Source organism: Aplidium turbinatum, chromosome 3 (genome assembly GCF_918807975.1).
Source record: "Aplidium turbinatum chromosome 3, kaAplTurb1.1, whole genome shotgun sequence".
NCBI classification, from domain to species: domain Eukaryota; kingdom Metazoa; phylum Chordata; class Ascidiacea; order Aplousobranchia; family Polyclinidae; genus Aplidium; species Aplidium turbinatum.
Genome location: NC_137474.1, coordinates 5,442,208 through 5,514,296, shown reverse-complemented (window position 1 = coordinate 5,514,296; position 72,089 = coordinate 5,442,208). Strand labels below are relative to the sequence as shown.

Below are 72,089 nucleotides of genomic sequence, written 5' to 3'. Positions count from 1 at the left end.
GCCACCGGCATCAAGTCATTCTTCTCAACAAAAGTATGACAGCAGCTATTCAGGTATAATCATCTTGAAACGAAAGTAGCTTTTATTTTTGGTGAATAAAGGAATTCTGGTGAATGAAAATTTCTACCAAGCCGCCACTTGTACAATTCACATCATTGGGACTGGGTGTGTTATATATGTTAATTCAGGGTTTCGTACAGTAATGTCTGAACTGGACGATTAGCTTTGATTTTGCTATAACAGTGTATTGAGTTTCTGGGCAGCCGATTGTAGCATCGAATAGACAGCGATAGACACGTGTTTCGCCCATGAGGCTGGGCTCATCAGTATCCCACCGTAGAGTGTTAAACTGTTTTATTTGCATCAACAGCGCACGGGTACAAATAATTGACACGGCGAGAGAGCACAAACAAACATAGCCAGGTCGAAGACTTTCAGAAACCGGCCTGCCACACCCCGCGGCGGCGGGGAGCGGCGTGATTTAGGGGTGACGATGCACCCGGAGGGGTAAGTCCACCAGCTTAGGTCACGGGGGCCAGGCTGGGGAGTCGAGGTACCTGTGGAAGGAGAGTGTGGATCGAAAACGTTACATGACCCGTCCGCAAATTTAGAATTGGCGGAGCGGGCCAGGGAGACAGGTTCTTTCTGCATTGCCCAGAAAGATGGCCTGCGACGGGCCGGGCGACCCGTCGCGTGTGGACGCTGGAACCGGCAGTAATTGACCGCCCGGCGGCGCCCACGTCTCCCTCACGCGACCTCGGCGCAGGTACTTGACTCTTATACCCGGTCTGCCAGTAGGCAGAGCGGATAAAATTGGGGTCTACCACGAGGAAGAGAGTCAACTATTTAAGAATAATTTGGCTCTCGTGGCAAACAAAATTCAAATAAAAATGTGGAGCAGAGGCTCGATTAATCAATAGAATCAAAAAATGTAGGTCGGAATGTAATACATACTCACTGGAGAAGAGTAAGCTTTGATTCGGCGAGCACGGATGTGCACTGGCCAGACGTTGACGCAGGTTCGCCCAGCTGGGTCGGGGAGGCTAGCGATCGAAACCAGAGGCACTGATAGGCTACATTACCAGGAAAAAGTAGAAAATTGGGGTGGAAATTTTGAGGCTGCATCGAGTTGATCAGGGGATCGTGTTGATCAATGCGTTGAAAGCAGAGCGAGGTTAATCCGTCGGGCAAGAACAGCGTTACAAGGCGAAGGCAGCGTAATCGACCGCCGCTTTATCAGTCAGTTTAACTCTTATCCTTGTGGAAAGAAAAGAGCCAACAAAACCAGCAGGTGCCAGGGGTAGGACATGTGAAGAAGGGGTGTTCTTCCCGGCCATCAGCACAAGGCTGATCACTCGCTAGCACAGCGAGCAGCAGTAACGCTTCGCTAACCAAAACGGTGTAGCTTCGGCTGCCCAGAAACTTATCGTTTATTGGAGGTCTTTATGGCTAGCGTGGAAGCTACACTGTTCTGGTTAGCGAAGCGTTACTGCTGCTCGCTGTGCTAGCGAGTGATCAGCCTTGTGCTGATGGCCGGGAAGAACACCCCTTCTTCACAAGTGTATTGAGTTTTCTTTCTTGTTACCAATTTCTTATGCTTACATTGTTCCCGCACAAGTAAAATCTTTTGTTTAAAATTTTTCCAACCAGGTTTACAAAAAGCTTACCACTCCAGTCGTGGCTCTACCCCCGACAGATCGACCATTGTCCCGGCCCATTCATACCCTAACTCTGCTGGTACGTACTTTTTAAAGTGGTGAACTATTTTATTTCGCTTCTTTGTTTCTTTTCAAGGTAGACCGTAAGAGCTCAAAATAGTTGCAATCAAAGCTTTTGAGATTTGAAATGCTTACATCATATCTCACCAAATTGCAACCTGGTTGCCTAGTTAAAAAAATAGCTTATTTTTGCATTTTTGAACATTTGCAGAGGTTGTATCATTCTAAAGAAGACATTTACTCCTGACTGTAAGGTTTAAGCATGCAGTAAGATGACTTTACCAAAAACATAACTTTTTTATTGTTGTTGCAGGAAAGCCTCCGGAGCAATCCTCCTATAACATGGACAATAGATCCCGATCCCGTATCACAATGATCCCTCCCAGTGTGAGATGGCGTTAATTACATTTGTGGTTACATGCGATTTATGTAGACATTGAGTATTAAATATTTTGGTTTCAAGCGAAGATTAATTTGTTTGTGCTATGAGGTATCGTCCCGGACAGCAAAATCTGTTATTTTTACATTGATTCAACGTCTACAGACGTAAAAATAGCGGATTTTGTTGTCAGGTGTTTTGTCTGGTCGTGGCTATGAATTTTATAGCAATAAAATACTTCTGGCGACCCATAGATGCATTGCAGTACTCTGACTTGGCCGAGGGAAACACTCAGATGTCTGCCTTCTGGTAAATAATCTTAATATATTTTTAGCAATCCTCTTCTCCTTTTCCTGCTAATCTCCAAATGCGTTCAAACTCTCCTGGAAGATTCAACGTCAAAGCGGAAAGAGACCACGTGAGTGTACACTGACTTGTTTTAGCATTTTCTTCAACAATATCGTTCTGATAAAATTTGGGGATATGTTCTACGATGGTTTCTATATAATAGAAGCTTATGCATAAAAACATAAAAACAACACGAGTATTGAGTAATGTAGATCACTTTGCAGGCACGATACAAAGCAGAAAACTCGCAAATGATTTAAGTCGAATTCTTGTGAAAGCAATGCTGTCAGCTGTAATGTCGCATGAGTATGAGCGCTGCTGCTAACAAGACACTTTACAACTTTAGATGAAAGTTTAGTAACCTATTTAAAATCAAGCCATGTCTCACTTTATTGTTTCTCATAGGCCTCGTACTCGCCAAATAGTGGCAATCCTCCTCTGCACCACAAGTACCAGTCGTCGCAAAGTGGTGGAAAAATATTCACGAAATACTAACTCTGGAATGTCGTTGCTGAAATATCGAATATATGTAGCTGGAGATAGGGCTAATGGCCTTTTAGATTGTTCCATGTATTCCACTTGACAAGTTTTCGGTGTGGTGTGTAACTGTGTATGCTATGAACTGTGCAATGCGGATGGTGTTTGATAAACGGTTTTCATGTGAGCGAAAAATGGTATCATCAAACGACCATATTTAAACTGTTTACATGTAGCCTGTGATTGAGTAATGACCTTGAAGGACAAGTCTATATTCAGTTATAAATTATTATCATCCAAATTTAGTTTAATTCTCACTACAGTGCTTTAACAATCGATTCTTTCAGCTTCGGTCACCGAGCCTGCGTCTGTGGTTCAAAACCTTTGCAATTGCTGTAGTGTTTGGGATGAGTTTTTTTGTCCGTTAATAAGTATTTTAAAGCTTTGGTAGAGAGTTTTCTTTGTTGAACCATAGACAAGCAAAACAAAGTAACCTTAGCCGGTTTAACATGTTGAATTACACAGAGATATAACATAATTCAAAAAAATCAACTCAAACTTTTTCGACACGTAGGTTTGTGCTTTTAAGTCCGTAGTGTCGTTACAGTTAGAGACTTAGAGTGCGTAGTCAGATTTATCTTAAAATTTTCAGTTTATGTATATTGCAGATTTAAGTAATTTCTGATGAGGACACATGTACGTGTCGAAAACGTTTGGGTTGACTTTTTTTAATTATTGTATATCTTTGTCTCTGTGTAATATTAAACCCGCTAAGGTTACTTTGCTTTGTTTGTCTATGGTTCAATAAATATTTTTTCGGTCAATTTTATAAAAAACTGCGAATCACATTTTTCTCATCTTTGTATAGTGCTTCCTGCTTAGGCCACCAATAAATTGTTCATCATAGAGTAAGCTAGCCGAGGCTACTGTTGCCCTTATTTTCGTTCTGATCTTTTTTCATTTCTGCATTAACAAAGCGTAATACTTTATTAAAATGTTCGCTCAGATAACGTTTGCTTTGATTTGAGTATGTGCGAAATGTTGCAGGTAGAGGCTAATTCTCTGCTAATAAGTTACGAGGGGAAATTTGACTTCAGGATCAGTGACAGTTTAAAGAAGTTTTGCTAAGCCTTGTTATGTCGGCTGTAGTCTACAGCCGAATAGTCGGAGTCCTGCTACGACGCTCGATAAAGTGCAGATTCGAGACTGCTCAAGAGCATGCGGCTGTGTCTTTAGCAGGACACTTAAAGGCATATCTGAAATTGGACACGAATATTGGGCTCCTTGCCTTCTCATCCACTTAAATTAAATCTTCAATCACTGGGCGTAGGTTAGCCTACGTCTGAATACCATAAAATGTTAAGTTTACTGGTGAAATAAATGTAATCAATATTTGAGAGGCACATTATGTAAGCATAGGCAGTAGCTTTGGCAGGGGGATACTTTGGGATCCGACCCGGAATGATTTTAGCGACTCGAAACCTTTTTAAGCGGCCCTGGAACTTGAAGAAGCCATTGCGTATTTATGAGATGTATGGCGACTGGCGATCCATAGGCCTACCTAATTCTAGGGGACGTTCAAATATTACGTAACGCCTTCGAGGGGAAGGGGGGGTTTATGCGAAGCGTTACGTTAGCGTCACATCGGGGGGGAGGGGGTTCAAGTAAAACGTTACGTAACGCTTTCGAGTACGGAATGGTAGTTTTTTTGTGCTGACTTTGTAGTGAAAAAGCGTTACATGGAGGAGGGGGAGATTGAAAAAAGCGTTAGGCCTACATGGGGGAGGGGGGGGTCAAAAATTCGGAAAAAAAGCGTTACGTAATATTTGAACGTTCCCCTAAGGCGCAAAAGTGTTTCGGACCGAATAATAAACAACTAATAGCCTACAAAGCAGATTTCTTTTATGTTGTCAGCTTTTTTTTGTTCAGTTATTTTTTTCAAAAAAAAAAATCAGTGTAGCCTAAAATAATTGTCGTTTGAAGTTGTATAATTTATGATGTAATATTGTCCGACTGGACATCGATGACTGCTTGTAGGCTACATCATCAAGTAGGACCTGCGCCGCTCTCAGAGTATAACCCAAGACGTGCCATTTTGAGGTGGATGGACGACGAGATCGCAATAATAATCATGCTTTTATTTGCGCAAAGTTAAAAAAAAGCAGGGGTGGCATGCAAAAGTTTTTCATGGGCTTAATAATGACAAAGGCGCGCAACTAACTTATAGTTTTCCTGCTGTAAACCTCTTCGGTGTTTTTCAAAGTTGTTTTTGATGTGAAATTTCATCAAAATCGGTTCCAATTAAACCAATCAAGCGCTTCTACTAATTAAAAAAATTTAAGTAGGCTACCGTATCTTCTCTTATTGTTCCGTTATTCTGTAATGTTTAAATTCAATTTTGTTATAAGCCTAGACCTACAATATTATATGAACACTTTCTGATAACTAAAAATTATGACTCGAGTAACAATTGTGAGGAAATAGTTTAATGGAGTCAGATAGTCAAATTAGTTAGAATATCCAACATGCAGACTAATTTTCATTAGACAGCTAATTAGCATCAATAAAACCATCTTTACACATAAAATAATTATTAACCACAATTTTAGAAAATGACGTAGCCTACGGTACGGTAATGCGAGTGTTGTACGCGTCATTGAAATAAATTGACGGCGTCAGCGCGAATTGCCTAAAAACTTTACGGCGTAAAGTAGCCTACTGCGTAAGCTCTTAAAGAAATTGACGGCGTCAGCGCTAATTTCTAGCGCTATTTTTTGCCAGCGTCTCATAAAACGGAAATATTTCAACCAAGTTTAGGCTAACAATAGCTCAAAATAAAGAGCAGATATTATGTTTTGAGACTGTATTGTAATTAGCTGCTTAGCCTATTAGTTATTTCCTTACAGAAAAAGCAAGCATTTCAAAACGTTTGTCTGACAATTTGCTGCGTTTGGGACGCATAGCCTAGGCCAGGGGTCCGCAAATACTTTTTGGTGCGACCCAAAAAGCAATCCTTCGAAGTCTTCGCGACCCAAACGTTTCGGAAACATATAATTTTGCGCAAAACACTTTGCAAATTAATATCAATTCCAATACGGTCGTCCCCACTTATTAAGGCCACATCGGGACCGGACGATTTTGGCTGCGGGAGACAATTTTCTACCACTCCTATACCTTCAGTAATTCCGGAATGGACCAAATTGGGCTTAATAAGCGGGTGGACCTATTAACCGTGGGCTTCGTCGTCGTGCAAGCCTCTGGGGCCGAGGGGCTACTCTATCCTTTTACCAGCCCAGACTCAAGATGTTCCCGGACTACACTACTGGAAGGCTATTAGAGAGCAGCCAGCAGGGCCTCCGAGAGAAATCAGCACTGGTCGGGAAAAAATACGAAAAATGGGCCCTATAACATTTTTTAGCAAATATAGGCCTACAACTAATTTGTATCTTGCGTTGCAAGTTCGTGTTAAGCTGAAATTAGCCTACTTTCCTCAGCATGAAAAGAACTTCGTTCAATGTAAAAATCATCAATAATCACTGGATTACACTTGCAGCAAAAATGCCATTGAGGCAAACTATTTTGTCTAGAAAGCTTTGTAAACACACAATAGGCCGACAGGCAACGCAAATAGTTCAACCAAGCATTTAATTCACGAGTGTCCAAACTTTTTCCCCCGCGAGCCAGATTTGATAATAAGTGTTCGCGGGCCAACAGCCACAATAATGTTTCTGAAAACTGCAAGTTGAATTTATATGATTTTGTGTGTCTGCAGGCCAAAAATAACACATTGTACAACAACAGACGCGGGCCATACAAAAACATCTCGTTGGCCAGAGTTGGCCTGCGGGCCGGACTTTGGACATGCCTGATTTAATTCAGCCCTTTCTGGACTTTTTGCAATGCAAACTTACGGATCACAGCATCAAATGATTAAATTTTGCGACGTCTGAATTGATGCACAGCATGTATAGTTAGGCTTTTCAATCGGTTTTGAGTCATAAGACTTAGGCCTACTGGAGCGCAAACAATTCTTTACAAATTTCAGTAATGCTAAAATGCTAAAACCACGTTCTCAATGCGCAACCGTTGGAGGTAGCTACCGGAACACAAAAAAAATCATAACAAAACTATTTGGAAAAACCTTTCGAAATATGGGGTGGTTCGTTCTGGTTTGCAGCTGAAGTTTGCTGTGTGGCTTTCTGTCAAAAGTACCACCTCATCCAAAATGTCTTGAAAAATGTCATTGTTGTGTAGCCTACAAATGGTTAAAATTTGTCCCACATGCCCGCAACTGCACAACAGACATACGATGAAATTTTCATGGAACTTCAAACCATGGACTTCTAAATATTAGCATCTGGACTGGAAACGCAGTGACCAACAAAAGGCCAAACAGTTGGTACAACAGTTGGCTGTTGGCCCACTGTTGGCCAACTGTTGTACCAACTGTTTGGCCTTTTGTTGGTCACTGCGTTTCCAGTCCAGATGCTACTATTTAGAAGTCCATGTTCAAACTCATCGACGATATGTTTGAGTTTGTTGATACATTTGTCAATTCCAACAACTATCGAATCCCCTTTGCGATGTACGGTAGGTAGAATACATCTCCTTCGAATGATTCAGCTAGTTAAGTGGAGTAATAACTAATAAAAGCGTTCTGTCCTCAGGAAAAGAAAATCATTTTCTTTTAAATTTATAATTGCCACTGCAACTTTAGCTTGCGAGTAGTAGCCTAGCCTACTCTTCTCAACTTTCTCTTACTTAGATTACATCTTCCTTTAATTTCATTAAATTCATCAGTGAATCTTGTTTAAGACCGGAATCCACATAATGCAAAGCAGTCACAAATTTAAAACTGCTAGTTGTAGGCTACTTTAGCATTGACTCAGCTTCCGATCAAGCTCTTGCTGGATCCAACTTGATGCATTTAAGAAACGTCTTTAGAGCTCCAATTGCAAAAGGGTATTGTAAAGCATTGGGTTTGACTGCACCACGCCTTGATTACCCTCTCGAAGTCAATTTTCTTTGCAAGATGATAGGACAGCTTTCTTTAGATTTTTCAGAATTTTTCCTCTGACTGGGCTATAACTTTAAAGATGCCACTAGCTTAAAGATAATTAATCAATTACTCCAAAAATGATAAGACATTTGAACAACTCTGTCTGTAGGCAACATTATGAATTCCAACTAGATTTAAGCAACAACATCCATAAACAAAAAACTCATTACCTTCCAAAATCACATCATGAGAAGCATGACCACCAAAAGGCTACTTGACTACACGAAAACAGAAGATCTTTTAACTATGACAAAATTACATCCAATTGCAGCAATAATAAAATCAAAAGTTTTAAAACTGTTCGGCCACACTAAAAGATCACTATTCGGAATCAGCAAAGTTTGCACAAAAGGAAAAGTAGAAGAAAAAAGAAAACGTGGCAGACAACTAAAACGATGGCAAGACAACATCCAATCATGGACCGGACTCAACTTGGCGACACTGGGCGAGCTGGCTCAAAATCGCCACTCTTGGAAGCAAATAACTCATGTTGATGCACAATCTGCTGCAGGCGGAGATTATGACTGATGATGATTCATAAACAAAAAATATACAGGACTTACTTTCTTTAATCGTGCTTGGACTGATACCTTTAACTTTCCCAGATAACTTATGTTGAATACAACATCCTATGCCTGGCCAACGCAGATTTTGAAGTTAAGGTTCAGTTGTCAAGCAAAAATAGTCCCCGCTTAGCTAAAACAGCACCAGTTTTCAAGTTGAAACTATCAATACAATCGAAACCGTTCAGTGATACAGAAATCATTTCAGCTTCAGATTTTACGTCTTGAAGCTGTTCAACATCGCCTACCTTAACACGAAAATGATTTGTTCTTGATGAGAAGCATCGAGAGTGACATTTACAATGATTGAGAAATACTTGGAACTACGCACTTCATTTAAGAATTTGTTGATTATTTAGTTGGTACATCTTTACTTTAGTACTAAAAATGGGCCCCCCTCAAAAGTGAAAAAAACAAAAAACTACTTGTTTTTCCTTTACAATGTTTTGCTAGGGGGGAAACTGGCCCGACTTCCCCCCCCTCTCGGAGCCACTGGCAGCCAGTATTTAGTTTCATCATCCATGACACGCAGACCTTCCACTCCGTTAGGTGGCTTGAAGATGGTACAGTTATTGATGATGTGGTCTGCAGTCTGTTCCTCGGCATCACATTCACAGGAGGAGGAAGAGGCCAATTCCCCAATGGCGCATGGTTGACCGGAAAAGCCCGACGCCCGTACGAAGACGGTTGAGGCGCACCTATGCTTGTCTTTGTAGTGTCAGGCCGATAAGGCATGTGTCGGCGTTGGGGATGAACGAATGAAGTCCGGTGGTACTTGACTTCCTTTCAGAATTCCATTTATAGTCCGCCCAAGTAGCCGCAGAGATGAAGTTCATCTGCTGCGTTGATCAGAAGTTGAGCGGCTGGCACGAATGGTTGTCTTGACTTCAGTCGACTAGGGTGCTGGTTTGGGGAAGCAGAGATCTTGTGGTGGAGAAGATGGTTAGGCTTTAGTGCCCGTCGGCTAAGAAACAGAGTGGCTTCTTCGTGACGAAGCTCAGAAAGTTGGATGCCAGCGAGAATGGCAAAATTATCCAATGGTGTGGGACGCATGCATCCGGTAACTGTGCGCAGGGCGCTGTTTATGGCAGTGCCGATGTTATGGCAGTGTGCACTGCAGCACCAAACAGGTGTACAGTACTCTGCTGAAGAGTAGACAAGGGCTAAGGCTGCTATACGCAAAGTGTCAGCCCTTGCCCCCCAGCTGTGGCCTGCCAGGCGCTTGAGTAGTGCAGCGTGGGATGTCATTTTCTTGCGCAGTGACACCAAATGGTGGCGGTATGTGTACGATTTGTCTAGTGTCACCCCAAGATATTCTGGTTCGGGGCAGAAGGTCAGAGGTTTTCCATTGTTCTGAACATGTAGCTCACGATCAACTTCCGGACTGTAGGCTATAGGTGGAAAGCTGCCGCCAAAGTTTTGTTTTCGCTAAGTTTCAGTCGCCAGTTCTGGAGATAGCCTAAGCTGAGAGAGTTTTCATGCCCTGGCTCAAGCTGTCTTCCAGGCTATATATATAACCGTGGGCTTAACTACTGGACTACAATCGAAAGTATAAATTTTCTTGTAGCCTACCAAATTGTACGAAACTCAGCACATCAAAGACTATATGATTGTATTTATTTTTGCCATACAAGTTATATTTATGGTAATTTTAAACCGGTTTGCGACCCACTGTGAATGGTCTCGCGACCCAAATTTGGGTCGCGACCCACTATTTGCGGACCCCTGGCCTAGGTTATTGTCCTTTCCAATTGAAAAAATGCGTTCCACAGCAGCGCTGGTTGGTATTGGTGTGTTGTATTTCAAAAATAAATTGAAAACGTTTACTCGGAAAGGTATCACTGTTCCTAACGTGCTGTGATAGTTTAGCATGTATAAATTTTTTAACCAGGTTCACTGCACCAACATCGCTCTAGTCAGAGGCATAAAGCTCTTGAAATAAAGTATCTTTAACGTTCCGCGAAGCCGATCATGGATTTTTCGCTTTCTGTCTCTGATCTCACGTTCTCAATACATGGGTGATCACTAGGGCCCGCAAAAGTCAATAAAGTCAAAAATTTTTAAGGACCTCGTCTATCCACGAATCCAAGAATAAAGTTATTTTTTAGCACCTAGGGGACTGTTTCTAAGAAGTTAAATAAAGTCAAAATTGACAATAAAGTCAAAATTTTCAATAAAGTCAAAATTTGTCAAATTATGGCTTTTGACAAACTTTTTGTGTTTCTTGAAAGTAATTTTTGTCAAAATCCTCGTGGAAGCATTGTAAATCAGGAACTGCGACACAATTAAACCATATTAACCCATAAAAGCAGGAAATATGTCACAATGCTGACGGATCAGCAGTACCTTTTATCGCAAATTGCCCATTGTTTATTCATTGTTACGTATTTAAATATTTTTTATAAAAAGCTCCATCTTCACAAACGTAGTCTTTTCGGAAATCAACAGTTTGGATTTTAGGAATAGCCAAGCTAAATCGTCTTCAGCAAAAGTTAGACAGATTTGAGGAGATTTTCCTATTGCCGAAAAAACACGACGCATTTTTTATAATCCATAAAAACCTTGATTTTTCGACAAAATATTACGTTTGGGTCTGAAATCGACAAACTATTATGTTTGGATAACTAATATCAATTCAAGGAAGAAATGTGACCTTTACAAATAAGCAATTTCGTTAGGTCAAAATAAAGTCAAAATTTGATTAAAATAAAGTCAAAAAATTTTTTTTTAGGTCAAAATAAAAATGGCCCTAGACTGATCACCATTTGGCGAACTTCTTCCGCGTGTATTCCAGGGAGCCATTCCAACCAACGCAAAAGCCGGTAATTCGGATGAGTCGCGCTGGCCAGAATACATTGTGAAACCATAGGTGAAACTCTAATTGTGAAACGAGATTTTTCATTTTTTTTTCCATGAAAATAAAAAATGACGCATAGCGCTTGACGCTTAAAATCGGCAAAATAGTTGACGGCGCTATCACTTCCGTCAACTGAAAAACAAATTGACGGCGCTAGCCTCAGCGTCAACAAAAAGTTGACGCCGTCAAATGACGCCGTCAAACTGACGGCGTCAACGTACAACACTGGGTAATGGGTGAAAATGGTTTACTTGTCAGGAAAGTAAACGTGTTTGGCATGATACTGGATTGCTGCTATTTAAATACCACCACAGACATATATCATAGGTTGTATTTTTCTTTAGTTTAAGCTAAATTCTAAAAGTGACACATTTTTTTTTATTTGCGTGGCCATAATAAATAATTAATTGGCGTTAAATATGGTCGTGGTCGTGTGAGCCTCTAGTTCCGAGGGTCTATCCTTTTACCACCCCAGATTCACGATGTTCCCGGAAGGCTACTAAAAAGCAGCCAGTCTTTGGTTTCATCATCCATGACATGCAGACCTTCCACTCCGTTAGGCGGCTTGAAGATGGTAGCCTACAGTAATTGATGATGTGGTCTGCGGTCTGTTCCTCGGCACCACATTCACAGGAGGAGGAAGGAGGCCATTGCCCATTGGTGCATGGTTGAGCGGAAAAGCCCGACGCCTGTACGGAGAAGGTTGAGGCGCACCCATGCCTGTTAAATATGGTAATTGGTAAAGAACGCCAACCTATGTGACCGCTCTTACAATTTCTTTTCATAAAAGATTGATTGATTGAATCTTTATCCTCGGACTGGGAAAAGCTTCTTGCAGAGCTTAATCCTGGCAGTTTCGCATACTTGTAGAGGCTTCGGATCACTGACGCAGGCCCGGTCGCGAAATTTTTTTCCCACGAGATTTCTGTCTCATTGACTTTAGTCACTCTAAAAGTAAGATTTTCCGAAAGTGTTTTGAGAGATTGGTTGATTCAGATTGCGAAATAAATATTTGCTAATGAAATTCTGCAATGATAATAAAATATAAGCTTTCCCTAACCCTAACCCTACTTTTTTTGAAAAGCTCTTGTGCACCGCAAAAATTAATGTAAAGAAAAAAAAAGTTTGACTTCGACGGGCGTCGAACCCTCGTTCTCACGATCACTAGGCAGGGTATGAAGCCACTGATCCAACGGTGCCAACGAGAAAATGTTGCATTCACACGGTTTTAATACAAACTTTTACCAAAATATGTAAATGAGACAGAAATCTCGGCCTTTTCTTCGCGGCCCGGTCACCGAGATTGACAGAGTGAAGTTTCCGATTGTTGAAGTCTTGTTGCCAGGGAACTATTCCATTCATTAGATGCCGCTGAATGGAGAGCAGTCCTTAACGTGCGTTGCTCAAGCGCACACCCCGAGAGTCGAACCAGCGCCGCTTGATCTTGAAGTTTCTTCGTTCCAGAAGTGACGCGCTAACCAATGGGGTTGTGCGATCCACTCGGTGGCGCTACAACTGGGTCCTAGCAACACGCTCGCAGTGATTGCTTCAAGCTTTAGCACGCTTTGCGTACAGCTGATATGGGTGGGATAGGAGTGCAGTGTAGGGTTGCCAGATTGGGCGCTTTTACGCCCTATTGGGCTACTTTTGATTTCTCCAGGTGCCAAAAATTCGCGTTGGGCGCGCTTTTTTGGCTGGCGCCCAATTGGGCTACTTTTTTTAAAAATATATTATAACTTTTTATGTAAAAATTGTGTCATGTTTGAGATTTTTACCTAATTTGTAGTTATTTCATTGAGGAGCAGCGTTTTTGGAGGCCAATTTTCAAAAATATGCATGTTTAGGCTTTAATATCTGGCAATCCTGGCAACTTAAGTGATCCAAGTTTTCATGAAAATGCAGTGGACATCAGTTCAGTAACTTCAGTTTGTTTTTATTTCTGACCATTACAACGAAAAACAATATAATTATGTCAAACTCAGCAGGGGTCTAGAAAAAGGTAGAAGTGACAAAACATGGACGCTATAACGTGCATGATGCCGAAGCAATGGACTGGTCTGAATCCTGGCAACTACAGTTTAATGTTGACAAGTGCTCCACTCTGCACTTTGGTCATGGCAACTTAGAGCATCAGTATGTTCTAGGTGACATGCCAATTGCCCCTAAAAAGAGTGAAAAAGACTTGGGCATTATGATAACGACTGATCTTAAAACATCCACCCATGTCTCGTATGCAGTTAAAAAGGCGGAGATGGTCCTGGGTGTTTTAAAACGAACACTGGTCAGCAGGGACAAGTATGTCTTTTTAAGATTATATAAACAGTTGATCAGGCCCCACTTGGAATTTGCAGTGGCGGCTTAGAATCCCCATTCTGTTCGGGACATTGATTTGCTAGAGAGGGTGCAACAACGAGCAACAAAATGCATTCATGGACTGAAAAACCTAACCTATGAACAAAGGCTGTTTGAACTAGACCTTCTCTCGTTGGAAAAACGGAGATTAATTTTTGATTTGATAGAAGTTTTTAAATTAGTACACAATGTTTCGGTATCACCATGTTCCAAATATTTCCTTTTTAACTCTAATTCAACCAGAGGCCATAATTTTAAATTGCATAAACAGTTTGCTCAACTGAACTGCCGTAAATTTTCCTTTGCTAATAGAGTAGTCGATACTTGGAATAATTTACCATATGCTGTAGTCAATAGTATGTCTATTGCGACATTTAAGCGACGTGTCGAAAACTATTTATGATTGTGTTTTATCTTTTTTGTTCCTTGTGATTTTTGTTTTCTCTTCAAAATTTTCTTATTTTTATTTATTTATGTTTTCTTATCAATTGTTATCTGCGAGTATGTTAATGTTTTTCTCTGTAGTACCATGTGTACTGGACCAGAATACATTATTATTATTATTATTATTATAAATTAGTTATGGCATATGGTCGCAACACCTTAATAAAGTTTTTACAAATGTAGAAAGATGAGAAAAAATGGCTAGTGAATTTTTTTTAAACAATTTAGGCAGTGGCTATTTGACCGGCGCCGGTCTTTGAATCTGAAACACTATTTGACCGTCATTACGTCATTGTCCAGTCACTTTTTTTCTTTTTCTCTTTCAAAGCAAAAGATGAAAAGCGCGCATATAAGTTCTGAATCCAACCATTTTATTCAACTCGTTATGTGGCGCGTGTGGTACGTCGCCGCTTCCTATTCTAGAGGGACTGAGTTCGATACTACCCAGAAGCGTTCTTTTTTTTTAACTAAATTTTGACCCAAAGTGCATTTTGTTGAGAGCAAAAATGTATTGTTTCGTTCGGCAAACACGGTCACATCAATCAATCATTTTATTTTTCGTCATTAACGCGTCCGGGACGAAAAAGATACTAACTACAAAAATCGAAACATATAGACCTCCCAGCACGTTAATGAACGGGAAGACGTGGCAAAACCTTGAAAAGTTTAAAACGTGCCTGAATTGAAAAATTATGTAGGCTATATACCGTATCAGTAGTTAGCACGGCCACAATCGGAAAATTACCCAGAGAAATTCTCAAATTCCAGCAAATTAAAAAAACTCTAACTTTATTACTCACATTTGAAAAGACATAAAAAATAATTAAAAATTGACTAAAAAATGCACTTCGTGTCAAAATTTAGTTAAAAAAAAATAAATAAAAAAAAAGAACGCTTCCGGGTAGTATCGAACTCAGTCCCTCTAGAGTCGGAGGCGGCGACGTATTGCATGCGCCACGTTACGAGTTGAGTGAGATGGTTGGATTTAGAACTTATATGCGCTTCTCGTCTTTTGCTTTGAAAGAGAAAAAGAAAAAAGTGACTGTATAGTGACGTCATGACCGGTCAAATAGTGTTTCAGATTCGAAGACCGGCGCCGGTCAAATAGCCACTGCCAACAATTTATATGAGTAAAAAAACAGACAGAAGAGATAGTTTCTACGTTGATCGACCTTGGAAGGTTATTAAAAGTGTTGGTGGTCTTGAGGGGAACACTCTTGATGCGTTAGCTCATCACGTAAAGCAATTAAACCATTTTTTGTGTTACTTGGTGTGGTACCAGTACTTGTTTGTAGTTACGGTAATTTAACAAACTGTTGAGTGAATGCATGGTTGCCAATCTGTCTGAAAGATGTGAAAAACTGGAAAAACACTTATAATTTGGGACTGATGATCAAGCGCTCCGGAAGAAATTTGTATACTATAATTGCCCATCTCTTTGCTTTGGGCTCCAATTTGGGCTCCATTTTAGAACTCCCAAAAAAATTGGGCTACTTTTGGGCTACTTTTTGCATAAGGTTGGGCTCTTTTTTATATTAACCTCTGGCAACCCTAGTGCAGTGTTCTGTTGATGTGAGGGTAAGAAGGTGCATATTACAAAGCTTGATACATTTTAGACTTGATTTAACGTTGCTGTGGCTATAAAAGCAAATAAGTAAACAGGCTTTTCGAACACATTGCATGACAAGGTATCGATTTGTGGTGACAGGCAGAGAGGGAGACAGAGCAGTTTTTGTAGCTATAATCATGGTTATATCAAACAAAATTGATAAGATTTACGTCCTTCTTGGTGAGATGTTTAGGGGGTAAATACACTAATTTGGGCTGATCTAGGGGTATATAAGTATCTTCTAAACTAGAGTCATTCTGACAAAACCAGTGTCATATTCGTAATCCGCAACCTTGAAAATCCCAGAAAACACTCTTAGATGTCTTGCCAAAAATTTTTTTTCTCATTTTGTTGACCAGTGTTATCGTTGGATTTTCAAAAAATTGCCGAATAGGGAACTAACTGATAAAGACTGTAGCCAAATAGGAAACTAGCCCAATCGGACTAGCCGAAACGGGCCATTCCGGCAAATGCCATAGGCATTTTGGTTACAAGTTATGTTTGTGTAGATGTGATCTAGTAGGCTTGGATTAGATTCTCCACAAAATCTAGTTGCACTTGTTATCAATGACTGGCAGCCTGCAGCTTCAAGGGCTTCTTTATAATTTAATACTGCAGGAGACTTTGCAGCCTTTAACAAGTCAATATTTATATCTCCACAAATTATGTATTTACATCGAGAGTTTTCTAATTTATTTAAGGCAGTGGCTATTTGACCGGCTCCGGTCTTTGAATCTGAAACACTATTTGACCGGTCAAGACGTCACTACATAAGCACTTTTTTCTTTTTCTCTTTCAAAGCAAAAGACGATAAGAGCGCCTTAAGTTTTAAATTCAACAGGTTTTCTTCAACTGAATCCGTGGCGCATACGTAACGTCTCGGGCTGCCATTCTAGAGGAAATGAGTTTGGTTCTATCCGGAAGCGTTCTTTTTTTTTTTTTAACTAAATTTTTGAGAGTGGAAAGTTGTCTTGAAGAGTTGGTTGAGATGATGATTTGAAACTTGACTGATGTGCGACAATGAGACTGGATTTAATTTTTAACTTCGGACTTCAGCGAAACGTAATCTTACAGCCTATTAGAAGGTGTGATTTTTTCAGAGAATTTGTGCTAAGAAATGAAAGGAATTTGTTAAAAATAAAGACTAGAAAAAACTTTTTTAATTCGTTTTGAAACTTTTTTATTCACTTGTTGATTCATTTATATCAGTTTGTACCCTTTTGTAGTTAAAAAAAAAAAAGAACGCTTCCGGATAGTATCGAACTCATTCCCTCTAAAATGGCAGCCCGAGACGTTACGTATGCGCCACGGACTCAGTTGAAGAAAACGTGTTGAATTTAAAACTTAACGTGCTTATCGTCTTTTGCTTTGAAAGAAAAAAGTGCTTATGTAGTGACGTCATGACCGGTCAAATAGTGTTTCAGATTCAAAGACCGGAGCCGGTCAAATAGCCACTGCCTTTATTTAAAGAATCAATTATTTTGTCTTTGAATGCAGAAAAAGCGTAACTAGGATGACGATATATGACTCCTACAATAATACTTGGTGAGTTTTTTTGCACAATTTCAACCCAAAGATTTTCACAATTGGGTATATCAATCGAAAGGTCTTTTCGCTCATTTAAATGGCTCATTAAAATGCAAATGGCTTGCAGTTGACAGGGTTTTGGGGCTGGCTTGTCAGGGAAGCTGTACGAATGTTTTTGGTTAATAGCCTAGCTGATAAGCTCAGCTCCCAGGCTATAGGCCTAGCGTAACCACCGCATTAGTTACTATAACAGTTAGCCCAGTGAGTTCAGGCTATAAGTTTTACTCTTGCGTGTGTAGTTCATATAGCCACTGACATTAAAATTGCATTATTGCTTACAAAAAGTGTTCAAAAGTCCGATACTGGATCCAGGAACATTCTTTTTGTCTTAGTTTGTATTATGTCTTAGAACTTAGATGCATTGCTGATAAGAGAATATGATCTGGTTAGCCTAGTCAATTAGTGCACAATTGTACTCATTGTTGGTTGGGTAAAACCTCTGGGAGGTTTTTCCCAGTTTCTCCCGGGTAAAACTGGGGGAAACTGGGGAAACCCTCACAACTTCTAAATGTGTTGTTTGTGGTGTTTCTTATGCAATATAATGACTAGCCAGCTGTTTATCTGTTATCTCATGACATTTTCCATGTGAATTGCATCAATACTTAGATAAAATAGATAAAGCTCCGGATCATCACAGAGTGATATTTCAGGTTTTTCTTTTGACACTCTCTCAATGCGTACTGACTCACTGTCTGCTGCCTGCTGGCAGTACCAAGCTACCAATAGTAATTTCTTATTGAATTCAGATGGTCTACCTCCAGCTCAAACACCACCCCAGTCAGTGTTTTGACTAATTGCTTCAGTTTAAATTACAGCTTGCAAACAAACTGATATCTTCCAGCACTTGTAGGAAAGCAGTAGATGTCGCCCACATAGCCTTCCCAGTTCGAGTCCCTCAGTGGTACCGGTAAGCACTTTCCTAAAAGGCTTCCTCCCACAGAAAAAAAAGACAAGCCTCAAAAACGATGTCTAGTTGTGCTACTCTCATGGAAGGAGAAAAGCGGGAAAAAAAATGATTCAGTAGTGTTAATAAGCTTCAAACTAAAAAGATTCAGAAGCGAGCATTGAAACTTCCACTTGTTGACCAACATGATCACGATGGAACAGCAGAACAACTCCAATTAAGTTCAGAGTTTGATGGTTTTAGTAGTGCTGATGACTATTTTTGTGCCAATACTGATCAGCAACAAGAGCAGGAGAAGAAAAATGTGCAACGTTCCACTCATACCAAGCGTAAAACGGTTTTTATTGAGAAATCAGTAATAGCCGCTAAAAAGCTGGTACCAATTAGAGCAGCTGGTTCGTTGCTTATCTGTGCTGCTGATACTTTGGGCTCACCGTCAGCAATGACAAGTCATTCAACATGGTATTGCAATGCCATTGCATATTATAGAAAGAAGATCACTGATGATGGTTTGTTGAAATTAAGGAATGCTGTTTTCCATTAGCTTTGTTTCGATGGAAAAAAGCTATTCAATCGGGAAAGACTGGCTGTTATTTCCAATTTTATATATGGTTGCTTTTTCATTGCCCTCAAAACGATTAGAGAAAAGGTAAGTGCTAGCGGGAAGGCATGTTTTACAGCTATAAAAAGCTTGTTGCAGACGATGACATGCAAAATATCTTGTGTGTAATTTCTGACAGTAATGCAGTTAACACAGGCTCAAAAAAAGGAATAGTGACAAAAATCGTGAACTATTGCAATCCTGAAATAGGGCCATGATGTAATATTGCTTGAATGTTTATATCATTGCATTGAGCTGCTGTTAGGAGATGTCATAACAGCTATTGATGGCTATACAAAATCACCGGATCTTTTACGTGATGGAGCTGTGTTTAGTTTCATTAGCCAACTAACAGAAAATCACTTAATGGTTGATAAACTACAAAATTACAGAGATACTTTAATTAAGCCTTCAGAGAAAAGCAAAAAAATTGTTATCCAAACTTTGGGAAAGATAGCAACATCAACTCCAGGAAACAAATCCATAAGAGCTGACCAAGCTTCACTCTTAGTCCTAAGTTGTGCAACATGCCAGGACATTTCTGGTGAGTTGAAACAATATTATACTTGTTCGTTGCACAGGAGGCATTCCATCATGCTCGCTGGTTGACCAAGGCCAATGGCTATCTTCGTATTCTACTTTTTAAGCCATTGCATGCTCCAATGTTTATTTCATTTTTTTGCACCCCAGTGCTGTAAACGGACCAGCCATCACACTTTTCAATAGAGATTTGATGGCAGCGTCTGATCATGCTATTCAGTATGCAATGCCAAATTTTATTAGGCATGGAAGCTTGTGGGCTTCCCCAAAAAATGTCAACCTGGCATCTTATTGATGAACCACCAATTTTGCCAGAAAACGTCAGCGAGATTGCAAGAAAGCCAATAGAGGCCAAAAAAACTGGGTCAATGCTTGCGCTATCAACTAAAAAGATACTCATTTCATTTTATGATGTCAACAGTCAGTGTTCTCCATGTCTTTCATTGGGCACACCGGATGCATGGAGGTCGTTCAAAAACAATCAGATGAACAATGAAAGAGTCATTGGACTGCTAAAACGATGTGTCATCGAAGAACGAGTCAAGGATAGCACACTTAGCACAGATGCCAATGATGATGATAAATTAGAAAAGACTGACAATGATATTCGCCAATATGTGATTGCAATGATGCAATAAGAATGCATGTTTAGTTATGGTTTAGCATGTTACAAGTTTAATATGAAAATTTAGTACGTTATTGTGAATGTTTTACATTAACTTTGGTTAGTCTTTTGTGTTTTCTTATCGTGTATTTTCTAAGTTGCCTGTGGAGTGTATTGAAATTCTTTGTATTGCTTTCTAAGTAGTGAATTTCATTACCAAATTTTGTTTCAAAAAAATATCAAAATCTACTTTTTTTTTCTTTTTATTTTAAGACTTTAAAAACTATGTAATCTTGTTTAGCATGAAAAATCATGCAGAATTAATCAAAAGATGATGGTTTTGTTGCATTCTAACCAGAAGTTATGACAATTCAAACATTTGACTTTTATGTCTAACAAGGGGGTATTTCTCAATATTTCAAGGGGGGTGTGGGACCTCAAAAATTGGAGTTGGTCAAAAATTTCGAAAGGATACTTCGTTTGACCAAAAATCTCATCTCATACCGGTAATCACTATTACAAAAAACTTTTTCGAAATGGAACACCCTAGTGCACCTCAACCGTCTTCGTACAGGCGTCGGGCTTTTCCGCTCAACCATGCACCAATGGGGAATGGCCTCTTCCTCCTGTGAATGTGGTGCCGAGGAACAGACCGCAGACCACATTATCAATGACTGTTCCATCTTCAAGTCACCTAACGGAGTGGAAGGTCTGCGTGTCATGGATGATGAAACCAAAGGCTGGCTGCTCTCTAGTAGCCTTCCAGTGTAGTCCGGGAACATCGTAAATCTGGGGTGGTAAAAGGATAGACCCTCGGGCCTCGGCCCCAGAGGCTCACACGACGATGACGACGGCAAAGTAATGCAGGCTTGATTTTTCCTTCTCTTATACTTTTTTTCCTGCATTGCAGAGCCACATTTATGTTGTTAATATGCAGAAATAAAATATGGAACTTTTTGATTGCAATATGACTCAATTCAAACCTCCTCAAATTAGGCTATTTTCAATGCATTTTTTTAAACTATTTCACGGTTTTCAGATCTATACTTGTGGTAGGCTATAGTACATTTTAAAGTGTATATATGACTTATATAACTATGAGTCAACATCGAGGAATTGTTGTAAAGCTTGAAGATATTGTTAATTTTGAAACAAATGAAAGGGCAATCTTTGCTGATGACAAATTACCCAAATATGATGAAAGATTTTCTAAAAAGTTTGTTGTACAATGTCACAAGAAAACTGTTTCTGGTTCTAAAACATGTAAATGTGATGTCTGTTGCAAATGGTCAAAACATGGACATCTGGAAGATCATGAAAGAATACATTCAGAAACAAAGCCATACAATTGTACCATATGTGGCAAATGTTTTATACAAAGTTCTAATTTGACAAAGCACAAAAGAATTCATTCTGGTGAAAAGCCATACAAATGTACGATATGTGACAAATGTTTTGCACAAAGTTCTAATTTGACAAAGCACAAAAGAATTCATTCTGGTGAAAAGCCATACAGATGTGAAATTTGCAACAAATGCTTTTCACAAACTTCCAATTTGAAGGATCATAAAAAAATTCATTTTGGTGAAAAACCATATAAATGTGAAATTTGCAACAAATGCTTTTCACGAACTTCCATTTTGAAGAATCATCAAAAAATTCATTCTGGTGAAAAGCCATACAAATGTATGATATGTGACAAATGTTTTGCACAAAGTTCTGGTTTGGCAAAGCATAGAAGAATTCATTCTAGTGAAAAACCATACAAATGTGAAATTTGCAACAAATGCTTTTCACAAACTTCCATTTTGAAAAATCATCAAAAAATTCATTCTGGTGAAAAACCATACAAATGTGAAACTTGCAAAAAAAGTTTTACACGAACTTCCATTTTGAGAAATCATCAAAAAATTCATTCTGGTGAAAAGCCATACAAATGTGATATTTGCAACAAATGCTTTTCACGAACTTCCACTTTAAAGATTCATGAAAGACTTCATTCTGGTGAAAAGCCATATATATGTGAAGTTTGCAACAAATGCTTTGCACACACTTCCAGTTTGAAAGTGCATCAAAGAATTCATTCTTGTGAAAAATCATACCAATGTGATGTTTGCAACAGATGGTTTGCACATAGTGGTAATTTAACGAGTCATAAAAGAACTCATTCTGGTGAAAAGCCATATAAATGTGATGTTTGTAACAAATGCTTTGCACGAACTTCCAGTTTGAAATTACATAAAAGACTTCATTCTGGTGAAAAGCCATACAAATGTGAAATTTGTAACAAATGCTTTGCACAAACTTCCAGTTTGAAAATACATAAAAGGTTTCATTCTGGTGAAAAGCTATACCAATGTGATGTTTGCAACAAATGCTTTGCACAGAGCAGTAATTTGAAGAAGCATGAAACAATCCATTAGTATTATAATTTGGTAAATTATGTTTGACATGTTATTGCTTTAAGTTGCATTGTAATTTACGTTGTTGCTGATTGCTTTGTTACGTTGCCTTAAGTTCCTTTGTCGTTTTTACTGGTGTTTATTTTTAGTCTCAATTCAGTTTGCAGTTTATGTCGTCAGAACAACCTAGTTGCATTTTAGCGTAATAAACTTCTTAATAGAGGAATTGTAGATGATTTCACTACAATGTTCTTACGTGCTGTTGTGTACAGAATTCCTGTGATGTTCTGTATGAAATATTTGATAACTAGGTTACACAACGAAATGCCATTATAAGAAAGTTGATAGTTTTTATAGAATTATGTGTGTGATGCAAAACCTTGTTCATCTAAATCCTTCATTTAAAAGTTTACGAAAGTGTGAATTGTTGCTAAAATGCCATGTAAGTGATCATAGGCGCCGACTTTTCAAAAAACCTTGGGGGGCGAGAAAGGTGATGACGCCATAACCATAACGCTATTTTACTCAATTAAAATAGTCTTTGATTAAGCTTAGTGTCTTGCTTATATTGACACCTAGGTAGCAAACCGAATTTATTAGAACCGCTGCTTGAAACGATTAGTTTTACCCATGCAGTACGCCTAGTAAACATTTTGATATTATTAGCTGATAATTCAAGCCGACTAATTTCCTTTTTGTGCGAGTGAATACTGAATAACAACGATCAAGACAGTGAAGTTATCGAAATGAAACGCAAAAAATCATGATTTCAAGCAGAGTGGAAACTCGCTATCAGTTTCATTAACCTCGTTTTGCTAATTGCTTACTTTCAAAGCGTTAACAACGGCGAAGTGTTTTCTCTGCTGTTTTTTATCGAAAGTCTTTATAGTCTTTTATCGAATACCGTATATACTCGAGTATAGGTCGAGATGTTCGCAATTGGTTTTCACTTCAAAAAGACTGGTTCAACTTATACACGGGACAAGCTGTTGTCTCCAGCTCGGCAGTTTTCAAAATGAACGCATTTTACTGCGTCAAAATCATTGCCGACGTAGATTACGGAGTGCGAAATGGCGTCGGCAGAAGTAAAAAGTTTGAATATGTTTAATTTGCAAAGATTCAAACTTAATGATTTCTTGTCAATTCTAAGCTTTATGCACTTGTTGAGCATGCAAAGCTCACGAAACAAAACAGCAAAAAGAGATTTTTTTAAGAGATCAATTTTTTATTTTTGCGTGTAGAATATAATCGTTCTTATTACGTAACATTTCATGATCGTTGAAGTCGATGTCAAACCTTAGCGGCCGCATAAAACAATGATGTCAGGTTGGCTAGGTCATGGGCGCCGATCGCTCTCTAAAGTTGGTGGGGACATTTACTAGAAAAGGTAGGAAGGGGCAACGAGCTAGAAAGATCGGGGGTGTTCTAACAAACAATCGGGATTGTTCTAACAAACAAATAATAGCCTAGGCCTACAGTAGGTAGGCTACAAGTCAAACGCGATGTATATATATTTTAATTGTCAATGTCAGCATTGGACAGAAGACGTCCAAACACTCGGCAAAAAGTCTGCGGCGAATTAAAAACGAAGTCCTTGGAGAGGTCATGGAGGTTGATCGAATTCCAAACTTTGGTGTGCAATGGCAGATCATTCCATGATTTAGTCGTTTCTGTGTCATGGTAGATTGTAACCAAGTTTTGACATGTCGCAAAATGGAAAATGACCGTTCAGCTGAACACGAGCTGGCTGGTGATATGCAGTGGCGTAGCTAGGGGGGCGGGGGGCGGACCGCCCCGGGCGGCACGTCTGGGGGGCGGCACTTTCAGACAGGACGTTTTGTTTTTTTTTGTTGATAATGCAAAAGTACACGGAAAATAAAAGCAAACAGAATGGCAACGTTCAAAACAGTGGCGTAGCCAAGGGGGTTACAACCCCCCCTTTGGCACACATGTGACGTCACGATATTGAGAATGATGCTTTCAGTCTCTATGTCTCTAAAACAAAGTTTGCCTAATTTTAAACGAAACTCCATTAAAAGAGCGAGTTTTGCCAATACCAAACATTCAAATATCTCAGCCAGGAATTAGCAACAAGAAAACATAGAGACTTAGCTTTATTAAGTTACCGAAAAATTCCCAAGAAAACATGATCTTATCCTTTTACTATGCCACCGGACAGCACCATTTTACAAGAATATTTATGCTCACATTTTTGTTGAAAATGCACCAAATCCAAAGTAATTTTTCAAAATTTTCTGGGGGAGGCCCCCCAGACCCCCCGCCGCTGGGTGTCGTCTTTCCGGTCCTTAAAACCCCCCCTTTTAAAATTACTGGCTACGCTACTGATTCATAACATACAATAATTCCACTTTAAGTCAATTAAAAAAAATTTCATTTTCACATGCTTTTTCTTGAAGGGGCGTCAAAATCTGAATCCGCCCCGGGCGGCACATTCCCTAGCTACGCCACTGGTGATATGAGATAGCATCTTCTTGAATATCATTCGAAAATCTTCCAACGACTTTCCGTTGTCCTGCTTTCGAAAGAAGCATAGGCTAGTTCTTGTGCAAGAGACTCTGTGTCAGAGAACTCAGGATAATCGTCTACCACATGTAATTGTAGCTTTCCACTAAAGAGTGATTCTTCCAGAATTTTGTAGTGCTCAAGATCGGTCGACTTGATATAGTCAGTAAGATTTCGCTGCGCCCTGTCAATGACTGCAAAAGATTCTGACCGATATTTCGTCTCTGGTGTTTGAAGTTGAGGAGGGAAACGATTATGCGGGGAAAGTTTCCCTGCATAATAAAACATTTCTACTACGGTCGGGGTTTCCTCGCATAAAACAAAAATGCTGTCCACTCCTTTCAATACATTTTAAAATTGTGACATTTGGTTAATATTTTCCCTTTTAAGTTATAAAAAATAATGTAAAAAGATGGTGGGGACATGTAAAAAGATGGTGGGGACATGTCCCCGCTGTCCTATAAGGATCGGCGCCCATGGGCTAGGTGATAATAGCGGTATGAGACGTCGTTAATGCAGGCAATATCTGCGGCCAAGACGATTAAACACCTTTTCTTTTATTAGTTTTCGATTTAATTCTCACGCATTGCAAACAAAACAATGCGTTCTGTTGAATCATAATGGATCTCACAGCGAGGAGACCTCGTTGAAAATAGCGCGTCTAATTTAGCTGGTTTACTTAATATTGCAGTGAATAGTTACGTGACTATTCCAGCAGCGTAAGTTACTCTACCATCTACTTTGAAATGTCCATACCGTATGATTTCCAAGCTGTATTCACGTAATTGTTCGTTGTCGTAGTTTCAACTCGATAAAGTTTGCTAAAATCGATTTCATGTTTGAAGTCACAAAAAATCTAACGGGATGTTTGGATAACTCGTCAAATGAGAATAAACATTCAACCTCGCATTCGCTTTTTCATTTCCAAGCGTTTTGACTTTGAAGTTGGTCTGCACGCGCGAGAAGATAAGCAGTGCGTGCCTGCGCATCTCAGTACTGTAGTAACTCACGTTCTAGAGAAAGCCATGCGATCAGCTGCTGTTTTTCGCTTTAGGCATTCTTTAAGTCCGTTTAAATGATCTAAATCTCTAGCGAAGTATTTTATCTTTGAAACACCATTTGTAATAGCAATTTTTGTTGCCCCTCAACCACAATTTTATGGGGAGCGCCGGCCCCCCCGGATGTCGGCGCGTATGTAAGAGATGTGCACTGTGCAGCACATGTTTTTGCCAATTCACAAATTATATACTTGTTGCATTTGCAATGAATATTAATGCTGCTAGAGAATAAAGTGCAAGTAAATGTGTAAAACCAATGCTATTGATATCGGTTTAGTTTCCATCAAAAGCTGTACAAGTGTACAGTACAAGTTTAATTTTGGTAAAGTGTTCTTGAAAAATGCTTAAAAGATTGTTGTTGATGAGTTGATGCATGAATTTGGCAAGTTCCAGTTTGTAGATATCTTGTCGTTTTAAGAATTGTAATGACTTGTATAGATTATGGAGATGGCAATTAATTTACATGAGAACGAATGGCCCTACAACATTCACTCTTGTGTATAATGTGAGGAGGATTGCTTCTTTTACTTAGTCTACATATTACTTTTGCATAAAAAAAGCATCAGGTGCGAACGGACCCAGACCTAGAGTAAAGTACTATTTCTCCTCCTGACATTGAGAATGCAGTTTAATGTCATACCCAGGACATTGACTATACAAGCAAACAGGACAATACAAAACAAAATTTTTTATGTTGTTAATATGCATAAATAAAATATGGGACTTTTTGATAGCTATATGACTTAATTCTAACCTCCACAAATTAGGCTATTTTCAATGCATTTTTTTAACTATTTCACTGTTTTCAGATTTATACTTGTGGTATAGTACTTTTTAAGGTATAACCTTTTAAAAACTATGAGTCAACATCGAGGAATTGTTGTAAAGCTTGAAGATATTGTTGATTTTGAAACAAATGAAAGAACAATTCTTGCTGATGAAAGATTTTCTAGAAAGTCTGTTGTACAACGTCACAAGAAAATTCTTTCTGGTTCCCAAACATGTAAATGTGATGTCTGTTGCAAATGGTTCTCAAAACATGGACATCTGAAAAATCATGAAAGAATGCATTCAGAAACAAAGCCATACAAATGTACCATATGTGGCAAATGTTTTATACAAAGTTCTAATTTGACAAAGCACAAAAGAATTCATTCTGGTGAAAAGCCATACAAATGTGAAATTTGCAACAAATGCTTTTCACAAACTTCCCATTTGAACTATCATAAAAAAATTCATTCTGGTGAAAAACCATATAAATGTGATGTTTGCAACAAATGCTTTTCACGAACTTTCATTTTGAAGAATCATCAAAAAATTCATTCTGGTGAAAAGCCATACAAATGTACCACATGTGACAAATGTTTTGCACAAAGTTCTAATTTGACAAAGCATAAAAGAATTCATTCTGGTAAAAAGCCATACAAATGTGAAGTTTGCAACAAATGCTTTGTACACACTTCCAGTTTGAAAGTGCATCAAAGAATTCATTCTTGTGAAAAATCATACCAATGTGATGTTTGCAACAAATGGTTTGCACAGAGTAGTAGTTTAACGAATCATAAAAGAACTCATTCTGGTAAAAAGCCACACAAGTGTGATGTTTGTAACAAATGCTTTGCACGAACTTACAGTTTGAAAATACATAAAAGACTTCATTCTGGTGAAAAGCCATACAAATGTGAAATTTGTAACAAATGCTTTGCACAACAGAATGGTGTGTTGCAACATAAAAGACTTCATTCTGGTGAAAAGCCATACAAATGTGAAATTTGTAACAAATGCTTTGCACAACAGAATGGTTTGTTGCAACATAAAAGACTTCATTCTGGTGAAAAGCTATACCAATGTGATGTTTGCAACAAATGCTTTGCACAGAGCAGTAGTTTGAAGAAGCATGAAACAATTCATTAGTGATTTGGTAAATCTTATTCTTACGTGCTGTTTACTATTCCTGTGATGTTGTGTATGAAATATTTGATAAAGGTTACATAACGAAATGTCATTATAAGAAAGTTGATAATTTTTATAGAATTATGTGTGTGATGCAAAACCTTGTTCATCCAAATCCTTCATTTAAAAGTTTACGAAAGTGTGAATTGTTGCTAAAATGCCATGTGTAGCGCCAGAGAGCTCTGTCTCTAACGTCACGTTCCACGTCATTAGAATTGTTTCAGAAAGTTCTGGCCTTTGAGCACATACCGCGAACTGCTTTGCACGTCTCGGGAATTCAATTCAGTAATCAACCTTTTGTAAGGCGCTATGCCGAATTCCAACCATGGTTCATCGTTATGTAGATTTGCAGTCGTGTTGCGTTGTATGATCATACGCAAAACTCGTTATTCCAACTAGAACCTTTTCTTAAAGAAGCTTAAATCATGACTTCAAATAAGTATGCCAGATGTGAAATATCAATGTATCAGTTTTATTGTCGCTACTGCTTCTACTTCTGCTACCGCTAGTATAACGTTTGAATCAGTTTAGTATTATGTTCAGAGTCGGTATGCTATGATTTTGGTGCAGCAGTTATGATTTCTGACTCAAGACTGTTAATAATGTAGAGGCGACAATACTTTATATCCAGTTTTTGGTGGTGGAACGTTAACCATTCGGGTGTTTGCTTTTCTTACTTGTTGTGTTACTGGATCGAAGATTAGTCTAAGATTAATCATAAACAAATATGAGCAAGCACTATTAAAGTCATAAACAAATATACTTGTGAGCAAGCACTATTCGGTTGAATTTGAGTCAGTGGACAGTTTGTTTGTTTGTTTGTTTGTCATATTTTTACCCTGCATTGCGGGAAAGCGGACTTGAGCGCTATGCATCGGTGTACGCCTTCCGACGTACACCTGACCCACGCTGCAGCCGACTGCAATGTCTGTTTCCGGTTGTCTACTCTACTTATGACTTAAATTTGGTACTACCCATTACTCGAAATCGATCACTGGGTAGAGGCAATTATCGTAAAGTTTCTTGCCCAGAGAAACAACAGCAAGTGCGGGTGGCTGGAGTCGAACACGCAGGCTCTCGACTGCGAGCCCAACGCGCTAACCACTCGGCCACTCGGCCACAGCTGGCCACAGTATAGCAGCAAAGTCGACCTCGTGTCCGATCATTCCTTGTCGACTTCGCCAGGAATGTCGCCATCCCAATGATGGCTACGTATGAGCGTGTATGCTGAAAAGCAGCGTCCGCTACATATTTCTGGTGACCCCGACGTGATGTGCTAACTGTGAATTATAACGACGTGATTTGACTAACTGTGAACTGATTATTGGTTGCACTGGATTACTCTGGATTACATCACGGATTACAACAGTCTAGTGCAGTCGTGGGAGACTTTTTATGGGAATCTTTTTTTATCAAGCTGATACTTTGCTTAGACCTTCCCCATACTATGCAGATAGCTCAGAAAAAAATCCCCATCAATCGGATGATGGGAAACCACCTTTTAGGCCCTTTTTCCAAATGACGTCACAATCCTTTTGGGTCCAACATATGAAAATTTCAAAGTTTTTCAAAATAGGACATAGTATACATCATTTTTTAGCTTTTTTCAAGGGGAACAACTTTTTCTATAAACCAGAACCCTGAAAATGTACAGAAAAAGAGTTATTACCGATTAAGCAAAAGGATAAATCTATGAATTTCAGGCAAATTTGAAATTATTCGTCACTGTTGGACTTATTCATCTATATTCTTTAACAAGAATTAAACAAAGTAAGCAAAACATAAATTGAAGCTATCATCATCATCAAAAACGTCAAAGATGTTGCTTTCCTCCTCGTCTTGTCCCGTTTCATCTTCATTGTTCGAGCATTCCTCTTCTTCGGTACCGTACCAACATCGACGTTCTGCAGAAGTGAAAAAAAGTCTTCATTCTTAAGTTTTTCGTCTAGTCAATTCAATTTATTTTTCTTTGTCGGAAAACAATAGCTGGGGTATGTCGTTCATACTAATTACATGTATTACTTAGATACGAAAAAGATGTGAAACTATCTTTGTATTTCACAGTGTAGATTCAAACGATCTGTTATAGATATCTTTGTATTTCAAGCATTTCGTCGGCAGCAGTGGCCGAGTGGTTAGCGCGATTGGGCTCGCAGTCGAGAGCCTGCATGTTCGACTCCAGCCACCCCCACTTGCTGTTGTTTCTCTGGGCAAGAAACTTTACGATAATTGCCTTTACCCAGTGATCGATTTCGAGTAATGGGTAGTACCTAATTTAAGTCATAAGTAGAGTAGACAACTGGAAACAGACATTGCCGTCGGCTGCAGCGTGGGTCAGGTGTACGTCGGAAAGCGTACACCGATGCATAGCGCTCAAGTCCGCTTTCCCGCAATGCAGGATAAATATATGAAAAACAAACAAGCACGAAGCATACTTACTATACTATTACATTCAATACTATGACTCCAGATATTGCGGATAGTTGCAGAATTCTCCTTTCACCCATGGTTTTACGATCAATTCCTAACCTAGCAGCACACAGTAAAGAGGATAGCAAAAAGCTTCACCGGAATTTGGACAGATCTTCGTTCCTGTTGGTAATGTAATTCGTTCCAGAAGTCACGCGCTAACCAACTGAGCTATCGGGGCGGGATTCAACGCTTACTACACTCAGGTATGCATTTTTACATAGGGATTATATAATAATGTTATAATACTTATATAATAGGGATTATATAATAATATATAATACTTTGTCCAATTCCAAATACCCTGTATTTAATATTTATCTTGGTTTACTTTTAGACATGGCAAATAGCCTACATGCAAAGGGATAATTGAACCAAAGAAAGCTACCACCAAGCCAAAGAGTAGCCTACTTCCATGGGCTACATCTTTAATTGGTGAAGAATTTAAATCCAATGTTGGTGAATGGGGATGGAGAAACAATAGCAACAACGAACTTGTCCCAATAATGACAGATATGCCTATAGCATCAGAAGCATTGACCAAAGTAATTAGATGCAGATGTAAGAAATCAACGAAAAATCCATGTAGAACGAAAACTTGCACCTGTCGCAAGTTTGGAATGGCATGTGTTTCTTCTTGTGGTGAATGTCATGGTGTTGAATGTAATAGTATAGTAAGTATGCTTGAAATACAAAGATAGTTTCACATCTTTTTCGTATCAAGTAATACATGTAATTAGTATGAACGACATACCCCAGCATAGCCGTAGGAGAGTAAAACATTTTGGGGGGGCGAACAAAATTTGCCCAAATATTTTAAAGTTTGCCCAAATTTTATCTTTGCGTATATATGTATTTCAAAAGCACAAAATTACTCACAATCTCTGAGGTAGTGCATTTAATAACTCTACAGGCATCAACTTGGCCGTGTACGAAAACACAGGCAACATAACATAGGCTACAACAGCAAAACAAGGCTAACTTAACTTTAACGTGCATTCATAGACCTGTCTGTGTCCCAATTAAATAAACGATCAAATTAAAGCACTCCTATGTGGCACAAAAATATATATTAAGCCTAGCTGGATTCTACAACAATTTAAACTGACTTACAGCAATAACCGGGTAACAATTGATGAATATCCTTGTCAGATTATTTGAAAATCTCCAGCCTAACTTCACTAAAAGGCCAGACAAAAAGTAGCTCAATCTCTTCAATATAAAGATAGTCCAAAGACTCAGTATTTGTAAATTTGCATTGAAAAAAATCTAGAATGACAACCTATTTAGGGAACGTTCAAATAATACGTAACGCTTTTTTTCCGAATTTTTGACCCCTCCCCTCCCCCATGTAACGCCAACGTAACGCTTTTTTCAATCCCCCCCTCCCCCATGTAACGCTTTTTTACTACAAATTCAGCACAAAAAACTATCATTCCGTACTCGAAAACGTTACGTAACGTTTTGCTTGAACCCCCTCCCCCCCGATGTGACGCTAACGTAACGCTTTGCATAACCCCCCCCCCCTCGAAGGCGTTACGTAATATTTGAACGTTCCCTTACTTATCAAACCAGTAACATTACTTAATCCATGCTACTTCAAACACTATAGCCTAAAAAGAATTTGACAGTTTATGATGCTATGCACAATTGCACATCAAACTTGCACCTTTGAACAAAACTACTTTTAATAACACAAATATTGATATCATATTACAGTGAAATCATACTCAACGGTCTTACAGAACATCATTAGAATGATATTCTGATATTCTTACTTCATAATGAAGCAGCTACTCAAATTGCAAGCACTGAAGAAAAGCGACTCCCAGGTGGTAACTTCAAACTTAATCCTTGCCACAAAATATTACAGACCTCATTACCAACAGCACTATTTACATTGCCTGATGCACCAACTGCATGAATTGGATGACAAAACATGAACAACATAACATGTGTTTTTATATTTGATTGTTGTTGCTCTAATACTGATCATAGATAGTAGGCTAAATAGCTGAGCATATCAACCCCAGGACTAGCAAAGACAAACAGCAGTTTAAACAAAAAACTTCTTTACATAATATAGAAAACAGTTAAACTGTAGCCAACAAATTACATGAAACTAAATGCTGGAAAATTTACAAATTATATTCATTTAATATACTTTTTCACTTTGTGCAGGCCCATGCGGTAGTTAGTTGCCGAGATCAAATGCCCACAAAAGTGGTGTATACTCAGGGTCGCCGGAACGATTTTTGACTGGGGGGGGCAAGATCACGAAAAAAGGGCACTTTTGTTTACTAAAAGGCCAATTTTTTTTCAAGTTTTAAGATAAAATATAGCGATAATGATAATCCGGTATACAAAGAAGGGCACCATGCTATGTTATAATGATGTAACCTACTGTCAAGCCTTAAAGTAGTGCTTGAATGAACCGCCGGTGCTACCTCCTCAATCGGCCAAGTTTGGCCGCCGGTCTCTTCTAGCCAATTATTTAATTTCTCAATAGAATGATCGTGGATTAACTGTCGAAAATATGTAGTATCAAAGAGTGACGCAAAATTAGGTCAGCGCGTACTAATCGCCACCGTTACATTGTGCGGGGAATACTTGTTATTGATGGAATATATCCATCTGCTGCGATCGCCAGCGCTGTAAGTCTTGTTTGTAATTCCCGACGTATATTTTAACAAAGTCTTGCGAAGTGCTAATTTACATCGGCTGGCAATATTGTCGTTTTTATGTCAATTCGATGTTGTCGGACATTGAACCGTTGTTAAAAAGGAGAACTAAGTTAGTTGACATCAATGGGGAAAACATTTTTTTATCATATTTTGCAAAAATTATGCTTCTTTTAGTAATGTCTTTTAGTAATGTACATCATTGAAATAGCTAAAACCTCAATTGCTACGGCAACAGGGATCAGATGTCAGTAGATGTAACAGAAAAAATATTTCGCACTTGCTAGTGCATCGTCAGTTTTGATAAAGGGCAGTTAAAGCCTACAAGTAATGTTTTAATTATTAAAATACTTATTGTATTAGGCTACCTTGCCGTCATCGTCAACACATGTCGAACGTTGTTTTTCGTTGTTAAAAAGAATTCTAGGAGAGTGGCGAACTTCTATAAAATCAGCCACATTGGATACACTCGTGCGAGTGTCGTTTGAAATTCAAATTTTGAATATTGAATATTCAAACTTTGAATAGTAGGCTAGGCTACTGGATTACAATCCCGATAAAGCAGTTATTACGTGGTGCAACGATTCTATTGTAGGACGTCGCCCAGGCCCAGACTTCACAACGCTAAGTGATCATTTTAGCATTGTTGCAAGTTTAACTCTATTTACTTGTGCTATCGTTATTTTTATTTTGTATTTTGGCCTCCAAGCACGCAGATTTGGCCGCCAAGAAGGAGCTCCCGGTAGGCTACGATGGCTGCCGAAAAAAAAAACGAGTTTTAAGGCCTGTATACTGTGTTGCAAAATTTTGTGCCGTAAATATTATTTTGAGGCAAAAATGAAAGATTATAATTAGGCTAAAAGCGAATAGCAGAAATTGTTATATTGCAAAATGTGCAGTAGCTTACATGACTTTAAAAGGGCACCATTGCCCCTCCTGCCCCTCCATCTGCAGAAAATTTGAGGGCAGGGGGGGCATTCACCCCCCCTGCCCCCCCGCTTCCGGCGCCCCTGTGTATACTGTATATGTGGCCTCACAACTGTTGATTTTTAGAGTTTATAACAAATGCTTAACTTGTTTCGCCATATCTAAAAATGATGAGCTATCTTTGTAGTATTTAAGTTAAGTTTTGTGAGCATAGCATAACTCATGATAAGATTAATTTATCCAATAACTAGATAATTTTGCTCATACAACTACATTAGTACAAGAATCCAGTAGGGTTTCAAAATTCTACCAATGAAGAAATGTAAGCTAGTGTGTATACGGTACCGTAAAACGGGGGGAATAGGAACATGGGGGTGAATAGGAACAAATTTTAGACTTAGAATATTTTGCATATTTCCTTATATCTGTTTATATATTTTTGCAGGCTCGCATGTTATTTTGGTTAGGCATTATATAGAGTGTAGAATAGCATAAGTGTTTGATTTGTACTTCGACAGACTTACTGCTGAGCAGAGATTTTTTCTTGAAACTTTTTGGAGTGTTTTTTGCAACCGTGAAAAACTTCTATTCCCTGACGACGTTGAGCAGAGGTGGAGAACTTTCATATTGCCAAAGACCTCGGCCATAGTAATTAGTTTACGCTTCATGGTAATTTTCAATTAAAATCCTAACAAAATTTTGTGCTCATGGATTTCATTTTTTTCAGACAAATTTTCGAAATTTTCGGGGAGAATAGGAACACGCCAAAAGAACATGCCACGAACATATAAATCGGATCCTCGAGGAAAAACATACAAGAAACATACTCCAGAAGCAATCAATCAAGCTCTGGCAGATCACCGTCGTGGAATGTCCTTTCGCTCATGCTCAAAAAAATATGGGATTCCGATTGCAGTCCTTTGCAGAAGAGCCAACAATCCCAAAATGAAGACTCAAGGGGGGCAAACTGCCTTAGATCAAGAGTTGGAGACATATATGGCACAAAGAGTAGCTACGTGTGCTACATGGGGCTTTCCTTTGGACAACTTCGACATCAGATTCATGGTAAAAGGACATCTAGACAGACGTGGTGTTTCTATTCCACGTTTCAAAAACAATTTGCCAAGCAAAGATTGGGCCGATTCATTTGTTAAAAGAAATCGTGAGATTGTGTCTTATCGGATTTGTCAAAACATAAAGCCTTCAAGAGCATCGTTGTCGCCTACCATTGTCAAGACATATTTTTCTAATCTTGCAGTGTCGATTGCTGGCATTCCACCAGCCAACATCGTGAATTACGATGAGACCAACTTAAGCAATGACCCAGGGAGAAAAAAGGTCATCACTAAGCGAGGCATCAAATATCCAGAAAGAATCATGGATCATAGCAAATCATCAATATCGATAATGTACGCTGGCTGTGCAGACGGCACTTTGCTTCCGCCATACGTTTGCTACAAAGCAGTTCATTTGTATGAATCGTGGACAGTTGGAGGGCCATCCGGTGCTCGATATAATCGCTCTAGTTCAGGATGGTTCGAAATGCAAACCTTTGAGGACTGGTTTGTGAGCATTGCGCTTCCGTATCTGAAAAATCTGGAAGGGAGTAAAATAATGATCGGAGACAACTTAAGTTCTCACTTGTCTGCTGAAGTCATAAAACAGTGCGAAGAAAACTACATTGCGTTTGCATTCTTGCCACCAAATTCCACCCACATCCTCCAACCTCTTGATGTTTCCTTTTTTCGGCCTCTTAAACGTTCCTGGAGGAAAATACTGGAGAAAGAAAAGCGCAACTGCAAAGGTTCGGCTGGCCTTTCTAAAGATTCATTCCCTACCCTCCTAAATACGTTGCACAACGATGTGTATAACAATGCTGCGTCAAATCTGAAGTCTGGTTTTGAAAAGTGTGGAATTTATCCTTTAAATGAAGACAGGCTCTTTCCTCACTTCCACATCGCAGTACCGGTACCGAACCAAATGATGGAGATTCGTTTTCTGCAGTGGATGATACCTTAATTTCAGTATTGGAAGGAATGCGTTACAAAGCTAATGCGCAACACAAAGCTCAAAAACGGAAACGGCTAACTGTGGAACCCGGAAGAAGTGTAAGAACGGCCGATGTTCCTTCATGTTCTGATCAAGGTGTGTCACCGGCACAAACTTGTATTAACACCGAATCAACAGAAGTGGACGATTTTGAGGAGGATGATATTGTTGAGATAAATGCGGCAGGAGATTATGTAATTTTTAATTATGAAGGGGAGGTTTTTACTGGCCAGATCATAGCTGTGGAAAGCGAAGGCTGCTTAATTAAATCTATGGTAAAAAGCGGCTTCCATTGGAAGTGGCCGAAAGACGAAGACATCCTCGTTTATCCTTTTTCAGATGTCAAAAGGAAAATTGCACCTCCACTGGTCAGGAAAAGGGGCATATTCGCTGTACCAGAACTCGATTCCGTTTGGGGATTTTGAACTCTGATATTGATTGATTGACTGCATGGACTTATTTCTTGAGTAACAATAAAACTTCGTTTAAATGCAATTATGTGTGCATTAGTTGCTCCACAACTCCCACATGCGGTTGTCATATTGTAGATTATAAGCCACAAGTCGAAGCATGTTTCTTTTAGCAACATCAGTTGGGTTTTATAGGAACAAATACTTAAAAAGCAAAAGCGTTTCTTTTCACCCCAAAGTGTGGGGTGAATAAGAACATCACTTATTTGTCTCTGCTTTCTAAACGTAGTTACTTTCCAACTAATCTGGTTGTTACACGTATACCTAGTGTTGATGTACACATTTTGGAACTATTGTGGTATTGGTTAAGTCGGTAATTTCAAAACAGCATTACAAAATACCTCCAAATTGTTCCCACCCACCCCATCTTACGGTACATACTGTATATATCCTAATGAATATCTGTAATAAGCCTACCTCGGCTCGCCAAATGCATTATTTTACATTTACTTTCTTTAGATAGTGAATCGAAAGTTACATTCTGCCCAAATTTCTATACCATATACAAAAGTTTTCAAAATTGTTGATGCTACATTTACATTCAAAGAAAAAGGTTAATGTATTTCATACAAAATGCAACACTATAAAGTTACTAAACTGGTAAAATGTTGAAAACTCATGGTAAGAATTAACAAAGTGGCTATTTTTACACACTTGTTGCCATGCTTGCTTGTGAAAAGTGTTGCCAGAGTTAGGATTAACTTTTCTCAAATTAGGGCAGAATTTCTTATCTGGCAATGCTATTACGGCTATATTTACACTATTATAGTGTAAATATAACCACAGCCATGAATTAATTGATTCAATTAACTAGATATTTTTGCCCAAATGATTTTTACAAACAACTACATCACAGTAGTAAAATATTAAGGAAAAAACCCAAAAAACTCTCAAAAAGTTACCAGTAGGCCTAGGCTACCCAGCAAGCCTTTAAATCTTATATATCTAATGCAGCCTATGTTTTAGTGAAAATCAGTGATTAACTTACATTTTTTTGCCAACTGTGCTCTTTTACAGTTACTTTTTGTAGTTTTAGAATCGAAACTTATCATTTAAATGCCGAGATTGCAATTGTTTTCAAAATCGATGATAATGCATTTTACATTCATTGAAAAATATCAATGCATCTCATAAATTATAATAATTATATAAAGTCTATAAACTGGTGAGACTTTGAAACATCATGGTAAGATTGATTTGCCCAAATAACTTGACATTTTTGCCCAAATTCGCGACATTTTTTTTTCAACGGGAGAGCGACCGCCCCCCCTGCCCCCCATCTCCTACGGCTATGTAGGGACGAAAAACTTAAGAATGAAGACTTTTTCACTTCTGCAGAACGTCAATGTTGGTACCGAAGAAGAGGAATACTCGAACAATGAAGATGAAACGGGACAAGAAGGAAAGCAACATCTTTGACGTTTTTGATGATGATGATAGCTTCAATTTATGTTTTGCTTGCTTTGTTTAATTCTTGTCAAAGAATATTGAAGAATAAGTCCAACAGTGACGAATAATTTCAAATTTGCCTGAAATTTATAGATTTATCCTTTTGCTTAATCGGTAATAACTCTTTTTCTGTACATTTTCAGGGTTATGATTAATAGAAAAAGTTGTTCCCCTTGAAAAAAGCTAAAAAATGATGTATAATATGTCCTATTTTGAAAAACTTTGAAATTTTCATATGTTGGACCCAAAGGGATTGTGACGTCATTTGGCAAAAGGGCCCAAAAGGTGGTTTCCCATCACCTGATTGATGGGGATTTTTTTCTGAGCCATCTGCATAATATGGGGAAGGTCCGAACAACGTATCAGCTTGATAAAAAAATTTCCCACAAACACCACTTTTTAAGGTCCCATGACTGCACTACTACTAGTCTGGCTTTCATCGGATGCTCCTTCAACGATGACCCCGTTGGATTCAAGTTAAGTGACATTAATTCATGATGTTTAAATATGATTTTTACGTTGTCGTAGCGGCCATAAGCCTCTCAATCTCCCTCACCGTCCTGGGCACGACATAAAACTGCACCCTTTCAACCAATCTTTCTTTAGTTAGTTCACCATCTCTCCTTTAAACGTATTATCTTCATCATTGTTTTCGTGAGTTTGCTGAATCGGATTTCATCGGTTTTCAACTACTGCTTCCCTTGGACTTAAGTTAAGTGTTATAGTTATCTGTAGGTTACCATGTCTAATTGCACTCTTACCTGTGGCCCTTGTGCCCGACCATTGCGGTCACTGTAGAAACTGTTCTACCATAGATGTTCACTGACTTTGGGCTTTACCGACGTTGGTCTGATGTAAGTCGACATGCATTCTGCCCTATTGGCGCCTTGTCGCGTAATCGCCATTTCACCCCTGCTCTGCTAATTGGTTTCCCATAATAAGTGATAGCCTATGTGCCTTACATCCCCTCACTTTTGTTGTACTTGGTATACTCTAGTCGATTGTACATCCTTCAATTACAATTATCATAGTGGCCGATTTAGTATTACACTTAGTGCATTCTTAGATCGTGGTCCTTGTTCATCCTGGCCCAAACATATACTTGGTGTTAAGTAATGCAGCTTACTTCCCCCCCGTTTCGTAGAGAGAGCGCGCTCTGTGCCCTCTGACATGCTTTGTCACTTTTCACAACTATTAAACTTCGTGCACTGCATATACATATTAACTGCTTCCACAGTGTTCACCTGAAATAACCGTTGCGTTTAGATTGTCATTGCCTCCGCAATTGTAACCTTCCACATTTTTTGTGTTAATTAGGAATCATCGTGGCCGGATGTCCGCTGCACGAGACCTCTGCTTCAACCGACCGTCAGAGCCGACCAGCCGCTCCTCAAGGACAGGGGGACTGTTAACGTTCGCGCCGTGCGGAGGGTATCCGACCCCGTCTTGTTGTTCACCGTGTGTCATGTCTATGAAATGTTGTAATACGCATTTTGTGCCCCGCCTGTTTCATTTCATGCTGCAAACACCTTCAGAGTCATTCCATCCTTAATTTAGGAAAAAAATTGGACACCCATGGTTCCAGAATTTTAAGATGTATTATGTTCAGATAGAGTTCATTGAGACAACTCTTTTAAAAAAAATTGGCATTCTATGACCTTCGGTTCTCGAGATATTGAGGATTGCAATTTGGCCACACGAGGTGCAAATCCTGGTTATACACATAGAGCTCGACCGATTTCACTTTTTCAGGCCGATACCGATATTTATGGAATTTTTAGGCCGATACTGATATATTTCAACCGATGTATATCAGCTGCACTATATCAGCGTCTCCCCTCATTTTTGTTCCACAAGGCGCTAAAGTTAACACCAATTCGTACATTGAAACAAGTTTGACTCCTGTCCTTGCAGATTCTAAGAAACACTTCAAAAGGAAGCCATTCACATTCCAACAAGACGGTGCGCCATCTCACACGTCCAAGAAAACCTAGGAATGGTGTTAGCACCATTTTCTTCATTTCTGGAGCAAGGGAGTTCGGCCGCCCTCATCACCAGACCTGAATCCAATGGACTTTTGTGTTTGGTTCATTTTGGAGGCAGATACCTGTGCTTCATCCCATGACTCAGTTGAGGCGTTGAAGTGCTCTCTCAAAAAAGCATGGGGCAAAATACCCCAAGAAACCCTATGTAAAGCGGTATAGGGAGTTTCAGAAGTAGACTTGAGCGTGTTAATCAGGCCAGAGGGGGACATTTGAATAAAACTTTGTACGATTGTTAGTTAGTGTCTTGGCAATAGCCTACACCGTTATAATTAGGGCCCGCAAAAGTCAATAAAGTCAAAATTTTTTAAGGACCTTGTCTGTCTACGAATCAAAGAATAAAGTTGTTTTCAGCATCTAGGGGACTGTTTCTAAGAAGTTTATAGGCCTAGGTCAAAATAAAGTCAAAATTGACAATAAAGTCAAAATTTTCAATAAAGTCAAAATTTGTCAAATTATGGCTTTTGACAAACTTTTTGTGTTTCTTGAGAGTCATTTTTGTCAAAATGCTCGTAGAAGCATTGTAAATCAGGAACTGCGACACAATTAAACCATATTAGCCCATAAAAGAAGGAAATATGTCACAATGCCCACTTGGATCAGCAGTGACTTTTATCACAAATTGTCCATTGTTTATTCATTGTTACGTATTTAAATAATTCTTATAGAACACTTCCTCTTCACAAACGTCCGTGGTCTTTTCGAAGATCAACAGTTTGGATTTTAGGAATAGCTTACTGACATTCTGTAATACAAACATGCCAAGCAAGCTAAATCGTCTTCAGCAAAGGTTAGACAAATTTGTCGAGATTTTCCTGGTGAATTTACTGCAACTCCCGGGGGTGATAGGTAAGGTGCAATTTTTGCGAGTTTATAGTGAAGTGCGATAAAAAGTATTTTGTTGAAAGCCACAGGAAAAGTAAACGCCATTGAGCTGGATTGGAGCCAAGCATTGCAATCAAGGCAAACTTTCATTGTACAAGCCCCTTTTATTGAACACGTTTGGGTCTGAAATCGACAAAATATTATGTTTGGGTAACTGGTATCAATTCAAGGAAGAACTGTGCCCTCTACACATAAGCAATTTCGTTAGGTCAAAATAAAGTCAAAATTTAATAAAAATAAAGTAAAAAAAAAATTTTTTTAGGTCAAAATAAAAATGGCCCTAGTTATAATATTTTGCGATTTTATTCACTATTTATATTCAGAAATATTACACTTTAAAGCAGTCCAAAGACTTTGTCCGCACCCTGTACACTTGTACAGGCAATGTAATCATAGGCGTAAAGTAAGGGGGTGCGGCCCACCCTCTGCTCTTATCGGTATTGACATAATATGGTGAGGAAATTTCAAAGTAGATCGTAGAGTAACTTACGCTGCTGGAATAATCACGTAACAATATTCACGGCAATAATAAGTAAACCAGCTAAATTAGACGCGCTATTTTCAACAAGGTCTTTCCACTGTGAGATCAATTTTGATTCAACAGAACGCATTGTTTTAATGTTTTGTTGTACGCACAAGAATCGAAATCCGGTCATTAACACATGAACATTCAACACTGGTAGACATTGAATCAATGTAAAAAAATGGGCTAATGTCCGCCAGCGCCAGCAATTGTTTATTTCGGGCGAAAAAAAGGATAAACTGTAACTTCTGACCTGACTGGTTGAAGTCAAACAAAACTAGGCCAGCAAAATGTGCTATTATGACTCCCCACGATGTTCTTGAAGCAAAGATAGTTCGCAATGTGTGAGAATTAAATCGAAAACCGATAAAAGAAAAAAAATAATCTTGGTCGCAGATATTGCTTGCATTAACGACGTCTCTTACCGCTATTATCACCTAGCCAACCTGACATCATTGATTTATGTGGCCGCTAAGGTTTGACATCGACTTCAACGATCATGGAATGTTACGAAATAAGAGCGATTATATCCTACACGCAAAAATAAAAAAATGATCGGTTAACAGCGTTTTATTACCTTACCACTTCGGGACGCGAGTCGCATACGTACCGTGGAACCGTCGCCACAAAACAGCGACGACTCTGAAGAGGAGTCTACATCTACATTGATCACTACACCAACAGTGCCACAGGAAACTCCAAACTTTACTGGAGTTTTCCCGGTCAGTGAAGACAGCATAAGGGCAGGACATTGGTTATTGGTGAACTTTGCTCCTCAAACATTTAAGATGAATGCCTATCTAGGACAAGTAGAATCCATCACTACAACGAGCAGCAAAGAATATGAATCCTCCTTTGTGCAAAGAAAACTCAACGAGTATGTGACAAAGACCTCTTTGTGTTTCCGGATCAAAAGGAAATCTGTGCGTTTTCCTACAGCAAAGTGATTGGAAAAGTGGAAGCTCCCGAAGTTTTACGAAGAGGAATTTTGAAGTTTGCTGTCGATTTACATGAATGGTAGACAAACAGTGAGCAAAGACTATTGCTGAACAAGAACTTTTTGTTGAACAATTTCTTTACAAATATCGATTACGATCGGTACTGCAAGATGCATCGTCTTCCTATTTTTTTGTGTGTGGTCCTATTGCTTTCTCAGCATGCACACGACAAGGAATTATTGTTTAAAATTCATTAAAACGCGTTGGCCCTGACGTTGAAATTTTCTTAGCATACCGGTGTATTTAAAAATTGAGAAAACTTTCTGTTTTGGTGACGTTGATTTAACATTGATATTAGGTTGTTATAGTCGCTACGTTCTGTCAACGCTGTAGCCTACATTGCACAACGTCAGAAGTTAAATATTGAATCAAGGTAGATATTTAGTTGCTCAATGTTTCTGCCTTATTTAACTAAATATCAACGTTGTGTGCCTGATAGGTTTGTTCTTCGTTATTTTCGATACACCGTAACCAAATAGTAAAAATAAATAAAAGAATTGCATTCAAATAATGTACTTGAACAGAGCAATTGTTACTGGGGAATAACTGCAGCCGTGGCCGAGTGGTTAGCGCGTTGGGCTCGCAGTCGAGAGCCTGCATGTTCGACTCCAGCCACCCGCACTTGCTGTTGTTTCTCTGGGCAACAAACTTAACGATAATTGCCTCTACCCAGTGATCGATTTCGAGTAATGGGTAGTACCAAATTTAAGTCATAAGTATAGTAGACAATCGGAAACAGACATTGCCGTCGGCTGCAGCGTGGGTCAGGTGTATGTCGGAAGGCGTACACCGATACATAGCGCTCAAGTCCGCTTTCCCGCAATGCAGGATAAAGATAAACAAACTTCACTGTATTCAGTACTTTAAAGCCACCTCTTGCCAGTTAAACTTTGAAATTCAGTCGTTTTCTAGGTTCGTTCAAAGACTCCCCACTGCCGGGTGACTTTGAACAGACCATTTAAATGAAAAAAAGGTACTTTTCAATTTGTTTTTTCAAAGTAATCACATTTGTATTGGAAAGACCCATAGTTGAGAGGTATTTTTAATGCTATTGTAACTTTTATTGTCACTACTTAAGAATTTTTTAAGGTAAACAGAAATTCGCTAAAAGTGTACAAAGAGTCACCCCATGTTACGGTACATTTCATCGGGCTCAGATGTCTTGGCATTCATCAAACAGTCACTTGATAGTGGAATTGTCCAGCGTTGTCAGATTGAGATTAAGTAACTTTGTGGCCAAATACTATTTTTTTTTGTTTTCAGAGCACATTTATCGAATTAAAAAATAGATTGCTGCAAAGGTTGGAGTCACCATTAAGGTCTGGTCTAAGATTTTGAACCATTTTTGAACAAGAATGGGATTTCTATAACATATGTTTTGTAAAGCTTTGTAGGCTGTGTTATCAAAGCTACTTCCAGAAGTACAGTTTACTCTAATTTCCAGAGAACTCTGGAAGTAAGCTACATGGCTATGTTTTCAATACTGCATGCCTTTCAACGAAATTCCGAAAGCCCGTATAGGAAATGTCTTCATCTTTACCGACAGTAGGACTGGCACATATCGCCCATATCTAACACTGGCATACCATAGACCAGGGGTCCGCAAATACTTTTTGGTGCGACCCAAAAAGCAATCGTTCGAAGTCTTCGCGACCCAAACGTTTCAGAAGCATATGATTTTGCGCAAAACACTTTGCAAGTTAATATCAATTCCAATACGGTCGTCCCCACTTATTAAGGCCACATCGGGACCGGACATTTTGGCTGCGGGAGACAATATTTTACCACTCCTATACCTTCAGTAATTCCGGAATGGACCAAATTGGGCTTAATAAGCGGGTGGACCTATTAACCGTGCGCTTCGTCGTCGTGCAAGCCTCTGGGGCAGAGGGGCTACTCCATCCTTTTACCAGCCCAGACTCAAGATGTTCCCGGACTACACTGGAAGGCTACTAGAGAGCAGCCAGTATTTAGTTTCATCATCCATGACACGCAGACCTTCCACTCCGTTAGGTGGCTTGAAGATGGTACAGTTATTGATGATGTGGTCTGCAGTCTGTTCCTCGGCACCACATTCACAGGAGGAGGAAGAGGCCAATTCCCCAATGGCGCATGGTTGACCGGAAAAGCCCGACGCCCGTACGAAGACGGTTGAGGCGCACCCATGCTTGTCTTTGTAGTGTCAGGCCGATGGGGCACGTGTCGGCGTTGGGGATGAACGAATGAAATCCGGTGGTACTTGACTTCCTTTCAGAATTCCATTTATAGTCCGCCCAAGTAGCCGCAGAGATGAAGTTCATCTGCTGCGTTGATCAGAAGTTGAGCGGCTCGCACGAATGGTTGTCTTGACTTCAATCGACTGGGGTGCTGGTTTGGGAAAGGAGAGATCTTGTGGTGGAGAAGATGGTTAGGCTTTAGTGCCCGTCGGCCAAGAAACAGAGTGGCTTCTTCGCGACGAAGCTCGGAGGGTTGGATGCCAGCGAGAATAGCAAAATTATCCAATGATGTGGGACGCAGGCATCCGGTAACTGTGCGCAGGGCGCTGTTTATGGCAGTGCATGTGCACTGCAGCACCAAACAGGTGCACAATACTCTGCTGAAGAGTAGACAAGGGCTAAAGCTGCTATACGCAAAGTTTCAGCCCTCGCCCCCCAGGCGCTTGAGTAGTGCAGCGTGGGATGTCATTTTCTTGCGCAGTGACACCAAATGGTGGCGGTATGTGTACGATCTGTCTAGTGTCACCTCAAGATATTCTGGTTCTGGGCAGAAGGTCAGAGGTTTTCCATTGTTCTGAACATGTAGCTCACGATCAGCTTCCCGATTGTATAGGTGGAAAGCTGCCGCCAAAGTTTTGTTTTCGCTAAGTTTCAGTCGCCAGTTCTGGAGATGAGCTGAGAGAGTATTCATGCCCTGGCTCAAGCTGTCTTCCAGGCTATATCCGTGGGCTTAACTACTGTACTACAATCGAAAGTATAAATTTTCTTGTAGCCTACCAAATTGTACGAAATTCAGCACATCAAAGACTATATGATTGTATTTATTTTTGCCATACAAGTTATATTTATGGCAATTTTAAACCGTTTTGCGACCCACTGTGAATGGTCTTGCGACCCAAATTTGGGTCGCGACCCACTATTTGCGGACCCCTGCCATAGACTACAATGCTGAAGAAATTATGATACTAATTTGTTTTTTGCAGTATTTTACTTTCACAAATATTTCTTTTTGCATTTTACAAACAGAATGTATGAGGAATTTTACAAACTAACATGAATAGGTTGCCGTAACGAAGAAAAATAGATTCCATTCAAAAAAGCAGTGGCCTAATAGAGAACATTAAACAATAAAATAAAAGATCAATGAGTGGAGATTTTGACATTCACAACCCCATCCTGTGTACGGTTCTGCTGGTGTAGTCGTTTTATGCCTTCGCTAAATTTCTAGTTCAATTTCAACTCGACTGCATGTATGAAAATAAATGCAAAGTATTGGACTGATTTATCACCATGAGAAAAAGCATTTAGTTCTTATGCTAAAAGCACTCTCTTTTGATACTGCGATCTAGTTACTCAGCTAAATGCTTTCATTGACCAAATGCTTTTAATGATTGATAAATTGTTTACTAAATGCACCATAAATATATTCCAACCTTTTTATGCAACATTACATACAATGTTTACAGAAAGTTTAGATGCATTGAATAAAATCATTGCAAGGTATTGAAATAAAAACTTTCAAGGATATTGCAAATGACAAGCCACTTTACAGTGGTGGCAAATATGCGCAGTAGCCTATGAGACAACAAACTTGACAAAATATTTGATGGAACGCCGGAAAAGAAATTGCATATCTGGTCTATCCCTACTAAAAGGAAGTGACTGCCAAAATAAATTCTTCTAATACGGTACTATAATAACGACAACAGCTTGAAAAAAGGTTGTTTGATAATATTTGATGTTCATTTATTCATATCAGTTTGTATCCAATCCTAGAAATGTTTGCTGGTACAGGTACACCCCTTCATTTTCTTTGTTCAATTAATGCTTATCATTCAAAATGTATCAGATGTGAGAAAAATAGGCAGTGCATAACAGGACCAACACAAAATTAAAACAATAATGTATTGCTCAGCAGTTAAGTGGTAATTCCACTGGTAACACCAGACCTCGAAACTGCGATAAGGTTTTCCAACAACTCCGAGAAAATCTGCGCACACGGATTCTGTTTAATGTACTTCACTCCGTTAGGCTATAGGCAGAGAAAGGGTTAGTGGCGGTCAACGTTCAAAATAGGAGTACGTGGTTCATCAAGCTGGATCGAAATTTGTTAACGTTCAACTCTAGCAATACACGAAAAACCCTGTCAAACTCACTCAGTCACACTTAATAGGTCGGAGTACAAGGTCAGACTGTAACTGAAACGACATGGTAAAGCATATCCACATACGAGTGTAAGCTAATTCTTTTCACAGTTATACGAAAGCAGCCGTCAAATTAAGAAATAACAACAGTTTCACATTTAACACATTCAGTATAAAGATCGACGCGATCAATACAGTGAAGAATAATGATATGAAATCTTTGAACAAATCACATGATCACGATAAAAGCGACTAAAATAAAACAAATCACAGCTGTTAGCTAGCCAGTTAATTGCGTTTGAAGATTATTGAAGCTAGAGCAAGCATTCGCACTGCAGGGAAAGTACAAGCTTTACTGCAGCCACTGAGTTCCTCTGTACTGCAAAGGAGAAACTCAATGTAAGAATTAACAGTAATATAATTTGGAAATGTTTAATAAAAAGTATAATTTTGAGGTTATACCCAGTGCTAATTGACTATAAGCATTAAGCATACTTTTTCTCCTGCATATATTTTAAGTGCTTCATACTTTTAATGCATCTTTTGAGTGAAAAATACAGGCTTTTATACACATTTTGTCATATCCTAGGAGTATTGCATACCATAATGCAGTGTGACTTAATTTAATATGCCACTTTTAAAAAGCAAGTTTGAACGGAAGGAGAGGGGTGGTGCAATGTGTATGAAACGAATAAAACTATCTTACTTTTTTAACAATACTTGTGATGGATTTTCGCTTGTACTTGTGATACAATTTCAAGCAAGTACTATTTAGCCTTCCTTCATTGAAAAAAAAACCTTACCCAATTGTACTAGCCGGATGAGGACGAGTTTGAATTTGTACGAAAAAAAATAGGCGTGAAAAAACATGATTAAAAATATTTTCCATCAATTCGGAAATGTGACTCTGAGGAATCTTCAGGGTTTAAAAAGACTGAGATGCTTTTTCCTGGGTGGCTGTCCACTAATCGCCGGACTTTGCTGGCCAAGTCAAGCTCCTGTCGGGAATTCATTTCCACGTCGTTTGCAGAGCTGCCACTCTCGCTGCAAGACAAAAGCGCGTTTTGACTATTTCTAAAAAGTGTTCTCCATTTTACAATGCAAATGCTGCCTTGAGGTAAAGCAACATCTTTTAAACACCAAGGTATACTTTTGAATGCAATGTAAGTTACGCCAAACACAGGCTGTATGTATATTAAATGTAAGCGTCTCGCGACAGTCTACGATTTAGAAATTATTTTTTTTCTTTCATAACGTATGTAATAAGTATGGCAGTAACTATTTCAAACAATACAGTTAGATATGAGTTCAGCAGAAGCAAAAGAACCACGTTTACTTTAGCAGATCTTGTCTCATGGTGAATTTTTTAATCTGGACGACTCTATATTCTTTGGTTTGATGCCTCGCCGCCTTCATTTGATCTACCGCGTTCTGAACATGCTCGGCCGGGTCACTGCGCACCTACATGTGTAGACAACATTAAAATACCTTCTATGGCAATAAACCGATACAAAGTTATAGTTACATTGAGTAAGACACATTTTGCAGCCAAATATGGCCGACAAGGTTCTTACATACCTGCGAGCTTTATGGATTTCAGAAAGCTTTCCAATTTTTAAATGCCTTGTTTACATTTTTGCTTGCCAAAGAAGTTTTAGTGGCCCCCAAATATTGGTAAGCGTACAACTAATGATGCCTATTGTTGATTTAGCCAACTAGCAGCGGATTACGCATTTGGATAATTAAGTGGCATTCGCAAAAGCGTAAACTTGCTGAAAGATTTTGATGAAGCATCATAAAAATACAAAGCTTTTTCATCTGCTTCAAGCGTTTTTATCGGGTAATTCCCGCGCAAATACACAAAGAAACTAACCATAAGAACTACTTGGCACAGCTTCAAGACTGTATCGTCGTCTAAGTGGTCAATCATGTTGCATTGAGGAATGCAGTAGTTCGGGCAGGAACGGCTGAGAAGACACTGCAGTGTGTCGTCGATTAATCCAAGGAAGCACTCGGCGATGGTGTCTTCAGATGCGAGATACTGAAGCTTGACCCGATCACATGCCCAAAATAATAAGCTGCGCAGCACGTACGGCTTCAAGACCTAATCTCAGTACAATAATACTCTTTTAAGATGCTTAACTTATCATGATCATATCATCAAACAAAAACCTAACAATCTAGCTTTTCCTCTTTTTGGGTACTGCTTTTTACTCATATTGGTCGAGCATTCCAATTATTTCGATCCAAAAAAGCTCATACTTTACAAAATAAAACATAAAGCAGAACTGATTTTTTAAAGATACTAAAAACTCTGCAATGAAATGTAAACTGTCTTACTTTTGTGTATCTGCCCAAAGCCCTGTTCATGACAGCTTTGTAAGCGTAAAAGGTTTTCATGAAAGGTGTTGGAACGTATCGCTTGAGCTGCACCTCGCTTCTCGCGAACGATAGCCGCCATTCCATGTCGTCATTTCCGGTTAAACTACACGCCGGCACCAAGTGAAAGCCAGTGATGACTGCAACAATGACCATTTCAAAACTTCATTGACGATGATGGCAAACTTTTGTTAAAATTACACAACGTCAGCACTTGTTGCCAAAAATTGGGTAAAAATATGTCTAAATTGTTCACAAACGCTGTTTTCATTTCATTTGAATTTTGTTGAATTGTTACAAATAACATATAAAAAGTAAACTTACTTTCTCCTTCTGAAAGGGGAGTTTCGTCCCAAAAATGCCTTTCAGAAAGCCAGCCCATTGCAACTGCAGGCCAGCCACGTATCGATACAACGGGAAGGATGTCATACAAGATGCGTGTGCCCCCTTTTGCTAATATCACTGTCGTTACATTGCAGTTACGTTGCACAATAACAACGGCAGGGTCTCCTCGTTTAAAATTTGTCTTCATTTCTTCTGTAACCTAGAAAATAAATCCACGTCAGTGAATGTTGTCACGATTGTTTCGATGAATTGATAACAATGGAATAGGAATTGACTGCGAACAATCTAAAGTTTGCTAACCTTCTGCAAAGCTTCGTGAAACCAGTCACACACTTTTGAAGTTGATAGATATTGGTGAGCTTCTCCATCTTGTTCAACCTTACAACAGCATGGCTCCCATCGAGCCACAGCTTCATCGCCGAACATTCTAAATAATCGGCTATTCATCAAACTATGTTTCAAATAAAGAACCTTTCCCGTAAATTGCATATTCTAGACGAACTTATTTAAAATGAATAAGACTTTGTCATACGTATATGGTAAGAGGGAAGTTTAAATATTATGGTGTATGCATAGGCGTCGATTTTTTCTTAGAACAGAGGAATTCTGGGTGGGCAAGAGTTTTCAAACAGATTTCATTGAATGTGTATGTTCGCAAATTCGCAATGGTTAGTCTTTCTCACAAAGACTATGCAGCAATTAAGCTTTAATAGGTTTGATGTTTGCTTTCTTGCGCCTTGCGATCTTATGAGCGCTGCTAAACTAAACAAACTTCTTGTATGTTTTCCTTTGCGACCTAAAAAGCGCGTGACGCATGACCTGTTATCTTTAAAGTGGCACCTTCGGATTTACCGCAAAATGTTCGGACAGGTGACTGCTGACTGTTCCGTTGGTCTGCGGCAGATAACCGATTGTATTCCGAGGCCCACAAACAGCAGCTACAGTAACAAGTACCATCAGGGTTAACCGCATCAACTGGAATTCGGAAAAAAGCTTCCTTTGCAACACACGACCTTCCCGAGCCGGAAGCTGATCCGGCATCATGCTAACGTCAAATGGAGCAGGTAGAGATCCATGGCTCATGCTGTCTTCTACAACTACCGGTGCATTGCCTGAGACATTGACTTCACCCCTGTCCATCCTTGAAGCACTGCTTTCTTCATTAATGTCATTTCTACGTTCATTCGTGCTGGACGTGGCTTCTTCAGCGTTATCATCTCGACGCCTTTTGGAAGCTGGTTTTAGTGTTGGGCGATATATCGAATTTTCGATACGACATCTTTTCAATATCGATATTTATTTCAATTTTGTTCAATATTTTAACAATTACAGCCCTAACTCGTAACTGTAAACCCCTATAAAAACGTTGCCAAGGCCAAACGGCAAAAGTTGAAATTGCCTTGGCAGTTGCTGTGAACGTTGATTACGAAAAAAATTGTACCAAAACATGTAAAACGAGAAGCGAAAACTATACATACTAGAGTAGTCTATCACGACCGCACTGTTTGATTTGTTGTGATGTAATAATACCATCATCATTAAGTTCCTTCCTCTCGTCGAGGGATGAAGGCAATGAGACGCCAAGTTTCTCTGTTGTGAGATTTTTTTACTGCAGTTTTGTAATGAAGTCCTGACCAGTCTTCAATATCATTAGTCCAAATTCTTGGTGTTCTGCCCCTATTTCGTTTGCCGTTCATTTTTACTTCTAGTAGTTGTCTTTGAATAGAATTATTGCAAATGTGGCCAAAATATTTCAATTTTCTTGATTTAAATGTTTGTAGAATTTCCATGTTGGTTTGTATTCTGGATAGTACATCTTTTCTGGATAGTACATCTTTTCTAATAATACCAAAAGTAGCGATAAAGCGAGCAACGCGATACGCACGCTGTTACGGTAATTCACGTTAAATAACTCACGGAGGAGAAAAGTTAATTTTGGGTTGATTCAACGTTTGAGTCAGCACAAATCGATTCAATTTTCCCAGCGGGTTATATTGCGTAACAACAATGCTCGATAAGAAATTTACGTTTGTTTTACATTAATTCGACATCTAGCGATGTTGAATTATCATAAAATAACATTAGTTGCTCAACCAGGTACCGGTAACAAATTAATAGCTCCCTGCGAGAAGATTGCCTCGATTTACGTATCCACTAACATCCACTAACTAATTTCGGCACAATTGGGATACTGCGAGCAACACAAAGTCTGTTTGATAAAGAACTAGCTGTCAGAATCGGAATCATCAATCAGATGCTGTATCGGAGGATGAGGTTGTCGCGTCATCACTGAAATTGGACACATCAAGAGGCTCATCGCTTGGCTGGAAATCTACACTGTCTTCGCCGTTTGCAATGAAGCATCCACGTTTTGCTGCTTTCGTGCTTTGGATACCCATCCACACGCCTCTTTCGCAGAGCTCCATCAGGGTGTTGACTAAGGATCAAATCTATGGCTGTGGCATAACGACTGGGAGGAATGTGTAACGCTAACCTTACAAGCGCTCGTGTGGCCTCGGCATTTTTATTGCCGACGCTAATGCGCCATTCATGCATCTGCGTCGGCAATCACCTCGGCAATTGCCGGCACTAATTTCAAAGACTGAGAAACTCTTTTCTTAATTAGAACAAAAATATCGAAAAGTATCGAAATATCGAGTATTTTTTTTAAATATCGTATCGTTTTGTTTTTTTCAATATCGCCGAACACTAGCTGGTTTTAAAAATCCGCGAATAGATGTTTGACTTTGCTTCATGTTTAACTTTTCAATAATGAAATGACAACATCGCGCGGTGCCACAATTTATACTCAGCAACAAGTTTGTGACGAAAGATTTGTAAAAAGCGATTGTTTCAGTACGTCTTTAGTTTGTATCGGTTATTTTATTTTAATGTTCATTATGATGTCATATTCATATTCCCTTACGCTGACCCGGAGCTGAAGTTTGATTGCGACGTAACGAAAGTGAGACCATTCGGAAAAAAGATCAAACGTGGCTTTTTCTCACCAGGAATTGCCAGCGTGTGGCAGTTGCCGTAGCACGGTAGCAACGACAATGCAGTGAGTAGGCCTACCGCCTTTTTTTCAACGCAATGTTGTTGCGGAATTGCTTTGTTCTGTCGGATACCTAGCGAGAGACATAGCGTAAAACAAGAAGTTGCGCGGCAGTTGGTGGGATAATTCAGCGTTTAACAAAAACGGAAATAATTGTAACGAACACTTCATAAGTGTCATGAAAACAGGGTGGGCGAAACATATTTTGCCCACCCTCGTTTCACGGCCGGGTGGGCGCCACCCACCCGGCCCACCCTATTTCGACGCCTATGGGTGTATGGGTGAGATTTAATGCTTATGTATGTGTGGGGTTTAAAGTTTGAATGTTTCTTACCTCCCTTCAATTAGCTCTTTCAATTGCAATACAAAGGAGTAACTTGCACATGGCTATTTTTGGTAAAAGCATAAAGAAACAAAATCGCTTTTCACATGAATGTTGCTGCCATATTTTAATCAGCTTGTTTAAAAAAAGATCAATAATAAAATCAATACTAATTCTCAAATGCTAGCCCAATGCACTCAGGTAGCTGCTGCCTAATCTCAAAGTCGTAATTTACACGGTGTTGTCTCATGCACGGGTGATGAAGCAAAGCATCATAGTTAAATTTACTAACGCACCTACTTTAAAGCAAGCCAGGTATGGCAAGGACTGGAGCGTCGCATGTCGAGAACAGCAGTTTGATTACGATCTTGCAGCTTCAAAACAGGAACGTACAAAGTGTAGTCTAAATCGTAGTCACTTCCTCTGAAAAATAAAAACATACACGTTACAAAGTTGTTTTCTCTGGTCAAACACAGAACCTTTGCTTCATACCCTAGCTCAGGGGTGGCCAACCAGACAGGCACTGAGAGCCTCATTTTTACTGTGTTACCTGCAAAGAGCTGCACTCATATCATACACATGGGCACATGTAAATACCACCCCATTTCTTACACACAGACACATACCTTTGTTAAGGATTTATGGTAAGCGTTACACACAAACATGAAATGACAGAAACTTGCAAGCCATGTAATCTATTGCTATGCACTTTACACGGACGTTGGCAATCCTTCTCTTGAATAAAATAATGCGCTTAATGCCAACTGACATAAGAATGGCTTGCTACTACATCAAACCAAGAAATATAAAGTCTTCCACAGGGTTAAAAACGTTCTGCATCCTCACATTTTTGTTTCGAATCATCAATACAACTTAAGTAATGAAATAGAGTATAACTTAACTTTGCAATCTGCAGTCCACCATGAAAATATTTACTTTAATAAACTTAAAACGTGAGTATCCTGCAATTGAAAACTAGCTTTAAAAAATGTTAACAGAAAGTATTAAATGACAAACTAAAACAAGACTCTACTTAAACTGCCGATTGCACTGCTACACTGTTAACTGAAAACTAGAGAATGAACCAACACGAAAGAAACCAAGAGAAGCCAAGCCAGGCAATCGGAAAACTCACACTGCGCTGTTGGCAAGAGAGATGTGGTGCGTGACGACACGCGCTACACCACAATAAGTATATAAATTTGTTATACGGGACCCAATAACAGAATGGCCCGTTTCGGCGAGTCCGATTCGGCGAGTCCAATTCGGCTAGTCCAATTCGGCTAGTCCGATTCGGCGAGTGCCTTATTCGGCGAGAGCCTTTTTCGACGAGTTCCCTATTCGGCAATTTTTTGATTTTTTTTTTAAAATTATTGGGTACCGACTACCGTAGCCTAATTATCATTGCCGCTTTTACATCGTTTTAACGTCGCTAAACGTTGAAATAAGACCCCAACCCCTAACATTTCTATAAGACCCCAACCCCTAACCCCATTGGGGTTGGGAGTTGGGGTCTTATTTCAACGATTAGCGACGTTAAAACAATGTAAAAGCGGCATGATAATTAGGCTACGATAACCAATAATTTTAAAAAAAAATTCAAAAAATTGCCGAATAGGGAACTCGTCAAAAAGGGCTCTCGCCGAATAGGGCACTCGCCGAATCGGACTCGCCGAATAGTAGCAGACCCACCAAATAAAGGCAGACAACTGTAGTAGTTTTTGAAGCATGGCTATTTGAACTACGGTAAAAGAAACCCAAGTCATTGCAAGCTAAAAGCATGAATTGTAAAGATCAGCAATAAATAACAAGTCGGTTGGATTAATGTCTTCGTCTGCCCGGATAACTCAGTGGGTTAGCGCGTGACTTCGTGAACAAAGAAGCTTCAAGATTAAGCAACAATAGTTTGATTCTCAGGGTGTGCGTTTGAGCAACGCACTCTAAGGACTGCTCTATTCAGCGGCACCTAATGGGAGGAATAATTCCCCGGCAACAACGCTTCAACACAATTAGAAACTACACTCTGTCAGTCTCAATAATCTGCCTTGAATTAAAAGCCTCTGCAAGTATATGAAACTAACATATGAAAACCATGAAACATATGAAACTACTAGAAATATATAACCTATCAAAGACTTTGTTAGTCCGAGGATAAAGATTCAAAACCAACCAACGCGACTTGTTATTCACAATGGGGAACTTGTCGAAAAATACTCCATGCAATCACGCTGTCAAAGCTTTTACTGACTTGGTTTCACAGAAACAGGGATATCTATAACTACGGGATTGAAAATCTGTGGAACTGAAAACACTTTTATACACCAGTAGGGTCACTGTTCTTTGCGTTGCTGTAATAAAGGTTTGCATAAGTTGACCTTAAAAAATAGCAAGTAGTAAACAGACAAGGAAAAGTGTAACAATCAATGCACCTGCCGTAAACTGTATAGTATACACTTGTCTTGTTTGTTTCATGTGTTTGCATTCCATTTGTGCAATCCTGTCGTATTTTGTTTGCTGCTAAATAATTTCAAAACCGAGTAGCCTATTAGTTTTTGATCTTATGACATCTTGAACGTAGGGCATAAGCCTACCGTATTGATTTCGTACGGGGTTAGTCTGTGAATAAGTCTATCATAAAAGCCTACGACAACACATTTCAATGATTGTTGAACACTCTTCGTTTACTTCTGATCCGGTTTGCAATACGCAAAATGCTAAGGAACAACATGGAATTTTTGGATTCTTTGCATTCATTTATTTTTAGATTTTTTGGATTTGTGGTTTTAAACTTTTATACATCAAATAAATTTTGATGTGAATGTACATTTTACATTGTTAATTGCGAAATTAAATTTTATACATTCTTTAGTCAATATATACAAAAAGTGTTTTATTTTAATAATTCTTCTGTAGTCATAGTAATATGTTGACCCTACTGATATATAGCACTGAAAAGAGTTTCCAATCCCGTAGTTATAGTTATGCAGTTATGCTGCACAGAAAGTTATGAAATCTACTTTGGGACCTGCATAAGTGTACTGTTATTTTATACTAATATTTAATAAATAATATACTATTATTTTCAACAAGTTGGTGACAGAACCAAAGTCAACTGAGGCAAGTTGTAGCCTACTGAGCAGAAGAGCCGCATGTAGTTTCGCCAGGCTGACCCCAGCTCATTTAAATAGTTGTTGTTCGTGGCATGCAGGAGGTTTTGATGAGCTCATTCTTAGAGACAAAACCTAAAGAAAAAAATATTAATTAACATAAATAAAAGCTTGATGTACCTACCTTGTGAATCCGCCTGGACTTTCAACATCAATGTCCACAGTTCCATCTCTTGCATTACCAGAGAGTAGAAGATACTCATTCGAAGCAGGGAGTTTTTGATCCAATCTTTGTACTTCACCTTTTGAAATCAGCAAGGCATTTTTAGCTATTGTGTTGAAATTATGAGTTAACTAAACTTCCAGTTGAAGCTGCAAGTATAAACTGTGGCAGAAAAGTAAAAATCGAACTAAATTTTTCAAAACAAAAATTTGACCAAAATATATACTATATGAGCAGAATTCAAACAACTAACCTGTGTGGAGCAACTGAAACGTTGACAACAAAAACTAGGTTTGATATTTAAGTTGCACCATTTGGTGCAAAACTGGATAAAATAAGAATTGAAGTCATGTAGTGTTGTCACAACTCACAATCAATTAATTCAGCCTAAAGCTAAATTTGGTACAAAACATTCCAACACACTAACGTCAACATTCAACAATTATATATATGATACTATGCAGGATAACAAAAACAAAAAAAGCAATACTTTTCTCATTGTTCATATTGATTTATGCAGAATGCAGCTCAGTTCAATGTGACACAGACATTTAGAAATTATGGATTTTTACCCTAACTACACATAACAACCATATACACATTACACAACCTACCTAAAATATAAAATATATGATCTTTCATAGCATGCACTTCCAGTGCCATTTGATCATCAAATTCATGTCTATCAAAGTCATCAAATATATTCACAAGTTTGCTCAGGTTTTTCATGGTGCAACCAGATCTGTAAAACAACATCATAAAGTAGCCTAAGGTTGGATAAAGACATTTAACAAGGTCTGATATGACAATTTTTACAGATACAATTGAACTTATGGAGATCTATAGACTATTGCTTTTGTTTCTATAAATTCTACCAAATTGAGAGCAACATGAAAAATAAATTACAATGAAGGTGGGAAGAAGGTAGAAGTAGAGTCGTTTGGTGTGCACATCTCATACAAAAAGCAGGTGAAGAATGAGACAGACAAAGTAGGACTGAAGGAAGAAGATGCGATGGATAGAATGAGATGGGTAATAGGAGGAAAGTCAAATGCTGCTAGGAAAGAATCGGCCACACCCACTAGTGGGGACAAAACCGAATTTGGATAATAATGATTATGATTTAGCTTAAACAAAAAATGAATATTGAAACTCTTAATTATTAACTTTACTACTGTATAGACTAACATTACTATACTACAAACTTTTGTATAGAATTTAAACAACGACACCAAAAAGTGTATATCTTTAAATTTCAGAGCTATAAGTCTCTCAGCAGTGAGAATGAAAACGATTCAATTTCATTCCATTGCTGAGACTCAAATAATTCAAAACACTTAAAAATATCAAGCACAGCTTTTAGAGAATCATCAAAATGGTGCAAAATATTTTTTACAAAAAATTGGTAAATTATATCGGTAGAGGCTAATGCCTAGTTATCGTGTATGATAACCATATCTTCTGAGGCTATGACTTCCTTATGTCACCGAAGCATGGCTTTGTGTGCTAAAGTGCATATTTTTGTAAAAGGTAAATTCATGCATGAGCCATTAACACAGTAAAAAGAAAAAAATAGCAAAAATAAAATAAGGTAAAATCATACATTGATAAGATTGTTCCTTAAGAAACTAGTATCGTAAATCTGTACAGTTGCTAAATCTTTTCGATAACAGTAAAAATATAATATGTACAATTAGTCATTTCCTCAAACTAGACTAGGCTACTGTATTAATTAATTATATTATTATGATGATGATACATTACACATCCAACCATTGGCGTAATTTTTTAAAAAAATTTGACGAACTTAGGGGTGCTCTAAGTTATCTTATGAAAATTGTCAATATAGGCTAATCAATTGAAAACCTGACCGATGGAAAATGTTAAAACAAATGACTCAATCTAATAGTAAATTCAACCATGTTTAGCCTACGTCATGAAACGTCGAATCAACATAAAAGAAGATAATTTTGTCGTATGTGTAATTGAATAGACTGCAGCGGTATGTCAAACTATCAGATAGAAATGAAAACAAGTATTAGGCTACATGCGAGGCGAAAGTGATCTTACATTGAATATTGAAATATATTCGACTTTAATTGCTTTAATTTGTTCACGTCTGCCTTATAATGCGGCTTGCTATAAATTAATCACATCCAAATTTGTTTCTGCGGGTCATTGTCTTGGAAACAAACTCCGTGACAAGTTCTTCCATGTTTAATTTCTCCGCCAATTCGCGATGACTACCTATAACGGCCAAATTGTTCAGTCGTTGTTGCGTTTGAGTGCTGCGAAGGTAGGTCTTCAAGCATCGTAATAACGAAAAGGAACGTTTGGCTTCACAGGAAGAAGTCGGCATAACAATGTAAGTTACCAAAGCTCAGGGTTGATCTCTAGGTGGTCTAAACTGGTTTTGACCACTAAGCGGTTTAAACCTGGTTTTAACCGGTGAAAACTAAGTTTAAACCGGTCAAAACCCAGAAAAACATTTTTATTATATGTAGTGAATGGTCGGCTACCTGGGCTATGGGCTGTTTAGGAAATATATATAAAAGCAGTTGTGAGGTGTGACCATTTTGATATGCAGGCCTCGAAATAGCTTGCGGCCATGGCCGCCTGAACTTTCATTAATGGCTGCCAATACCGACCTGTCAGGCAGCCACAGATGGCTGCCTGTAAAGTTCGTACGAAAGATTATATTTATCTTGAATTTTTCTCTTGTTTCAGCGCCGCCAAAAACAAGACATCAAACAGCGCTAAGACTACTACCTTAATTACATGTCGTGCTACGTCTTATGTGCTACGCAACGGGAGGGCAAATGTTGCGCAAATTTTATGGCAAAAGTTTTTCATAAAAAAAAAATTTGTTGGAATAAATTCTTGTACTTCAGTTGGCTGTGCAAATGGTTCATCGTTCTACCAAGCATTTTTTGGTTCATCAGAAACTTATCTTTAGAATTTGAATTTTCTCATTATTAAAATAACCAACTGATTGAAATATCAAAAATAAACTGAGAAATTGAATGTTTTTTGTTCCAAATCCAGCATTTAGGTTATTGTTGATCAAAACAAAATATAGTTGAACATCATTACTATTACCATTCATTAACATGGAGGGTAATATTTTTAATTCAATTGAAAAGCAACTTGATTCATACGCTAAAGGGGTTTTGACCAGTAATAGGTGGTCAAAACTGCCCGGTTTAAACCAGGTTTTAACCGGGCGGTTTAAACCGCCCCAATTTAAACCGATCAACCCTGCCAAAGCTGCATATATATTTGGCATTATATCGACCATTGACGGCTGTGCAATGAATTTCTGACGTAGCGTATTCACTGCCACAACATCACCGTCACGTTTGCAACAAGCGAACCACTGTTTGCGTTCATGCAGCAAATCCTTGCGTTCTCAGTCACCATCATAAAATTTGCTTACTTTCGTAACATCGGCTTCTTTCATTGTGGGATTCTCTAGCAGCTCTGGTAGCAAGTCTGCCATTCGGTATGATGAAGAAGGGAAACGGCTAACGATTGCATCTGACGCCGTTTGCAGAATGTTTTTTTAGACGTTTGAGTAGAAAACAGCAATTTCGTCTTCAAGCCAGACAAATTGTTTTCTCTCGAACGGCACTTCTTGACGCAGTGCGCGTGTTTGTGCTTAATTGTTACGCAATAGTACAATCATGTCTGCCTTTGATATGTGTGGCGCTACGTGCCACACATAAATGTAAAACACTGAAAATATTGCGCTTTGGTGAAACGACTTTCAAGAACGAAAAAAAAACGTTATTTAGCAATGCAAATTTCCATTTGAATCGGTGTATTTTGTATGCAAACCAGGGCCCAGGGGTGCTCTCTCATTTATGTTGTTACCTCAGATTTTTATTTTGGGGTGCTTAAGCACCCTTCGCACCCCTAAAATGACGCCTATGCATCCAACCCTCGTAATACAGGGAACAAGAGATGTCATATCATATAAATGGATAGACTCACTCTATAATACATTTGACTTTGGGATGAACATGAACAAGCAGTTGTGTGGTAAACATTACAATTTCATTTACCAATGTGGGCAGCTCTTTCTGGCTCTTTACAAAAAAAGATAAAAGCAACAAAATACGAATGCAATCATGTGTCTTGAGACCGAAATAGGACAATAAGTTTAAAATTTGGCATGATTTTAGCAAAATCAAACTTAATTACCAACAATTGAAAATATTAATGAATTTAGTTGGTGCTCATTGTGACACTTAAAGAGGCCAAATCTTTAAAATGTGACAAACAAGAGACAAGTGAAAAATCAGCGAAAAATTAGAATCATCAGATGAGGTGCTTCTAATTTGAATCAATATTCCTAAAAAAAGAGTGCTTCTGAGCTGTATTACACTAAGGTCGAATGGAGCTTCACACACAGGCTCTGCACCATAAAAAAATCATTTCACAAAAAGACAAATTACAAGGCTATGTAAGCCAGCTTTTTTTCATTGTTGAAAAACCGGCTAAGGAACAAGGTAAATGTCATGCTTGAGTGATGAAGAAACTATAGTTTTCTGCTAAATATATTTTTTTAAAAAGTACCTCTTCTTAAACTTGGCAGATTTGGATGTATCTACTGCAGAAACCCTAAACACTAAACTGAAAATGTTCGACAATGCCTGAAAATGTTCTATAATGACAAACAAACCTGTCAACCACTGATAATGATCGACAATGCCTGGAAATCCTAGACAATGCCTGGAAATTCCCAACAATGCCTGAAAGTAGCTACGGTACTCTACAATGCCTGACAACCCCTGAAAATGCTCAACTACCCCTGAAAATGTTCGACAATGCCTGAAAATGTTCTATAATGACTAACAATCCTGTCAACCACTGACAATGATCAACAATGCCTGGAAATACTACAGACAATGCCTGGAAATTCCCAACAATGCCTGAAAGTAGCTACTCTACAATGCCTGACAACCCCTGAAAATGCTCGACAACCCCTGAAAATGTTCGACAATGCCTGAAAATGTTCTATAATGACTAACAAACCCGTCAACCACTGATAATGATCGACAATGCCTGGAAATCCTAGACAATGCCTCAAAATTATCAACAATGCCTGAAAGTAGCTAGCCTACTCTACAATGCCTGACAACCCCTGAAAATGCTCGACAACCCCTAGAAATGCTCCACAACCCCCCAAAAAACCAACAATACCCGACAATGCCTGACAATGGGTATTTAGAGGTACCGTTCTATTCAATGGCGGTCTAATCATGAAGTGCATTGCTCAGCTGCATGTAAAGTTTTATAATGGGCAGATAAAGTACCGGTAACATTAATCTATTAACAATTTAACATTCATTAATATATGAATTATTGGAAAATGTGACACAGTCTAGCCAACAACAAAACGTTGATAGAAAATAAATCCAGCTTGATATCAAACTTACCGAAAATCAATTTTTTCAAAATAATTTTCCTCTGTCATCTTTCAAAAGAAACCTTGCTTTCATAGGTCCAATCACAAATCAATTACAAAATTGTACAAAAGAATTGGACTACTGTACTCTAGAGCAAATGAGGTACGTATAGTAGGCTATATTATATACGGTACTTACGAAAACAATCTAATCTAACGTCTAAAAACAATATTTCACAAATGCCTATTCGTGTTGTTTCTTTCTGAAACGTAAAATTGAGCACCTAAGTAGGCTATAAAAAATTGGGGTAGGTGTAACAGTCTCTGCCTTGGTAAAATATCATGACATCATAGACAGGAAGCGACCAAGACATATGGGTTGAAGTGTGTAAATAGTAAAGTAAAGATAAAGTAGTTTCACCCTACAGGTTTGGTCGATTACTGTCTGGTAATTGCGAACACTGACGTCTTGCGCACCATGACAATGCGCATCCTTTTTTAGCAGGGCAGAAAATTGTACACCAGCTCAAAAAATTTGCCGCTTTGAAACAAAATTGGTTGCTACTCTACCTACTTAACCAAGTTTCTAAAACCAAGAATTGAAATTCCTCACTTGTTTCTCGACCACTGTTATGTTTGGCATACATTGTTGCTTTAAAGTGGTGACTGGTGAACTATGACCAAATCAGATCTATGTTGCCAAGCGCCTACAAAGTTTTCTCCAGTTTCAAATGATCTTCATAGCAAGTGTCTATTTATACAAATCTTGAAAATATCAGCTAACGCTGTATGTGGTCACAGCGGTAAACCATAATCTCTTCGTGGGAAAATTGTAACATAAAGTTCCCGAATCCGTTTGTCTGCATATAGTGACCGAAGAAACACACACTTGAACTTCTTTTCAAAAAGTGTATTTCTGTAAAATTAGCCCGCGGCTATCGAAATGGGTATGCAATGCCTACACCTCTAAAACTGTCACTACGATACAGATTACTTGGATAAAAGACGGAGAATTTGTCCAGCTAGCAAGCACCAAATAAACCAGTTAAATGTGCGACCGACTTCCAACAAACAACTTCGAGAATGAATCAGAAAAATTTGTGATAACTCAAAGGCACGAGAGCAGTTCGTGACGCAATATTTCATGTCCAAACAGGTCTCAAACTGAAACAGGTTTAAACCGGTCTGACACGAGTCTTACGGACGATTATGCAATTTTGGCTCATGTTTTAGGAATTTCCATGACGTAATATTCAGTAGACCCGAACGGTTTCTACATGACGTTTGACCAGGCGAACAACCGTCTGTAACATAGCGGCCCCTAGTTATGACAGTCTGACATGACATAACTAAAAAAGAATTGACGACAATTGTGAGCCAATGAATAAAAACACATGATACACAAATTGTTTGAATCACTCACGTTTAAGTTAATACGCAAATACAAAGGGCATGCAAAGAATGAACAGCAATAAGAATAAACACGACGATACATGAAATTGGTACCATAGGTAGTAGGTACACGCAAAAAATGACGCTATATACCATGGTTGCGATAATAACCGACTGTTCTGGGCTTAGACAAGTGTCGGCCACCGCAGACAAAACCAGGCTCAAACCCTAACACTTAGGTGTTCTTTACGGGGGCGAGGCACGAAATATCCCTCAACACATAGTCTACTTTCACTTTCCCCGTACTCTCATCATAGTTGCAGACGGCAACTTTAGCTCTACGAACCACAGGCTTCCCTTTCCTAATTTGTGGAACTACCTCATGCACCCTCCCAAGTTGATACTTCCCACGTTTACCAATGTCCTGTAGAGAACCTACCACTACAAGTTGACCAGGCTCCAAATTCTCGGCCATTTTTAGCCATTTTTTCCGGCCCTGAAGACCTGGCAAGTAAAAATCGATCCATTTACTCCAAAACTGCTGAGAAAGTGACAAATTGAACCGATAATCCCTTCTTAATTGGTCACGATCATGTGGTTGCCCAACAGCACAGTATGGGTCTAAGTATGGGGTCAAAAGTGAGGCAGGGGTGATGACAGTAAAATCCCTAGGGTCGTCACTCAAAGGTACCAAAGGGCGTTCGTTCACGATCCGAACGGCACTGCCTGTGTACGTAAGCAGTTCAATAAGATTGGGCTTACGAATTGAAGAGTCCAAAATGTGAAAAAGTGCGATTTTAAATTGTTTAACCATTGCCTCCCAGGCGCCACCTTGCGCCGGAGCATACGGAGGTATAAATTCCCAGTTTATCTCTCTCTGTCTCAGGGCGTTGTGAAATTCCGCTGATTCTATCAACTCGGGTAACTTTATTTGAAAGAAGCATTTAGTCACATCAGCCATGAGACCAAATCTACCAAGCCGAAATCTAGCCAAGACATCTACCAGAGGGTTTAACAAGTCAGGACCCGAAAACATTACATCATTAACACAAGTTCCTCGAAATTCAGACTTGCCATCGTAAACAATGCGCTTTTTTAATTGTGACGTAACAAAGTATGGTAAATACCATTCAAATCCCTTGACATTTCCTGCTTCACCAGTACGCTCAATATAGCCATTTGATTTAAGATCTTTCATGGTGTCAGTAAGGAAATCACGAAGTTCAGGTTGTTTTAAAGCTTCCTTTCTTAAAGCAGCAGCTCTATCTGACGCCAACACAAAATTGTTAGGTAGATCAATATCTTGCTTCAACGGAACAGGTATCTCAAATCGACCATCTTTCAACTCAATATTCGGTTCAACAAGTTCTCTAGCCAACTTATCATTGCGAGACAATTCACAGGTTTCATTTTGCAAGGTCAAATCCTGAATGACTTTATTCAGGTCTGCTATTTCCATATCGCGAGACTCAATTTTACGCTGAAAGCCAGAGATGACATCCGACTCTGAAGACGTCTGCAGTCTGCACACTTTAGCAACGCTTTCCTCTAAGGGTGACTTACCACCACAAGCCAACCAACCGAGAGGAGTGAGTAAAGCATGCGGTTCACTACGATTTTTACCAACACGTTCTTCTTTTGCCCACATCAAATAAGCGTTGTCGTTGCCAATCAGTACATCTACAGTACTACAATCATTCAAATGAAACATATTCACGTCATGAAAATGACGGAAACCATTTAAATCTTGTTTATGCGGTAAAGTTTTAACATCATCAGCCCAAGCTGGGTTAACCACCGAAGTTATATCACAAAACAGTTCATCTGTCTCTAACGACTGGATGTTGAGTTTGACAAGGTCAGCACAAGTAGCTTTCTGACCAGCCAGGGTATCCATTTTAAACGACGCTTTATCGTACGGTTTAAGATCAAGTGTTAGATTTTCAACAGGTCCTTGATAGGCCTGCCTTTCGTTTTACCGCATTACTCCCGTTAATTTGTGTATTCGCCACCTAGCGTCGTTTCCCCTTCATTGTTATGTTATCGCTCTTTGCAAATGGCAACACTCACCACGAGATTGTCTATGGAACTTTCGAGACGTTTTCGTTTTTGCTGCTAGTTTGCCAGCTAGCCGAACTTGTTAGTTACTGTAGTTTGTGACTGAAAGTTGATTGATTGATGTTTATGCTTTGTTAGCTGCTTCTCTGTTATGTACTTCTACAGGACTTAAGTTTGACAACTGCTATGGTAATACTTATTTGCGTGTAGGCTGAATTCCATATTGCAGCTTGCTATCTCAAAGTTCAACTTACTGGTGAGCGTACTTGTGATGTAATAATGTTTTTTGTAGCTGAATGTTGACTGTCTACCGTAAACAAACGTAACGTATCTCTGATGTGCGTAAATTGTTGTTAGGCTAATACTTCAAACTTAAATATTGCAGAGTCAATCACTATAGAATCCTTCGCGTACAAGTGCATCATTTGGCATTACTGATCCGGTCATACTACCGGTACGTTCATTATTCTGAATTGTATGATTGATTGATTTGTGTCGTGAATTGTGGATTCATGTTCACTACTGAATTATTGACCAATAATTTGTCAGCCTAATGGAAATTAGTTCTCGTAAACCGATCTTAACTAGGCCAAGTGAATTGCCACGTTTCTTTGTTTTTTAATGATTATTGACCTAGCGTTATGGTTGTACGGTACGGTAGCCTACGTAATAATTGTGTAAGGTAACATCGCGAATTTATTTATTCAGTGCGTCATTGGCCAACCTGTGGAACTTGTGTACCGTACAGTGGATTGAGAACTGTTTGTCAACAAATTTGGTACGTTTATCAGTTCGACTGTTGTGCTTGCTGAATTGTGACTAGTGTCTTATGTTGTTTTATTTCTTGACAGAAAAACCGTATAAACTTCATTGCTGCGAAGCAGTCATTGGAAACCGAGTGATTTCTTCAAGTTGGCGTGCTTTAACAGTTGCTCAGTCCTGCCGGGTGGATTAGGAAAATCGTGACGTCACCGGCGCAATTAACTACCGCACCTGTTGTGTTCGCGTCGCACACAACATCGTTTTTCAAATTTGGCATCAAAGCTTGACCATCTTTGAACTGAAGCTGATTTCGTCAATTGTACCGAACTGCTGATCTTCACCAACCTGACGATCAAATTTGCGCTTACTTACCAAGTTCCCATCAGCGTTACGTGACATCTCTCATTTGCTGAAGTTAGCTTATGCTGTTACGAAGCGGATTTGCATACACAGTTATGAATTCCAAAGCCGAAGCTATTCAACAAGCAGCTGATACTTTGAGAGACAGCTACAAGCGTGGTGAACAGCTGATGAGCAAACGTGAAAACCTCACAGAAGTACAGACTATCCTGTTAGAAATTGACAAAAATTATGCCTCTTTAATAGCGCTTTGTGTCGATGTCCCTGACAATGAACAAATTCCAGGAGGTCTTTCAACCAAACGAGATTACATTCAAGGTAAAGAAGAATTTGCTGATAGAGCCAAACAGTGGTTCACGGAATGCGAGAGGACAGACACTAAAACTCCTCCACTACGTTCACATCACTCGTCCTTGCGTACCCATTCTCACCGCTCCAAATCCGGAAGCATTCGGTCATCGAGTACAACGTACAGTTTGCGTCAACGTGAAGCACATGCCAAATTGGAACTAGCTCGTTTGACAAAAGAACAGAATGATGCCAGGCGACGAGAGGAAGAAGAACTAGTTCGCATGGAACAGGAGAAAGCTCAGATGGAACAGGATAAAGCTCGCTTGTTCGCTCGCATGGAACAGGAGAAAGCTCAGATGGAACAGGATAAAGCTCGCTTGTTCGCTCAGTTGGAACAGGATAAAGCTCGGTTGGAGCAGGATAAAGCTCGCTTTGAACGTGAGAGAGCCGAAGCTGAAGACCTGCGTCAAATTAAAGCTGCCGAAACTGAAGCCGCACTCTGGCAAGATGATTCTTCTTCGGTTATCAATATTGGATCAATGACACCCGTACGATTGCCACAGCAAACCTTCACTCACAAAGACACACACCTGGAACCTCTGCGTCACGGTGATGAGCGGCACAAACAAGAACCAACTGCAACATCTGCAAGAATGCCAGACCAAAAGGTAAATTACCCTTGTTATTATACTAGCCGACAACCTGATCTTTCAGAACGACTTCTACCTAAACCAGATGTTAAGAAATTCTTTGGTGACCCACTCGATTTCTGGGCTTTCTGGCACCGTTTTAAGTCCCATATTTCTGATTGGTTGACACCCGACAGGAAGATGTCTTACCTCATGCAGCACTGCTGTGATGCAGTCTGTGAACAAATAAGGCACCTTGCCGATAGCAGCGAAGGTCACAACTGCTATGATGAAGCGTGGGAAGAATTAAAACGGAGGTATGGCCAACCACACGTTATTGCGCATGCTTGCGAGGAACGCTTGAGAGCTGTTACCAGAATTTCTCACCACGAACCCGAACAATTGGAGAAGTTGTCCGTCCTGTTGAAAAGATGTTGTTCATCATTGAGCTCAAACACCGAAGCTTCGAACTTGGATACCGTGCAGTTTATCACCTGCCTTGCAAATAAGCTGCCAGCGTCTCTGAAAGAAAAGTGGGTAATTGAAGCTCTGAAAATCAATGACGACACTGGAAAAGTGGCTGGATTCCAACATTTTGCTGACTTCATAACGAACGAATCTAGGATTGCCAATTCAATCTATGGCGTGAAACTTTTTTCATCAAATGTCGACAAACTTAACAAGCCTGACACCAAAGGGAAACAAAAGGCTTCACTGTTTAACGTAGTGACAAAACCTACTGAACGATCCGGACAGCTCCGAATTGGCAACAAGCGACTCATACAATGTATCCTGTGCGATAGTACACATTATTTGCAACACTGCAAAGAGTTCAAAGCCAAATCCGTCACTGAACGTGAGCAATTTGTAAGGAACAACAAATTGTGCTTAAACTGTCTTGGACCAGATCACATACGTGCCGACTGCAGAAGCCGAGGTAAATGCACTGAATGCGGAAGCTCATCACATCATTCTCTTTTACATCGGTATCTGGTCACAACTGGAGAACAAATCCAGAGACGACACCCTAATCCCATTGCTAATAGAAGAAATGATAGCCAGCCAGATGATCCCGTAAGAAGACCATCAGAAAGGAACACAAATAAAGTTGTAGAAACCTTCCATTCCAGAACAAGCAACTCGGCAACTTACTTGGACATCGTTCCCGTACGTGTGACAGGAGAAGGAAAGGTAATACATACTTATGCTCTCCTAGATTCTGGTTCAAACCGCACCTTTTGTGAACAAAAACTTGTAGAGATGCTTGAACTGAAACCTGAGCCATCTGGTGACTTCCAGGTGCAAACACTGTCTTCGAGTGGACCATATTCCTTCAGTTCTTCAACTGTATCGTTGAAAGTTCTACCAGTAGTTGGCGGCGAAGTGCAAGAACTGACAGATGTGATCGTCGTTGACAAGATACCTACCAAGCCAACTCCAGCGCCTTCTCCGGAGTATCTGCAAACGCACAAGCACCTCCAAGGCATTGACTTGAAGCAATTGGGCCATGGTACAGTTACACTGTTGATCGGAAATGATCATGCTGTCGCCCACCGATGCATTGAAAGCCGCTTTGCACCTAACCCGAAGCAAGGACCTGATGCAGTCAGGACACCCTTAGGGTGGTTGCTTAGAGGTACTCGACCAAAAGAAACAGGCGTAGGCAATTTCGGTGCTGAATCTGACATTTCAAATTTTCTTGTCCGTGACACGAAGCAGAACCCTGCTGACCAAGCTTCAAGGGGCATGACGGCCAAAGCCTTGATGAATTCTGGGATGTGGCTCAATGGTCCAGATTTTCTGAGAAAACCTCCAGAAGAATGGCCCAATCAAACTGCTCAGAAACCACAATTTGAAGATATCTTTGCTGCTTACAAACCAAAGAGGAAAATCGAAACCTTTACCATTTCTACGACTGAAAGCCAAGGAACCAACAGGTTAATCTCCTACTTCTCATCTCTGCGCCGACTGAAACTATCAGTAGCCTGGTTCCTAAGATTCAAATCATACTTATTGATGCGCATGAAGAAAGAAACCCAGATTACACTGAAAGGACCAATCAGTGTGCCAGAACTTGATGAGGCAGAAATTGAGTTAATCAAATACGAACAGCGTCAGAGTTTTCTTGCCTGGATCAAATCTCTATCCAAAGGAGAACACCCAAACATGCCCAAATCCAAGAGGATCCCACTCGAAAAACTCAGCCCTGTCCTAATGAAAGATGTTCTACGTGTTGGCGGAAGAATCGACAGAGCCGACTTACCGTTCGAAACGCGACATCCTGCTATCATAGCTCCAGAGCGCCACTTAACGGACTTGATAATTGAACATTGTCATACTAACGAATCGAAGCACATGGGTGAAAGCCATACACTGAACAATATTAACCGAAAATACTGGATAGTTAATGCCAAAGTTGCGGTTAAAAGGGTACTTGCAAGATGCCTGCCTTGCCGACGAAGGACCGCAAAACCTAGACAACAGCTCATGGCAGAACTGCCAGAAGCAAGGTTACAAATGTCACAGCCACCATTCTCACAGACTGGCGTTGACTTTTTTGGGCCGCTAAATGTCCGAAACAGACGAAGTGACATTAAGAGATACGGCTGCCTTTTCACATGTCTCACAACTAGAGCCATTCACTTGGAGGTGGCACCAGACCTGACAACTGGCGCATTCATAAATGCCTTGCGGCGCTTCATAGCTCGCAGAGGCCCCATCAAGAAAATCTTCTCTGACAATGGAACCAACTTTGTGGGTTGTGAAAGAATCTTGAAGCAAGCCATCGATGAGTGGAATCAGAACCAGATCCACCAGAGCCTTCGACAACAAGGAATAGAATGGTCATTCAACCCCCCAACAGCCAGCCATATGGGCGGAGCCTGGGAGAGAATGATTCGCACAGTACGTCAAATTTTTATGAACATCTTACCAAAACAACCACTCGATGATGACACATTGCACACGTTACTTCTTGAAGTGGAAGACATCGTCAATTCAAGACCACTCACCGATGTGAAGCTGGAAGTTGATGGCGACTTACCTCTTACACCTAACCACTTGTTGAAGTTGAATTCTTCAGCGAATTTACCGCCAATGTTAAGCTGCGACAGAGATGGCTACCGACCACGTGATCGATACCGCCATGTGCAGTTACTGGCAGACACCTTTTGGAAGCAGTGGGTTAAGGAATACCCACGATCTGTGATGTCAAGAGCAAAATGGCTTCACAGAAAGGAGAATATCCGAAGAGGAGACATCGTCCTTTTGATTGATGACTCTGCTCCCAGACAACGATGGCCACTAGGCAGAGTAATTGAAACATTTCCTGATCGTCACGGCGTTGTTCGTTCCGTAGAAGTGAAGACTGCAACCGGATCTCTGAAGAGACCAATATCCAAGCTTTGTGTAATTGTCCAAAGGGAAGAAGATGATCCAGATGAAGATGAGACACCAATAGACACCGTTGAGATTTTGCTGGAAGATCAGAGCGATGAGGAAGAGACTGAACTGTTACATGACAATAGACTGTTGAAAAACTTTTATTCATGAAAAGAACGAGCCAGTTTGGCCCTTCTTTGGCCCGGGAGTGTTAGATTTTCAACAGGTCCTTGATAGGCCTGCCTTTCGTTTTACCGCATTACTCCCGTTAATTTGTGTATTCGCCACCTAGCGTCGTTTCCCCTTCATTGTTATGTTATCGCTCTTTGCAAATGGCAACACTCACCACGAGATTGTCTATGGAACTTTCGAGACGTTTTCGTTTTTGCTGCTAGTTTGCCAGCTAGCCGAACTTGTTAGTTACTGTAGTTTGTGACTGAAAGTTGATTGATTGATGTTTATGCTTTGTTAGCTGCTTCTCTGTTATGTACTTCTACAGGACTTAAGTTTGACAACTGCTATGGTAATACTTATTTGCGTGTAGGCTGAATTCCATATTGCAGCTTGCTATCTCAAAGTTCAACTTACTGGTGAGCGTACTTGTGATGTAATAATGTTTTTTGTAGCTGAATGTTGACTGTCTACCGTAAACAAACGTAACGTATCTCTGATGTGCGTAAATTGTTGTTAGGCTAATACTTCAAACTTAAATATTGCAGAGTCAATCACTATAGAATCCTTCGCGTACAAGTGCATCATTTGGCATTACTGATCCGGTCATACTACCGGTACGTTCATTATTCTGAATTGTATGATTGATTGATTTGTGTCGTGAATTGTGGATTCATGTTCACTACTGAATTATTGACCAATAATTTGTCAGCCTAATGGAAATTAGTTCTCGTAAACCGATCTTAACTAGGCCAAGTGAATTGCCACGTTTCTTTGTTTTTTAATGATTATTGACCTAGCGTTATGGTTGTACGGTACGGTAGCCTACGTAATAATTGTGTAAGGTAACATCGCGAATTTATTTATTCAGTGCGTCATTGGCCAACCTGTGGAACTTGTGTACCGTACAGTGGATTGAGAACTGTTTGTCAACAAATTTGGTACGTTTATCAGTTCGACTGTTGTGCTTGCTGAATTGTGACTAGTGTCTTATGTTGTTTTATTTCTTGACAGAAAAACCGTATAAACTTCATTGCTGCGAAGCAGTCATTGGAAACCGAGTGATTTCTTCAAGTTGGCGTGCTTTAACAGTTGCTCAGTCCTGCCGGGTGGATTAGGAAAATCGTGACGTCACCGGCGCAATTAACTACCGCACCTGTTGTGTTCGCGTCGCACACAACATCAAGTTCACACACCAAGTCACTCGAAACAAACGTCAACTGCGAACCAGGATCATGCTGACAATACACCAACTTCGATTTGCCAGTCATTGGATTCAAAACACGAGCAGCAGTAACGCGGTTAAAGGCTGCTTTAACATTTCCAATCTTAACATTACGCACAGGAACTCTGGCACGAGCATCATCTTTCCC

General features: G+C 39.3%; 5 protein-coding genes across 6 annotated transcripts in view; 4 read left to right on the top strand and 1 right to left on the bottom strand.

Moving 5' to 3' along the window:
- Positions 1-3,932, top strand: part of LOC145766981 (uncharacterized) — an 11,728-nt gene extending 7,796 nt beyond the window's left edge. The window contains exons 6-10 of the mRNA XM_082578703.1: positions 1-53; positions 1,651-1,737; positions 2,032-2,105; positions 2,432-2,515; positions 2,851-3,932. The exon at positions 1-53 is cut by the window's left edge and continues 88 nt beyond it. Of these exons, the coding sequence (XP_082434829.1) occupies positions 1-53; positions 1,651-1,737; positions 2,032-2,105; positions 2,432-2,515; positions 2,851-2,940 (388 nt within the window). The 3' untranslated portion in view covers positions 2,941-3,932. The remainder of the gene's footprint in view (positions 54-1,650; positions 1,738-2,031; positions 2,106-2,431; positions 2,516-2,850) is intronic.
- Positions 3,933-21,139: 17,207 nt separating this feature from the next.
- LOC145766110 (uncharacterized) lies at positions 21,140-28,748 on the top strand. The gene is made up of 3 exons (XM_082577769.1): positions 21,140-22,371; positions 26,865-27,416; positions 27,492-28,748. The coding sequence occupies exons 1-3, from the start codon at positions 21,140-21,142 to the stop codon at positions 27,937-27,939; spliced, it is 2,232 nt and encodes a 743-aa protein (XP_082433895.1). The 3' UTR covers positions 27,940-28,748.
- A 6,252-nt stretch (positions 28,749-35,000) lies between these two features.
- On the top strand, positions 35,001-36,074 carry LOC145766108 (uncharacterized). Its single transcript, XM_082577766.1, has one exon. The coding sequence runs from the start codon at positions 35,001-35,003 to the stop codon at positions 36,072-36,074; it is 1,074 nt and encodes a 357-aa protein (XP_082433892.1).
- A 9,659-nt stretch (positions 36,075-45,733) lies between these two features.
- LOC145766976 (nucleotidyltransferase MB21D2-like) lies at positions 45,734-61,823 on the bottom strand. 2 transcript variants are annotated; one of them, XM_082578696.1, is made up of 10 exons: positions 61,704-61,823; positions 56,877-57,004; positions 56,224-56,341; positions 53,233-53,355; positions 49,856-49,982; positions 49,535-49,754; positions 49,172-49,350; positions 48,705-48,935; positions 48,168-48,292; positions 45,734-47,875 (listed from the first exon to the last, which is right to left on the bottom strand). In XM_082578696.1, the coding sequence occupies exons 1-10, from the start codon at positions 61,739-61,741 to the stop codon at positions 47,704-47,706; spliced, it is 1,461 nt and encodes a 486-aa protein (XP_082434822.1). In that variant the 5' UTR covers positions 61,742-61,823; the 3' UTR covers positions 45,734-47,703. The 2 variants fall into 2 exon arrangements, with proteins under 2 accessions (XP_082434822.1, XP_082434823.1); XM_082578697.1 differs by lacking the exon at positions 48,705-48,935.
- A 4,516-nt stretch (positions 61,824-66,339) lies between these two features.
- On the top strand, positions 66,340-70,716 carry LOC145766107 (uncharacterized). Its single transcript, XM_082577764.1, has one exon. The coding sequence runs from the start codon at positions 66,340-66,342 to the stop codon at positions 70,714-70,716; it is 4,377 nt and encodes a 1,458-aa protein (XP_082433890.1).
- The last annotated feature ends 1,373 nt before the right edge of the window (positions 70,717-72,089 follow it).

Bases quoted from the DNA above. Each gene is read 5' to 3' on its own strand.
- LOC145766110 (XM_082577769.1), top strand. From the start codon at position 21,140: ATGAGTCAACATCGAGGAATTGTTGTAAAGCTTGAAGATATTGTTAAT. The intron at 22,372-26,864 runs GTTTCATTCTGG...GTACTTTTTAAG, and splicing joins AGTTTGAAAATACATAAAAG to GTATAACCTTTTAAAAACTA. The intron at 27,417-27,491 runs GCATAAAAGAAT...ACACACTTCCAG, and splicing joins CAAAGTTCTAATTTGACAAA to TTTGAAAGTGCATCAAAGAA.
- LOC145766108 (XM_082577766.1), top strand. From the start codon at position 35,001: ATGAAGACTCAAGGGGGGCAAACTGCCTTAGATCAAGAGTTGGAGACA.
- LOC145766976 (XM_082578696.1), bottom strand. From the start codon at position 61,741: ATGACAGAGGAAAATTATTTTGAAAAAATTGATTTTCG. The intron at 56,342-56,876 runs GTAGGTTGTGTA...TGATTTCAAAAG, and splicing joins TCATATATTTTATATTTTAG to GTGAAGTACAAAGATTGGAT. The intron at 53,356-56,223 runs GTAGGTACATCA...TTTATTTTTCAG, and splicing joins AGTCCAGGCGGATTCACAAG to AGGAAGTGACTACGATTTAG.
- LOC145766107 (XM_082577764.1), top strand. From the start codon at position 66,340: ATGAATTCCAAAGCCGAAGCTATTCAACAAGCAGCTGATACTTTGAGA.